The following is a 64,861-nucleotide window of genomic DNA, read 5'->3' on the forward strand; positions in this document are numbered from 1 at the left end:
TTCCATTTCATCAAATCAAGTTAGTAGAGTTTGTTTTTCACAAGTTGGGCTCAACACATCTACATATCATCGAGTCCTAGCCTTTGCCCTCCTAGATTCCGTTGTCATGAAGATTTTCGGGAACGGTGTGAAAATTGCATGGAATGTACAAAATCGAGTGTGGTTCTTCACACAAGACATGAAACAATAATAGTGAATATATTATTTTAGATTAGCTTAATATCTTGGTATGGGAAGATGGAGGTCTTCAAGAGCTTCCGAATGTACTTTACTACATTTGAAACGGACAACTGAATGTCAAGTTATGTGAGTGTGAAGTTTGAGAAGAAGAAGAGGAAAACAAAACTGTGAGATATCCCACATAGATAGAACAACATCAGGATTCAAGAGTAAATAAGTAGAGCCATATTTTTTTATATTTTATCTATGTGCTAGGAGCACAAAAAGGTTCGGTTATATAACTTGGACGAATGGATGCGGCCAAGTTATTCAAATAGTGTTTTGGATGGATCCGGATGGACATCACCGGACAACGACGACGACGAAACCAGAACCAAACGTTTTTTAAGGCCAAGGATTTAGGGAATTAAAAAATAATTTGATTGTGGATGAGTATGTGAATGTATTTGTGTTGTTTTTACTACTGAATTTGAGTAAATTTGTTGTTTAGGTTCATAAATTAGATTGCGGGTTTAGGGAATTAGGAAAAAATTTGATAGTGGATGAGTATCTGAATGTATTTTGTTGTTTTTACTATTGAATTCGAGTACATTTGTTGATTAGGTTCATAAATTAGATTGAGAATTTAGGGAATTAAAGAATAATTTGATTGTGGATGAGTATGTGAATGTATTTGTGTTGTTTTTATTGTTGAATTCGAGCACATTTGTTGATTGGGTTCATAAATTAGATTACGGTTTAGGGAATTAGAAAATAATAGATATAAGTCAATGTGAAATTAGGTCATTAGCCTTATTACATAGATGAATTCAACCCACAAGTGAGGTGTTGGACCTCATTTGAATGATGAACAAAGGCTACAAATTTTGGAGATAGTGGAACAACCATCGGCTCCTTCTCTTCATAACATAGGTAGAAATTTTGGTGTAAGTGAATCGGCGATTAGAAGTTTAATCAAGAAGAAGGATGAGATATGAATGCGTGTCCAATTAAAAGATCATAATACAAGGAAAACAACTTTTAGTGGATCCAAAGGGAAATATCCAGAATTAGAGGAACGCTTGTATGCTTAGATTGATGCATCTCGTCGATTGGCTACAAAAATGAATATTTGTGATGATGATTTCAAAGCAACTTGGGGTTGGTTTAGGAAATTTCATCATCGCCAATGTTTGAATACTATTAGTTTGTATGGCGAAGGAGGGGCAGTTAATCGAAATGACCTAGAATTGTTGACTTCTTTGGAAAGGCTCTATGCTATAATCAATGAGTATGATGCTAGTTGTGTTTACAATATGGATGAAACAGGCATGTTTTTTCGATTAGTTCCAAGATATACAGTGCTTTTGCCTAGTGAAGATCCTACAACAATTCGAGGTAAGAAAAATTTGCTAGATAGAATTACCTTAGTTGTTTGTTGTAATGCGACTGGAATTGAAAAAGTTCCCATTACAATTATTGGAAAGGCTAAGGAACCAGCTTGTATTGTTGGAAATTCTTGGCCATTACCCTATTTAGCACAAAAAAATGCTTGGATTGATATCCCTACTTTTAATAAGTGGTTTGATCATGTGTTTGTACCTTTTGTTCGTACTCGAACTAATCACACAGTGTTTATAATCCTTGACAATGCTCTTGGTCATGCCAAAACATTTGAGCGTGATGCTATCAAAGTGATTTTTTTCCTAGACAATGAAGAGGTACAAATATTATTTGATGAGAGAAATTTTGACATATCATGATAGTCCAGAAAATGTTGCTAAACGAATGAGAAGAGGTTCTATTGGTTTAACTTTTGGAAAGTTGGCACATTTGCTAGATGTTGCCAATCTCATTGTTATTGCTTGGAATGAGATCAAGCAGGAAACACTTTTTAATTGCTATAGAAAGGTAGATATTATTCCGCATTAATGATGTTGAAGTTGTTGAAATGGAAGATCAATGCCTTGATGATCTTGTTGCTTTGTTATGTAACTATAGTTTGCTTGAGAATGCACATAATGTAGAAGAAATTCGAGAGGAAATCATGGAATGTGTCAATGCAGATGCAAATGAAGTAGAAAAACTAAATCAAAATCTCCTTGAAGATATTGATGAAGTTATAGCGCAAGCATCCAACACCAATGAACCACTTGCATATGATGAAAATGATTCTGATTCTAAGTTTGTTGAGATGCAAGATTTGCATGGATGCTTAAAAGAAGAAGATGTGATTATTCCTAAAGTATTGCAAAATATTGTTGATACAGAACTCATGCTCAACTCGATAATGACAACAACTTATTTGAGTTCCGAGAAAGCAAAGCAAGTAAAATCAGCTTTATCGAGTGCTCGTAGAATTATTCAAGAAGCAAATTCTGCCATTGTTTCTAAGCGTATCACTAAAAGTAGGCAAATGACCTTACATGATTTTGGTATGAAATAGCGAAAGACATAGAAATCCTATTTTTGTTGAATTTTTGTCATTGTTTGTAAGTTCTCGCTAAAAGTAGGCAAATGACCAAACATGATGTTGGTATGAAATTGCGAAAGAACTTAGAAATCTTATATTTATTGATGATTTTGTTGTTTCTTGAATTTTTGGAACATAGTTTCCATTTGGTTCAATGTATTTTGTCATAAAACAATCTAATTTTTTTGAACAGGATTTTGACATCTATAAAAAAAAGTGCACTTAATAAAATGGCACACTTAATTGGACACACACTTAACTAAATGGTTACTGTATTGCCACCACTCGTCCTTGTCCGAAGCTTGATTACAAGAAGTTAGGCCCTTTCCGAATCATCGAGAAAATTGGTTCCATGGTTGTCCGCTTAGAGCTATCATCCCACTTCCGTATTCATAATGTATTCCATGTCTCCCTTCTGGAACCTCACCATATATTTGAAATCCCTGGTCAACATCCTTCTCCTCCACCACCAATCCAGCTCTCGACCAGAGAAGAATATGAGGTCGACCAAATTCTGTCTCTTTCGTCGCCAACTTCAATACCTTGTCCTCTAGAAAGGGTACCCAATCTTCGAAGCAACATGTGAGCTGGAACACCATCTCAAGCATGCCCCAGACATAATTCGAGCATTTCATGAATGTTATCCACAGAAACCGGCCACAGGTCCTCTAATGCGGCCTTAGAGGGAGGATAATGTCATAGACAAGAGGGCACAGGAATTGTGGGGGTTGAACCCATGACCTTCTCGTTTTAATTGGCAACCTTACCAGTTGAGCTACATCCATTGCTGAGATACAAACTCAACATTGATTGCGTAAACTGGTCCGTAAACCAGTGCATAGATTGCGTGTGTAAATCGGGTGCGCAATGAGAGGCCATAGCGGTGCGTAAACCGGGAGGCCGTTGGAAAGATATTCCGCGAAGGAATATATTTTGAGGAGTTAGTGTAGGGGTCATTGATGAGCATTGAAGTACGTGTCAATACTTCTGTCAGTCCATATGGACTTGTATAAAAGTGCTCTCTAAGCACATCCTATGTACAAAGTGTTATTTTCTTGAAATAGAATTGTTCTCTGCTCTCTCTCTCTCTATGTCTCTCCTTCTTCTTCTTCTCTCTGTGTTTTTCTGTGTTTCACCAAACTGTCATATTTCTGAACTGTGTACTCTGTTCTGTGTCTATTACGCACACGCTTCCGCACGTATTCCTTTACATGGTATCAGAGCGCGAGGGTTGAGACTCCTCCGCAGCCGACAGAAAAGCAAGCAATAAAGACAGAGTCAAGTTTTTTTTCGATTTTGGAAAAGATATGACAACAATATGGACAAAGGCCGTAATGGTGTGTAAACCGGGAGGCCATTGGAAAGATATTCCGTGAAGGAATATATTTTCGGAGTTAGTGTAGGGGTCATTGATGAGCATTGAAGTACGTGTCAATACTTCTGTCAGTCCATATGGACTTGTATAAAAGTGCTCTCTAAGAACATCCTATGTACAGAGTGTTATTTTCTTGGAATAGAACTGTTCTCTGCTCTCTCTCTATGTCTCTCCTTCTTCTTCTTCTCTCTATGTTTTCTGTGTTTCACCGAACTGTCATATTTCCGAATTGTGTACTCTGTGTATTTTACGCACACGCTTCCGCATGTATTCCTTTACATGGTATCAGAACACGAGGGTTAAGACTCCTCTACAACCGACAGAAAAGCACGCAATAAAGATAGAGTCAAGTTTTTTTTCAATTTTGGAAAAGATACGACAACAATATGGACAGAGGAATGGGAAGCTCGCCACCGGCTGAGAAGCTCAATAGGAGCAACTACACAACTTGGTCTTACAAGATGCACCAATACCTGCTTAGTCATGGTTACTCGAGTTATGTCGATGGAGCTAATGACGCAGCACCCGAATCGACACACAGAGATTTCCCAACCTGGGAACAGGCGGCAAGCAGAGTTCTCTAATGCTTCGCATCTTGTGTGAGCGATCAGCTTTTGAGCTACATTCGGGATGTGAAGACGCCAAAGGATGCTTGGGGAAATCTGAAAAAGATTTTCACCGCGAGCACCACAACCAAAAAGCTCCAACTCAGGCAAGAGTTGAGCAATGTTCGACAATGAGATATGTCGGTGGCTGACTACATCTCCAAGATCAAGGACATCTGCGACTCTCTTGTCGTTGTCGATGTAAACGTTGAGAAGGACGAAATAGTGTAGGTTTGCCTCGGAGGGTTAGCGTCAAAGTTCAGAGCTTTCCGAATTGCAGTCTATACGAGGGAGAATACGTCGTCATTTTTTCGACTTACAGTCGATGCTCCTAGTAGAGGACAACCACGCGGGTGCATCAATGAATACGCACGCCGACAACAAGATGTTGTACACGGAGGAAGATAGGCCTCGTGGTTGTGGCGGACGAGGCAAGTCGGTGCACAATGGAGGCGGCCAATAGGAGCAAGATGGAAGGCATGGTCGTAATGCTAACAGTAGTTCCAGACCATCCGGAAGCAGGAGGAGTCGAGGCGGCACTAGAAACCGGCAAGGGAAACCCGTCACGGAATGCTAGTATTGTGGCAAGAAAGGCCACAAGGAGAGCGAGTGCTGGAAGAAACGTGTCGATTCGGAGAAAATCGCATCCGGATCTGGGCAAACCGAACAAGGAAATCGGCAGCAATCGCACTACGTCGAGGGCTCCGAACGAGCTGAAAATGGATCGGGCCCAGCCTTCGTAATGAAGCACAAGGCCAATTTGATGGCGATGAACACCTCCAAACCGAACGAGGTGTGGTATGTTGACTCCGGAGCATCAAATCATATGACGAGTCATGAGGAATGGTTCTCATACTTGGAGAAACCAGAAAAACAAGGAGTGGTCCAAATTGGAGATGACACTCTGCATACCATCAAACATGTCGGAGAAGTTCCCCTCAACCACGTCGGGCAGAAAGGGAAACTCATGAACGTGCTACACGTCCCGACAATAACCAAGAACCTGGTGTCGGTCGGACAAATCGTCGACCAAGGGATGCAAGTTCGATTCACGCATCTTGGTTGCTACATCGAAGAGGAAGGCAAGATAATCGCACAAGGGCGCCATGAAGGGAGGATGTTTATCCTCGAGACCAATGATGTAGGCACCGCTATGTTTGCGAAAGGGCAAAAGATCGAATCGGATATCGACTTTTGGCAAGCAGTTCAGCCACATAAATTTCCCGAAGCTTCAAGAAATGCAGACGAAAAACATCGTTTTCGGCTTGCCGAAATTGAGTGGCCGAAAGGGCGAAGTCTGCGAAGCCTGCCAGGTTGGAAAGCATCACAGACTTCCATTCCCCAATGAGCGTAATTGGAGTCGAAATCTGCTCGATGTGATCCATTATGATGTATGGGGACTGGCACACAACGTGAGTCTCGGTGGAAGCCGATATTTCGTGAATTTCATCGATGACTTCTCTCGGCACACGTGGGCATGCTTGATCGCGAAAAAGAGTGAAGTCTTCGCGTGTTTCCTGAAAGTAAAGAGCCTTGCGGAAAGCGAAATCGGATGAAAGATCAAGTGCCTAAGGTTCGATGGTAGGAAGGAGTACTTCTCCGACCAGTTCTTGAATTATCTGCAGGACGAAGGAATTCAGTGCGAATTCTCTTGCATATACACGTTGTCGTGAAGAAAACCGGCCCTAAGAAGAATCAAAGAATTAAAGGCGTGGACCCGCCTTTGCACGAGTGTGCGCGAATTGATGCATTGTACATAACTAGGAATAGGATGGCTGATGTAAACATACTAGGTATTAGATATTTACTAATTAGGAAATCAATGCGTATCTCTATCCGAAGGGACAGAGAATAAAGTTAGTATGTTTTGATGTAACGGCCTCCTCACCGACCTAGAAAAGGGAGGAGAAGAAGAAGAAGAAGAAGAAGGGGGTGGTTTTTGGAAAAGGGGAGGTGTTCTCGGACTGGGAACTGAGCTCTGTCTTCCTCTATCATCATTCTCTGCAGGGTTGCGATCGCGGTAATTGTCACTGTTACTGTAATTGAATCTCTTGTTTCCGTCTATCTGTGTTACCTATGTTTCTGGGAGTGTCTTCTTCACTTCTCTCGAGTGTGCCCCTTGGTTAAGTCGGTATACACGTTGGCGGTTCAATCAACGGGCAAGTGCCCTTGGTTGCTGACAGGCCTTACACTTGTGTGCTTCTTGTTTCCTCTTGTCTCTCTCGCTCCTCGGTTCAGGGCCCCCGTGGTCCCGCCTTATTTCACACGTGAAAGCGTAACAACACAACATATTTGGTGAACCCGACGCGAAACAGGCGGTAGAAGAGTCGAAGATGAGGGGATCGGAGCTCGCCGAAGCCATGGCAGCAGCAGTCGATCGGATAGTAAGTGCTCACGAGGGCACAAGCACCCTCAACAGGGCCATTGAAGCAATTGTCGGCACGATAGGCCGATTCGGTGGGAAGGACACCACGAGCTATTTGGTGACCTACCGAGCCGAGATGGTGATGAGAGACATTCCGAAGGATAGGCGTCTGGCCGGGTTCCCTCGGGTGGCAACACCGGGCATCCACGCAGAGGTGCTCGAGGTACAGGCTGGATGTCGGACCTGGGGAGAATTCGAAGCACAGCTCCTCGAAAGGTACGGGCTTGATGACGCGCTTCGGTTATCGAAGCGGGACTTCATGAACTGGATGGAAACCCTCAGAAAGCGGAGGAATGCGTCGGCGCTCCTCTGGGAGTTCGAAGAACGCTTCAAACAACTCTCAACGCTGGACAGGACCGTGTTGGACACGAGCTGTGTCCTGTTGTTTGTCAAATCGGTGGATGTGTGGGATAGGGACCAGGTGGGTCTCTTGCTGGATACAGTTGATGGGTTGACAACCGACTGGGCCGTGATCAAAGGGGTTTGCAGCCGCTTCGACAAATGGCGAGAGTGGGGCGACGAGAAGTCGTTGGCGACGGGACCCACCCCGGCGAGGAAGTTCGACGAGCCTTCGCCGGCACGTAGGGAGGAAACCCGGGATCAAATCGGTGGATGTGTGGGATAGGGACCAGGTGGGTCTCTTGCTGGATACAGTTGATGGGCTGACAACCGACTGGGCCGTGGTCAAAGGGGTTTGCAGCCGCTTCGACAAATGGCGAGAGTGGGGCGACGAGAAGTCGTTGGCGACGGGACCCACCCCGGCGAGGAAGTTCGACGAGCCTTCGCCGGCACGTAGGGAGGAAACCCGGGATTGGCTTCAAACTGGCTCAGTGTCCTACAGATCGTGCAGGCCTAGAGAGACAGTGGAGGGCAGGCACGCGACCAAAGGCCACCGACTGGACAACGGTGTATGTAGTGCGACGCGGTCGGGCACAGCCAGCGAGACTGCGTGGAGTTTGCCGAAGCCCTCAAGGGTAATGTGGTGTACCTATGGAACAGACAGGTGCATGCTAGTGATACTCGGAGAGAGGTGGAGACGAATTTCGAGCGTGGCGGGATGAAGCGGCTAATGGAAGAAGCGAAGGCGCGCCATGTGGAGGTCGTCCATTATTCAGCATTGGCCGGAATACGGGTGGGAGTGGACGAAGACCGGAAAACGAAGGACTTTGGCTTCTGGCCCTCGGTGCTAGAAGGCCTCTCCGGCGCATGACTGAAGAAGGAGGAAGCGAGTCGCATAGAGCAGCGTTCTGGGGGGTCACTGGATGGGACGATCCGGTTGAGGAGAAGACCGTTCTCGTGGAATTTGCGTGCAAGAACTATGAGGTTCTTGTAGAACACAGGCGCGCGAGAAAGGCCGGAGGTGCCGGGCCCTCGCAGCAGTATGAGACCCGATTCGGGCAAAAGCAAAACGATGCCAGTAACCCCAACCAGACAAAACGAAGCGGGTCGGTTAACGGCTAAGCACCGAGATTGAAAGGACAAGGAACCTACAGAAGGTTCTAGAAGAACGGATCCTCGACAACAAGGTCGAGCTATCTTTGCAAGAAGTGCTTGGGATGACGAAGAAGGAATTCCACGATTCCATCGTAGATCTAGTGAAGTGCAAGCGGCTCTCTACAGAGTCGGAACCGGAGAAGCCGGTGGAGGTGCGAACGACGTGCCTGGAGGATGCAGCCCTAGAAGACGAGTTGGCGGATAGCCACTACGCGAAGTTACACTGGACCAGGGCCACCATGGAAACCCCTGTCCGGATCGGGGACGTGCAAGAGCCGGTGGTTGCATTGATAGACCATGGTTCGGAGATAAACCTGATGTCCATTGACTTCTATAGGAAAGGGAAGTGGCCAATCAACACCAAGCACGGTTGGAAGATACGTGTGGCAACGCACGCTACAGAGGAGTTGCATGGCGTGTGCCCGAATGTACGCGTGAAGATTGGGGATGTCGAGGTAGATCAACATTTCTTCGTGCAGGAGACGTCCTCGCACCCGGTGATACTTGGCGAACCGTACATTATAGCGGCATGCATGGAAACAAAGGTGCTTGATAATGGGTCGGCATATGCGCGCGTAAAGAGCCAAGATGGACGACACTCCGTCCAATTCCTGACCGTACGACCAAACCATGAGCGGAACCGCGAAACCCTTGGCAATAGCGAACGAGGGGATTTTTAGAGAGGGCTATCAAGGCGTGGGGCCACGATAGTCTGGACACCCCGGAGGATCCCCACACTTGTACCATAGGTAGGGAAGTTTGGTTCTCCGATAACGGAGGTTGTACTATAGCCGGCATCAGCGGCTGGGAGAAGAAGCAGGTAGAGGAACGACTCAGGACATGCGGAGTCCTCGACCTGATGAGGAAATTAGTGGCACCGCTGAGGCGGTCTCTTTCGAGACACCCTCGGGGAAATCGGGAAGGTGATCAAAGAAGGCTCTAGTGAAGACCGGATGATCACGGTTAGTTCCTTGGAGATGTACGAAGTCATCCCTAACTTCAGGAAAAGGGTTGGGTCTAACCGGATGCCCCACGTGGATACCAAGTACAAGACTATGGATCGAAAGGTGAGGCCAGTCACGGCACCCTTGCCGGAGGGCAGTAGGGAAAGAATAAATGGGGTCGCATCGGACCCGAGTCTACGGGATTCGGCTGGCATAGGACACTGATTCACTAACACAACGCTACGAGAGCTCAAGGTCGGTGGGGGTGGGTTTCTACTGTCAACGGAAGAGGACCGGTTTCAGAGGATGCTCGGGAGGCATGGGAAAGCCTTCGCATTCTCACCGGAGGAAATCGGGTGTGTAGACCTGACAATCGTTGAACCAATGGTAATCTTCACGGTACCGCACGTACCGTGGAATCTCAAACTGATTTCGGTACCCAGAGCTCACATCCCAAAGCTGATGGAGCTACTGAAGCAGAAGGTGGAGATGAGCATCCTCGAGCCGTCAAGTGCCCCGTATTCGAACCAGTGGTTTACGGTGCCAAAGAAAAACGGCATGTTGTGCTTCATTCAGGATCTGCAACCGGTCAATAAAGTGACCATTCGAAATGCAAGTATCGATCTGACTATTGATGAGTTTGCAGAAGCCTTCGCCGGAAGGTCGATCTATTTGGTCGGGGATCTATACTCGGTGTACGACCAGTTCCAACTAGCCGTGGGAAGCAGGGATATTACGACGATGCGGACCCCTCTTGGCCTAGTACGGATGTGTACCTTGCCGCAAGGACGGACCAACTCGGTGGCACACATGGTGAACACTATGAACAAGGTGTTGAGGGACTGCATCCCGGATATCACCATGTCATTCCTAGACGACATCCCGATAAAATGGTGTCTAGTGGAAGAGAAGGACGAGACGGTTGGGACGGATGGATGTCGGAGGCTCGTGGCTGACCACATCGACGACTGCGAGAAGGTGCTACAGAGGCTTAAAAGGGCGAGGCTCACCTTCTCCGAAGAGAAGTCAGTGTCGGGCAATTAGAGATCCTAGTAGTCGGGCACATGTGCAGGCCCTACAACGGGAAACCGTCCCCGGCAAAGGTAGAGGCAATCTCCATCATGAAGGAAGAATGCAAGTCGGTAACGGAGGTGCGGAGGTTCCTGGGAGCATGTGCGTTTTATCACATCTGGATTCTGCATTACGCGCACATAGTAGAGCCACTTTACGGCTTGCTAAAAAAGGGGCGTTGGTTCGAGTGGGGGATGGAGCATGTAGAATCGGTGCGGAGGTTGAAAGACGCACTTGTCACGGCGCCAGCGCTCCGGAAAGCGGTTTACGGCAAGAACGTTTCAATCTATGTAACCGTAGACACAACCCTGACCGGGATCGAATGGGTGATCAATCAGGAGGACGAGAGCGGCGTGCGGTTCCCGATCCGATTCAGGGCGAAGGTATTGAGCGAGCGACAATGAGGATACTCACAGGTTAAGCGTGAACTCTAGGGTATCGTTTCGGCAGTCAAGGCCGACAAAGACTATCTAATTGGGACGGAAGTGATAATTGAGACGGACTGCCTACCAATTCTCGGTATGGTTTCCGGATGCGCAACTCCGAACCTGGCAATGCTCAGGTGGATCGCGTACATCAAGTCTCTAAATCCGGAGATACGACACATCTCCGGTAAGGACAACACCATAGCCAATATGCTTTCAAGAGCACGGTTCGATGACGAAGACGGCATGGTTTCAGAGAATGAAGAAGTTGGTGAGGACTTCTTCGAATCAGCTCCCATAGCGGCAAAGGCTGGGAGAACTCCGGTGCTTAACGAGTTCAACAAGAGCAGGTACAATAGGGAGTGGCTCCAGATTGGAAGGTTCCTGAGGATGATGACGTCGGACGCGGCATGGACTAGAGAGGAGGCTAACCGGGAAAGCGTACTAATTCATCCTAATGGATGGAAGGATATGGAAGCTCCCAAAGAAGCAAGGTAACATCCCACTACGTGTAGTAGCGAGGAAAGGGGAGCAGGAGGCGTTGCTTGCGGCGTACCACGAGAGTCCCTGGGCCGGGAACTACAGCACTTGGGCCACCTTCAAGAAGCTGAAGGAGAAGTATTGGTGGCCGGGGCTGTACCAGGATGTGCACCAATTCGTGATAACATGCGAAAGCTGCCAGATGCACTCCGCAATCCGGCATCGGGATGAGATACACCCGACCTACCCGCCAACCATCCATTTCAAGTGGATGGCGGACTTAGTAACGATGCCGATGGGAGTAGGGCAGATGCGGTACTTGGTGTTGGCGCAGGAGGATTTGACAAACCAGGTGGAGGGGCGAGATGAGCTGGGAAGAGTTATTGGCAGCACGGATTTGGCAGCTCGAGCGAAGACCGGAGGACGTGGAACGGGCAAAGGTAAAGCTACGTACGGCAAGGGAAAGGAACAAAGAGAGGTTCAACCGAACACACTGGCTGTGGCCAAAAAAGATCGAGGACGGCGACTGGGTGTTGGTGTACGACAACAGCCTCGACAACCAGCACAGGGCAACGCGCAAATTCACGAGGAGGTGGTTCAAGCCCTACGCTATAACGAGCACAAATGACAACGGGACGTATCATCTTGCGGAGCTCACGGAACACGGATAACGGTACCAATGGCCGGTAAGCGGATAAAGGTGTTCAGGGTGAAAGCATGGGGATGGGAACAATTAGCTATGTCCTTGACATAGCTAATTAGCTATCTAAAAAGCTACATGTAATCTGTATATTGTCCGGATACTTTCGGTGGAAATCAGCAAGAAGATCTTGTGCATTGGCAACATTCTCGACGGGTTCCCAAGTACGTTCGCTCGGACTATAACCGAGCCAATCGACCAAGTAATAAAGTTTGTTGCGAACAAGTTTGGAATCGAGGATGGCAGCAACTTCATACTCCGGGCCGGCGTCCAACTCCAGCGGGGGCGGCGGTGGTGTCACACGATCGGGAATGGTATTTGCTTTATAAGGTTCAAGAAGAGAACAATGGAAAACCGGATGTATCTGAAGCTGCGGAGGGAGATCCAGGTGGAAGGTGACATCATTAATCTTCCCCGTAATACGGAAAGGACCGAGTCGTCGATAATCCAACTTGTCGCACGGTCGAGTAGTCTTGATGTGACGACGTAAGAGCCATACTCGATCTCCGATGGAAAAAGAGGAGGGAATCCGATGACGATCCGCATAAGTCTTCTGTGTGTGTTGAGCATGACGAAGGTGAGTAGAGAGATCCATCTGGATCTTGCGTAGCCTCTCCAAATGGTCCTCGGCACGAGGGTTGGTAGGTAGCTCCGGAGTGTCGATCACCGACCAGCGAGGATGGAAACCGGTATAGGCGAGAAATGGGGAGACCCAAGTCGAGGAGTGAATAGCATTATTATACGCAAACTCCGCAAAGTGGAGAATCTCGGCCCAATCGTCCTGTTGATAACTCAGGAAACACCGGAGATATTGCTCCAACGTTTGGTTTGTTCGTTCCGCCTGTCCGTCAGTTTGAGGATGGTAGCCGGAGGAGAGGTTGCAGGAGACCTTGAGCATCCTGAAGAGATGCTGCCAAAATTTGGAGACAAATTGCGGGCCTCGATCACTGATAATACTGTCTGGTAGGCCATGATGCCGAAATACCTCACGCATAACAAGAGCGGCGGTTTCCTCGCTAGTGATGGCTTTAGTACATGGCACAAAATGTGCCATCTTCGTATATCGATCGACGACGGTTAGGATAGCATCGAACCCCTTCGAGACCGGCAGATCTGTAATAAAATCAAGACAAATAGACTGCCATGGCTTACTTGGAATTGGTAAAGGTTCCAACAAGCCATATGGATGGTGTCGTGGCATCTTTGCTCGGCAGCAAGCATCACAGGTCCGAACGTAGTCGTCGACAAAACGGCGCATGTGGGGCCACCAAAAAGATCGCTGCACTAACTCCAACGTCTTGGTACTACCGAAATGTCCCGCCGTATGGGTGTCGTGACAATGTTGGACGATTTGAAGGCGACAGGAGCAATCGGGGACATATACGCGCTTTTTAAAGAATAACAAACCATCATGATATTCGAATTGTCGGTAGTCAATACCTAGTTGTTGAGACTGAGAACAGGATGCCCGAGAAGTATCAATGTGCGCCAGGATGTCTTGAGCAAAACTATCCGTCTTCAAGGTTGCACGTATGTCATCGGTAATCCGTGAATCCATCGGGGTGTGAAAAATCCGCGTCGTGTGCAATCGTGTTGGTCCCAAGATTACTTGCTTTTGATTATCAAATGTTGCGTCACCAGGACGAGGTGCAAGATATGAACGCCGTGATAGTGCATCTGCTTTTCCTTGCTGCTTCCCCGGTCGATATGTGATTTCGAAGTTGAAACGCGTGAGGAATTGCGCCCACCGAGCTTGCCGTCGATTTAGTACGCGAGCGTTCTGAAAATAAGCAAGATTTTTATGATCGCTAAAGACAATGACCTGATGTGGAGAGCCCTCTAAGAAATGCCGCCATTGTACAAATGAATCCACGATGGCTAATAACTCCTTGTCATGTATTTCGTAGTTGATTTCTGCGACATTGAATTTGCGCGAATGGAAAGCCACCGGATGCAACTCTTCTTTATCGCCTTGTTGAGAAAGGATGCTACCGAGGGCGAAATCTGATGCGTCGGCCTCCATGATGAATGGTTTGCTTGTATCCACATGAGCTAGAATCGGTGCTGATGTAAAGGCTTTCTTAAGATGCCGAAAAGCCATATCTGCTTCGATGGACCAAAGAAATGCTTGGCCCTTCTTCGTAAGTTGTGTGAGAGGTAAAATAATCTTCGAGTAATCCTGTATAAACTTACGGTAGAAGTTAGCAAAGCCTAGAAAACATTGTACATCTCGTACCGACCGTGGAATTTGCCACTCTAGTACAGTTTGGATTTTAGCTGGATCCATGGCGATGCCCTTTGAGGAGATGACGTAGCCTAGAAATTCCACTTGCTTGCAGTCAAAGCTACATTTCTCTAGCTTGGCATAAAGACCATTCTCGCGGAGTCGCTTTAGTACTAATAGTACATGAGAATCGTGCTCTTCCTGGGTCTTCGAATAAATCAACAGATCATCCAGATAAATGATCAAACAGATATCCAAGAGGTCTCTGAATATATCATTTGCCATGTGTTGGAAGACTGCGGGTGCATTGGTTAGGCCAAACGGCATAACAGTATACTCGAAATGCCCATACCGCGTGCGAAAAGCGGTCTTCCACTCATCTCCCGGTCGGATCCGCACGAGATTATACGCTCCTCGTAGGTCGATTTTAGTAAAAAACTTGGCACCATTAACTCGCTCTAAAAGACTTGATATAAGAGGAAGTGCATACCTATTCCGGATGGTGACTTTATTCAATCCGCGGTAATCAACGACAAGACGAAGTGAGCCATCTTTCTTCTTGACAAAGAAGATGGGTGCACCGGCCGGAGATTTCGAATGACGGATGAACCCGCTTGCCAAGTTCTCCTCTATGTAGGCTCGAAGGACTTCTAACTCGGTGGGTGACAAGTTGTAAATTGGTCCCCATGGTGGCTCGGTTCCTGGTTGTAAATCGATGGGACAGTCATAGGGACGGTGATGAGGAAGGGTACCGGCTTTTACCTTGTCAAATACATCGGCATAAGGATGATATTTTGCCGGAAGTTGTATTGAGGAGTCCTTCTTAATAGTGCTAGAAGGATGTACTGATATGGCAAATAGGAACATTGCCTCCTTGGGTCCTTCTTCGCGTAGTTGATGGAGTGAAATGGTCGAAACTCGGTGAGTTGATTCTTGGGGTGGCCGATATCGGACTTCTCTTGTTTTCCAATCTATGGCTGGATTATGTAATTCAAGCCAAGGTAATCCTAGGACAATGGGATGCTCTGGACTACTAATTATATTAAATGATATTATACACACAAAACTACCTAGGACAACTTGAATGGGTTCTGATTCTTCTACAATATTCCCGGAAGCAATGGGACGACCATCAATGACCACTACAGATGCGGGACAAGGAAGTTTTCTTAAGGATATCTGAGAAGCTTGGGCAAAAGTTCGATCCATGAAACAGGAATTAGCTCCGGAATCTAAAAGTGCTAGGACGGGTACTGGGGGAGTACTTTTAGTACTAACAATGACTTGGGCTAGGAACACATTGCTAACTTGCTTGGAAGGAATGGAACCACTAATGGGCTGTACAGATCTAGGGCTGCTGTCCAACCAAATGGCTCCTATTTTGGCTGGACTCAATCGTTTAACTCTTCATCTAATTGACTAAGGATTTCAAATTTATTTGAGATACTTGGGCTATTAGTACTATGAATACTATCTGACACTCTATTAGTACTATTAATACTATCAGACACTCCAAAGGGAAGAATTGACTCGGGTTTAGTACAGGCGACGATTTGATTTACCTGTCTTCTTGGCCTATGGGGACAATTGATGGCGATATGTCCTGGTCCACCGCAATAAAGACATAATCGATTGGCACGTCGTCGTTGCTTTTCTTCTTCCGATAACGGGCCGCGTCGACGCATGGTATCGATCTCCATCGGTGTCGAAGTATTTGCTTGAGGTGTGTCTCGTGCAAACGGTTTAGCCGCGACTGCGGCGTAAGTGGGCTCTGGCCTAGAGCGTGGTATCTGTAATTGATGTTCTGAACGCCGTTCAAAAAGGCGGTTGTCACATCGAACTGCTCGACTGATTGCCTCCGTAAGAGACTTTGGTTCTTCGGGGAAAGTTAGAAGTAGATCTTTGACATCGTTTCGCAAGCCATAGCGAAACTGCTCCATTAGTGCTTGATCATCCCAGGGTATATCTGAAGCAAGTAGGCGGAAATCCGCCGCGTAGGCAGAGGCTGGACGATCGCCTTGACGCAATCGCCGGATCTTGTTGATCGCCGTCCTGATGCTGTCGGTGTCTCCAAAGCAGGCTTTAAACTCACCAATAAAATCTTCAAGGTTATTAAGTAAGGGTGATTGTTTTTCTAGAAGCGGAGCAAACCATGCCAAGGCTGAGCCGCTAAGTAGCGTGCCTATTAGGCCGACTCAAGATGCATCAGTGGGATATCGGGAAGGATGCATCTGGATGACTAAGCGTACCTGATTAAGGAATCCCCGGAATTGCGAACGCGTTCCATCAAATTTCACAGGAAGTCCAATCTTGGGCTCTTTATGAAATCCTTGGGGACTGGATCCTTGTTGTTGCAACGCTGCTTCGAGTTGTTGTACCCGTAACGCTAACTCCCCATGTTGTTGTTGCGTTTGTTGTTTTTCTAGAGCGATTTGTTGCAGATCCCCTATCAGCCGTTGGTTTTCTTGTTCCAGGGCAACAAACTTTTCTTTTAGGCATTGTAGCTCGGAGAAAACGGATTGGTATTCTTGGGCGCTAACAGTAGCCATAGTATAGGGAAAAGGGTAGGAGGATGAGGGAGAGTGACAAGTAGGCTAGGGGAAATTGGTTCAAACTGTCAGGAATAGTACTAAAACAGAGATGGAATTAGTACTAAGAACAGCAGTACTATTAGTACTAAGAGGACGGGACTGCGTAAGATTCCCGAGAGAGGAAGTGAGAAGAGGAGAGAGAGAGAGATAGCGAGAATGAGAGAGATGATGACAGCAGCTATATATTATGTGAAAAGATAAGTACAAGCGGCTAAGAGGCTTAAGACTGGCGTTGAACCAATTTGGTTCAAAACAATGCCTTGTGCCTCCTTTTATAGTGTTTTTTAGGAATAATCTTGAAGCTTCTAGAATGTTCCAGAGAGATCTGGAATATACATCAATTTTCTATGATAAAGTATAAATGAAAATAATATCCTACAAAATACAATTCCTAATCTAATGGTAAGAGCTCGACCCATGTAGCATAAAGTCATGGGTTCGAGTCTAGCCATGACACCGTGCCGCGATGAAGGAAGAGATGCATGTGTTATCAAACAATGAGACTTGGAACCTGGTTGACACACCAAAAGGTGTGAAGCCGATTGGATGCACATGGGTGTACAAGGTGAAGTACAACACCGACGGCTCAGTCAACCGATACAAGGCCTGGTTAGTGGCGAAAGGCTACGCGTAGAAGCACGACGTCGATTATGATGAGACCTTCGCACCTGTCGCGAATATGACCATTGTTTGTGTTCTGTTGGCCATAGCAGCGGCGAAGGGGTGGCACTTACATCAGATGGATGTAAAGAATGTGTTCCTGCAAGGTGATCTTGAGGAACATGTGTACATGGTACAGCCCCCCGGATTTCTATCCGACCGGAACACCTCGGAAGTTTGGCGACTGAAGAAGTCCCTCTACGGACTAAAGCAAGCCCCACGCGCATGGAACGCAAAGATCATGCAACGTCCGGATCGTATGGGGTTTACGACATCCAAATCGGACTCTTCATTGTTCGTTCGGCAAGGTCAACATGGACCAGTCAGTCTTTTACTTTATGTTGATGATCTAGTCATTATCGGTGCTGACCTAGATGAAATTGGCCACGTAAAGTCTTAGCTTGCGGCATCCTTCGACATGAAGGATCTAGGGGACCTTCAATACTTCCTAGGGATCGAAGTGATCCCCACTACCGAAGGCATACTAATCAGCCAACGTCATTACGTGCTGAATATGCTCTTCAAGGTCGGGATGGCAGATTGTAAGCCCATCTCCACCCCTCTGGATAGAAACGCAAAGCTTCGCCGAGATTCGGGAAAGGCTTGTGACCCGACACAGTTCCAATAGATCGTCGGAAGCCTAATCTATTTGAAGATCACTCGCTCGGATCTTAGTTACCCGGTCGGCTTGATCAGTCAATTTATGTCACAACCCACGTCTGAACATTTTCAGTGCGCGTTGAGAATATTGTGATATGTTAGTGGTACTAAGGACATTGCGTTGTTATATCAGGCAGGAGTAGCCGAACAGTTAGTTGGCTACACAGATGTCGATTGGGCCAGAAATACCAGTGATCGCCAATCAACATCAGGATACGCATTCTCGTTGGGAAGTGCGCCGATCGTGTGGAGCAGTAAGAAGTAGCCAACATTGGCACTGTCGAGCATGGAGGCTGAGTACGAAGTCATTTGGCTCAAAAGACTACTCAAGGATCTGCATGTGGAGGTGTTCGCTCCAACGTCTACTACGACAACCTCAGCAACATCCAACTTGCAAAAAACCCCGTATTCTACGCCCGGACCAAGCACATTGAGTTGCACTACCATTTTGTCCGCGAGCGTGTCCTTTCTAGTGACGTTGAACTTAGTGTATGTTCCAACGGGTCGCCAGACTGCCGATATTTTCACCAAGCCTCTTGGTCTCAACAAGTTGTGGCAATTCTCAGTGTGCTTTCGTTGCGCCACCTTGACATGCTGAACTTGAGGGGGAGACAAGAACAAGAGTGTGAGAGGAGCGGAAGTGACTGCGATTCCAAGTTGGATGAAGATTTCGATTTCGGCTCGGTTGTAGAAGCCGAAGGAGAAGAAAGGGGTGGAAATTGCAGGGAAGAGCCGAAGACAGCCAAGCTAGGGGGAGATAAAGCCAAGAAGGGCGAAAAGGCCAAGAAAAAGAATCAACTGCAGGCCAAGCGGAGGAAAGGGCAGCGAAAGAGGCACCAACACCGCGATAACAAGGCAGCTGAGAAGGGCCACACGAGCAGACAAGCCGACTGAAAGGGTCGAAGCACGCGGAATTGAATGGGTCGAGGAGCGCGAGCAAGGCGTGAAGCCAAGAGAACCCGGAATGAAGATCCAGAAGAGCAGACAGAACCACAAGTTGAGCTTGAGGGGGAGTGTTGAGATACAAGCTCAACATTGGGTGCATAAACCGGTCCGTAAACCAGTGCATAGACTGGGTGCGTAAACCGGGTGCGCAACGAGAGGTCGTAGCGATGCTTAAACCGGGAGGCCGTTGGAAAGATATTCCGTGGAGGAATATATTTTGGGAGTTAGTGTAGGGGCTCATTGATGAGCATTTAAGTACGTGTCAATACTTCTATCAGTCCGTATGGACTTGTATAAAAGTGCTCTCTGAGCACATCCTATGTACAGAGTGTTATTTTCTTGGAATAGAATTGTTGTCTACTCTCTCTCTCTCTATCTATCTCTCCTTCTTCTTCTTCTCTCGGTGTTTCACTGAACTATCATATTTTTGAACTGTGTACTCTATGTCTTTTATGCACACGCTTCCACACGTATTCCTTTACATCCATCTATGAAATTATTGTATTGTATAAGATTCAACTTATTACATTGTAGATTCATCGCTAGAACTTTCAAGAAACTTCTAGAGAATGCATCTTCATGCACTCTCTAGAAGTTTTCTAGCTTTCATGCATACCTCCACCAATTACGAAAGCATAATTCAGTTCTTGTTCTTTTATCTATTTTCTCTCTCTCTCTCTTGCTTGTTCTCTTGTCTATGCTCTCTCTCCCGCTATCTCTTAGTATTGAGCCTCGTCTACTTGTCCGTGACGGTCTTGTTCTCTTGCTTATGCTCTCACTCTCTCTTAGTATTTAGCCTCAACCACCCGTTCATGACACTAGGTTGGGTTGATTTTCGTGAGCTCCTTTGATGTAGCTCCAATAGCCTTGACCTACAAGGTATTGGTGCATCTTGTATTCCCAAGATGCAAAATTTGATCTGTCGAGTTTCTCAGTGGGCAGAGCACTTCCCATCTGAGTGTTCATTTTTCTCCTCTGTTGTTGAGCCGGTTGTGTTTGATCGCCGGCGAGTAATACAACACAGTTGAGTGAATCAAACTTTGGTTGTGAATAATACAACTACATCTTGTGTGCCTCTCTATCTTACTATCTTTTTGTTGCTAATTTTGTTATTAAGTTGTCTTAGACTGAAATCTTCTGTTCATCTTTTTTATGTCTATCAATCTGTCTTCTTCACACTATAGTGTTGATTTGTTATCCACTCACTGGCGACCTTGTCTACAACTTGGGCTACCTCGACTCCGATTGTATTAGAGACATAGACTAATGTAAGCATTAGATAAGGATAGAATATAGATAGATAGATAGATAGATAAAAAGGAGAGAGAGAAAAAAGGGTGCCAATCCACCCAACCACCCCCGAGTGAAGGGATCGAGACAGACTCGAGCCTCGATCGGCGTCCCATACCACCGTTGTGGCGTCCAGTCGTACCTGGTGCTGGCGCGCTCGCTACAAGAGTTGACCCACCACAAGACAGAGTCTCGACGTAGTCAACAAGATGATCAAATGAGGGTAGCTAGGCCTCTTATTTATAGCGATACCCAAGGCCCCCAGCCATGTTCACACTTGGCCTAATGGGTTGTCTCAATCCCGAGGATTTAAAAGTAATCCTCCCCTTCTTTACACTCTCGTTTAACCCTCACACTTATCCACGTGTATAGAATACTACGGTAAATTCTCACCACGGGATATTATATGGTCATGCCCATAACATACTCCCCCTCTTTAAAACATTGCACTCTTGCAATGGAAAGTTAGGGAAGTTAGTTTTGAGAGTATTTTCGCATTCCCATGTGGCATCTTTTATTGATTTGTCCATCCATTTTATTTTAAATTCTTGGATTTCTTTAGTACGTAATTTTTTTGTTTTAACATCGAGAATTCTTTATGGTACATGTGGTTTAGAAGATAATTCTTCAAAAGTAACCAAAGTTTCAATTGTAACTGTATTATCGCCATAACCTAGAAGTTCTTTTAGACGACTCACATGAAAAACTGGATGAATTTCAACACCATCAGGAAGAGCAAGATGATAGGCTAATGACCCAATGCGTTTGAGGACTGTAAAAGGTCCACAAAACCGTGGGGCTAACTTAGCGCACTTACCCGTAGACAATGTCTTAGAATTGTGAGGTACACGTAAAAATACCTTCTGTCCAAGGTTGAATACACAAGGTTGCCTATGATGATCGACATAAAAACGCGCTCTATCTTGAGCTGTTTTTATATTATCTCGTGCAATATGCAACATATCTTGCATATCCCGAAAAAAGTTTTGCGTACTTCGCAACTCATCATGATGTATATTAACATCAATCGGGGCTCGTGGCTGAAAACCATACATCAACATAAAAGGACTATATCCCGTCGACGTATGCTTGGAGCTGTTATAAGCAAACTCCACAATTGGGAGATAACGTTCCCATTTTGTTGGTTTTGCACCAACGTATGCTCGAAGCATGTCTTCAATAATTTGATTTACTCGTTCTGTTTGTCCATCGGATTGAGGATGATCCGTGGAGCTCATGCTCAACATAGTTTCTAACTTCTTGAAGACTTTGGATCTCGATCACTCACGATATCCATCGATAACCCATAAAAACGAAATAACTCGTCAACGAATTGGTAAGCCAATTCAGGAGTTGTTACCGTGGTTTTAGTAGCAATAAATCTGGCCATTTTAGTTAGTCTATCAACCACAACCCAGATGGCATCATGGCCTTTTTGGGTGCGAGGAAGGCTAACAATAAAATCCATGGATATACTTTTCCACTTATTATTAGGAATGTCCAAGGGATGTAAAAGTCCTGCGGCTTTAAGTCGCTCGGCTTTGTTAACCTAACATTGGTGGCATTTAGTCATATAGTTATGTATGTCAGGACGCATCTTAGGCCAATAAAATTGAGTGGAGATGAGAACGAGTGTACGATGTATTCCAGGGTGCCTTGCTGAGGGTGCATCATGGTATTCAAAAAGAATCCTCTTTTTGACCTCGGGTAAATCTAGAACACAAACCTTCCCATTACGGTGGAGCAGACCGTTAGCAATGTGGAAGTATTCCTTCGAGGATGTGGTGGTGTCTGTTCCAGACTCAACTCTTGCCTAGTATTTTGCAAAATAACTGTCATCAGGATACTTTCCTCGAAGGTGATCATAAAGATCTGATGTTATTTCAATGAAGCTAAGCATGTTAACTTCACGGATGCGACTTAGTGCATCAGCGACAATGTTCATGGAACATTTACGATATCGTATGGAAAAATCAAAGTCCTAGAAGAGATCAGCCCATCGTGCCATACGACCTTTCAGGTCTTGTTGGTCACAAAAATATTTCAAGGACTCGTGGTTCATAGTTACCACAAAGCGATTTCCATAAAGATAATGGCGCCATGTTTTGAGTGCATGTATAACTGCAAATAATTCATTTTCTTGAACGGTATACCGACATTGAGCAGAATCAAGTTTCTTACTCTCGAATGCTATTGGTTTACCGTCTTGATATAAGACAACACCTATAGCATAATCGCTTGCATCGATTTCAACCTCAAAAGGGTTTGAAGGATCAGGTAAAAGAAGTGAAGGAGCCTTGCAAACCAGGTCCTTGAGTTCCTTAAATGTGAGGTCTAGTGTAGCATTCCACACAATAGGTTTTGTAGACTTACGCATTTGACCTTTTAGAAGATCAGTAAACAGCGTCATCAATTGGGAGTAATTACAAAGGGATTTTCGCAAAAACTCGACAAAACCAAGGAATGATCGAACTTCTCGAATATTCCGAAGAGTGGGCCAAAGCTTGATTTTCTCGATGCGAGAAGGATCAATTTCAACTCCTTGTTCAGTTATGAGATGTCCAAGATAAGTAATTGATTTCTTGAAGAACTCACATTTTAAGATAAGTAATTGATTTCTTGAAGAACTCACATTTTAAGATCTTTGCGTAAAACTGTTTGTCACGCAATGTCTGTAAAACAAAGCGGACATGTTTAGCATGTTCTTGTAATGTACGGCTATAAACTAAAATATCATCCAAGAAAATAACGACAAATTTTCCAAGTTGTTCTCGGAAAATTTCATTCATTTCTTGTTGAAATGTAGCCGGAGCATTGGTCAAACCAAAAGGCATAACCAAAAACTCATAATGACCATAGCGCGTACAAAATGTCGTTTTAGGAACATCCTCCTCACTTATACGAATTTGATGGTCGCCAGTACGGAGATCAAGTTTCGTAAAATAACGAGCTCCTTGAAGACGGTCAATTAGATCGTCAGCCCGGGGCAATGGATACAAATTCTTGATTGTCACTTTATTCAAGCGCCAGTAATTAATACACATACACCATGTGCCCTCTTTCTTTTTAACCAAGAGAACTGGTGCACCCCATGGAGATTCACTATAACGTATATAACCCATTCGTAAATAGTCCTTGAGTTTCTTAGATACCTCATCCTCTTTAGATCGACTTAAGCGATAAGGAGGTATACTTATTGGTGCAACGCTAGGTACAATATCTATACAATGGTCTATATTACGTTTAGGAGGTAACCCATCTGGTAGTTCATTCGGAAAAACATCATGAAAATCATTTAAGATTTCATCAAGTTGTTGTTGTTCAAAATATGTTAATTGAACCGAGACATTATCGATATTGTAAATGTGAATGCCTGGATCAAGTACACAATAAAATAGAGTAGAACAAGACAACTCGGATATTGATGGACACGAGGAAACAATTGAGAGGGATTGTTTTTTGACACATTGAATAAAATGAGTACAATCGTTCAGTACAAAAGTTATTGAATGATGAACCCAATCAATAGATAAAGAAGAGTTTTTATTATAAAACCAGGGATAACCCAATATTACATTGGTGGTACAAAGATTCATTAGATGGAAGTCTACTTCCTCTATATAAGTGTCAATAGAAATTCCTAATGAATGAATCGCCCCGTTGATGTATTGTACTCTTCAATCAGCCAAGTGCACCGTATAGGTGTGATCACTTACGGTGGGTTGGATTCCCCATATCTGAACCAAACGATCATTCACAAAGTTGTGTGAGCTTCCCGAATCAAATAAAAACTGTACGGGAGATCCATTGATATACCCGTTTGCACATAGTAAATCATTGGGACCCAATACATAGTGAGGGAAAGAACATTGGCAATTACTTAAATGATGTGTATAGACCTGAAGGACATTAGGAATCTGACCTTTATGGTCTGCAGCTTTAGCTTTGTTGTTGTGCTCTTTCCGTTGGAGCTTTCGACATTGCTCTTTTGTATGACCCTTCTTTTTGCAGAATACGCAAAAAGGATGTTGTCGTTTACAATCGCAATCCATGAATTCGTTGGGTGTCTTGCGTTTCCCAACGAATTGCGACTGCTTAGTCCTGGGCGCTTCGTTGGGTTTGTTGTGGTCCTTCTTCGAAGTGCGTTGATAGTGAAGAACTATTTCAACGGCCTCTTCGAAGGATTTTGGATCCTTGTCGTGCACTATCCAGTGATAGTCCGAATTGGGGATGCCATTAACAAAACAAGCTATTAACCAGTTGTCCCCTTCTAGACCCGATTTTTGGATTTGGGTTCTAGCATGGTGGACATAGTCTTCTAGCAAGGAAAATTCCTGATTAGGGAGGTTCATTAAAGCTTGTGCTGCCTCGGTTCGAGAGGGAGGTTGTAGAAATTGGCCCTTAAAAACTGTGACAAAATCTGTCCAGGTATCGGGCAATTTCCCCAAAGTACGAAGCCCACGCCACCAGGTGGCGGCCTTACTCCCTAGTTCTTGGCTGACATATGCAATCTTCGTACTATCTGGTGTGGGATAGAGCTCAAAATGAGACTCTCATCGGCCCAGCCACGTGCAGATTGCTTCTTCGGTTCTTTCCTTTTTTTCTCCCATAAATGGCTTAACGACAAATGATGGTTCACCCTGTTGCTCATCAGGTCTATTAGTCTCACGTTGTAAACTAATGACACGTGCCTTGAGAGCACTTTGAGATTGCTGAAGTTCGGTCATCTGTTGAGCAGTGAAACTAAGGTATTGGGTTATTTGCGAAAAATACATCTCAATGGACATTTGTCCAGGAGGATTCCCTTGAGTTCCTTCCGCTTGAGTGGATGTCATCAGGTCGTTATTTTGAGCCATTAAATGATTATTTCTGGAAAAGAAATAGGATAAGGTCAAAGAGATAGTCATAACAACATGTTGTGATGTAAACATATCATGGGTGAACATTAATCGATATCATGATCTCACGTCAATACCCCTCTAGATGTATGAGATGAGGTTCAAGATCAGGTTACTATGGTAACACAAAGGTGTTTTAAAAACCATGGGGGTGACAATTTAAAGTCTTTCCCTTATCTCTATATCAATTTTTTCATGGCGTCTCCCCGAGGCTCAACCATGTATGTTCGCGTCATGAATAGTTTATACACGAAAAAAATGTTAACAATAAACTATGTTTCGGTGCCCACATATGTGGTTTCGGCTCTTTAAGTCCTATTACGAGGACCCCGAAACGCACTTAGACCTCAAGTCTAAACATGTGTTATAGTCATATGTATCAACAATGTTGTATGGTCTTGGTTATATTTGAACTCGAGACCTTGAGAACAAAGGCATTAAACACTTGAGCCAACCAAGTAGGTTGCTCTTCTTGAATGTTTAATGTTTCATGCATATAAGAGATATGCAAGGCATGTGCCCATATATGTTTTTTTAAAAGAAACCTATGTGTCAAGAGTCCTTATTTCGCCCTCATTTACTACAACTATGTTGGTACGTTACCTAACCTCAAGTCTCGTAATTACGATGGCATACGCCAAAGTGCAACCTAATGGTCAAGCCAAATGAGCCCTCTTTTCATAGTAGGCCCACATGACCCATCACATGGTCACGTCATTACGAATGCTTCTCGTAAGAATGATCTCATGGTGGCATCGTATCCATGTAATGAGGGAGGGATGTTGGATATGTGTGTCATAGGAGCGACCTCACATGAAGTGGGTCAAGCCCTACGTACTCAACATCATTATGGCTATTGGCGTTTCTTTACATAACGAAATATCGAAGTCACCAACGGGGATTTCAACAATAAAAAATTGTTGAAAAAAGGGATGGTGACAACGCTATTCTCACAAAAATGTGAGGACAGCCACCAAGATCCTTTCCCCGAAAAGGAAAACATTTGATTTAGAATCACGTCATAACTTCTATACACATATGTATATTATCACATATATATGATCAACTACACATACACGTGACCACATATGCCTATATTAAAGAAATCGTTATATTTAATAGCCAAAAATGACGTAATCGAGATACCTAATCGAGGCATATACCTCTATGCACACGAGACATCCAAAAATAAGGGTTAATCGTAATACACAATTGAGGTATTGACCTCTTAACATTACGAGACCAAAAGCATATCATTTACAACAAATCGAGGTATTGACCTCATACGCAAACATAACATATGTTTGTGAACGTAATACGCAATTGAGGTATTAACCTCGTGCGCATACGACACTCATCACATATTCAATATACGTCAAATGAGGTATTTACCTTGTGCACATATGTAAACGTTTTATATAACCAATTAATTACCACTACAACATCATTGAATCTATAAAAAAAATTACATATTAACCATACACAAGATTAAATTGGGAGAAGAAAGAATAGAAAAAACAAGAAAGATTACCGAAGTTCCTTTGTTGATCCTTGTCTGCATGAAGGCCGACCGCACATCGATCGATCACCATCAATCAAGAACACAAAACACAACAAAAGAAACATTAGAAAATAAGCTCGGATACCAACTATTAGAGACATAGACTAATGTAAGCATTAGATAAGGATAGAATATAGATAGATCGATAGATAGATAAAAAGGAGAGAAAGAAAGAAGGGTGTCGATCGACCCGACCACCCCCGAGCGAAGGGATCGAGACGGACTCGAGCCTCGATCGGCGTCCCATACCACCGCCGTGGCGTCGAGTCGAACCTGGTGCTGGCGCACTCGCTACAAGAGTTGACCCACCACAAGACAGAGTCTCGACATAGTCAACAAGATGATCAAATGAGGGTAGCTAGGCCTCTTATTTATAGCGATACCCAAGGCCCCCAGCCATGTTCACAGTTGGCTTAATGGGTTGTCTCAATCCCAAGGATTTAAAAGTAATGGCTATGTAGAATCTGATTGCACATGGGAGCCTATAGTCAATGTCACCAACGTTGTTTCTTTACATCAAGAGTACCCCAACAAGCCACGTGGTTGGGCTATGGAGAATCCGATTGCACATGGGAGCCTATAGTCAATGTCACCAACATTGTTTCTTTCCATCAAGAGTACCCCAACAAGCCACACAAACACAACAATATCGAGTGTTGAGGAGGTGATGTTGCCAAGAGGATCACATTATCACATTAACGTGTGTGCAGGTGCTACTCGAGTGGGACCATGGAGGATGTGATGTCATAAAGAATCACCATTCTATGGCTAATGAAGGCTTGAACCCTACACCCCTTCTTTTACCGCTTATAGCCTTTACCATTTGGATATACACTTATTTTCTTCTTTTTCTATAATACTTTTGAAACTTACATATATATATTTGTGGGCATCCCATTTCCCTCATTTTCTCTACTTTCTACATTCGGACCCACCACATCACAATAACGTCACTTGTGTGTTTCCACATACTGCCAAGAGGGTCCATTGCCTTTCCTTGTATTGTCAAGTGTAGTGTTGTACCTGCATCAAATGATGTGGTGTGTAAAAAGAAAAATTTCAATCTCAAGTACAAAGAAAAAATGAATTGGTCCTCTAAGGACATGTTGACTCACAAAATTGTTAGTGATAGATAGATTTTTTTTTGGCATCCATTGGTAGGCAGAATATTTACCCATGGTGGAACCTAAGTACACAAGTTTTCCTTAAGTGTGTCTCCTTATGAAGGCATGAGTATTCAAACGCAAAGATTCAATGTGCAAAATTTATTTCCCTTGTGCTTCAAACGCAAGGAGGTGTATGAAATGAAAATCGCAAGTACGAACACGAGGCTTATTTGCATTAGCAACTATAATGGATGCAAGGGCCCATCCAAAAGAGAGTATGCAAAAGTTTTAGAACACTATTTCAAAGCAAATGGCGCTTACAATTCTATCAATTGAGCGATTGTACATCAAAATATCTCATATCATTCTTATCATAGCAATTAGTAGTGAAGAGTCAAACTATTGGATACTATGGAGGATCTTGCATAAAGGTTTATGTGAACTAGTTAGCTTGTCCTCGGCCATCACACAATAGACTCGATTAAAACATTTATAGCTCCTTGGTAGCTAAAAAAGTGTGCCCAAACTTTTCTTTTACTTTCTCTCCTAATTTGTAGAGTAAATCTCGAACCTTGACAATCTAAACCAATCGATTGATAAGGGCACACAACATAAAAAATGATTATATACTAGTCTCCTAGGGTGAACCTATTAGAATCATGATTGATTGTTCAAAGGGCATGACGGTAGTTATGGTCAAGACTTTGGAGTTAGAACTTAGAATAGAAGTAAAGCTCCATGAATTTGACCTTTGTATAGTTTTGAGTCTCAATGTGGCAAGGCACCCATATAACGGAATTAATATAAAATACCATACAATTAAGAGGTGATGGAATATAGAGGCTAGTCTTTTGTAATATTCTGAGTCACTAGGGTCCCAAGCAACACCCCAAGTGGGGGGTTTAAGGTAACATTCTCAACCGTGAGTATGTCAATTGTGTATTATTATTATTTATGGGGATAGTTTATTTTATTAGTATATACATTACAAGTGGCTCATTTAATGGAGACCTTAAAATATCATGTAAAAGTTTTGCTCTCTTTCTTAATCATTTAGTTACGGTTGCAAATTGATGCTTCATTTCTCTTTTATTGATTGGCATTTGATAATGTCCATGTAGTTGAGAAAATTTTAAACAAGAAAGATATCATACATGGATCAAAAGTCATTCATGAGACAAAATAACCACCTCACACATGTTTTAGTGCATCTCGTATTCACCTGATCGACACATCTCTCCTCGGTGCATAGCTTACTAAGTGTTCCTAAGTGTGAGATGGCTAAACATGCTTGACCATGTTTATGTTTTGGGAAACGAGATTGTCTAATCATATAATTATGGATTGTTTGGAATAGATAAAGCAACTCTAAACAATTAATTGGCTTTTTATATTCTAAAACACAGTTCTAACAAAGAGATTGAGATGAGCATGATCATTTGTCCTAACAAAGCATGATTGCCAAAGTTTAAGGATGAAATTTTTATAAATCAAGGTGAAAATATATCCAAAGTTCACTATCATCAAGCCAAAGTTGGAACTTCACATTTAATTATCAACCTGTTTTACTTTTTAACCATGTTTTAAATGCTAGAATAAAGTTCAAAATCAAATATCCAATTTTCATTCTACACTAAATGTTCTCTTTAATTAGATTCTTTTATTTTGCGAAGAAAAGATTAGCATAAAACAACAAGAATCCATTACTACATAAGCACACTATACAATTGTTGTTGCACTATACAAGCTCAAGTATCCTAAAACTATAGTATATACATTTGTTGTGAGCCTCATAACTCCGAGTTTAGGGACAAAACTGAATGGCAAATTTGAGGGGAAATTTTGATGGGTAACATATTGTATGTATAAGGCACATGACAAAGGTAGAATGAGCTTGCACATACGAGATGATTGGCAACTTTGAAGGCAGATGATGGATAACTTTCATTCATGACATTCATCAATGTCATTGAGTGTTGGAAATCTTCTAATATCTTGTTTGCAGAGGGGACAAGTTGGACGTAATTTAAGCCACTCATCAATACACTCGATGTGAAAGGTATGGGCACATGTAAGTTTTCGAAGTTGAACACCATTTGAGTAATTTGTGAGGCAAATACAACATGAACCCTACAAATCAAAATATATATCTATGTTATTTAAACATTTTGTATTATTTATATGGTTAGTATTATAATTATTGATAACTTTCTATGCAAAGAAAGGATCAATTAATGAGTCATGATTCAAGACAGTGTTCATGAACTTGTGAACTATAAAACCAATTCATGTATATCAAACTTGCAATTAAACTTTTTGAAAGTCCATATAGTAAGATGTATGTTGGGATAAGTATGCCATGAATGCCTATTTGATCGGTAACTTATTAAAGAGGCAAAAATTGCATAGTGTGGGTCACAAGATTGTGCCCAGTAGTCATTCTTGGCAATTATATTCCATGAATTTAATTCTGCCTTGACATTGAGTTTTAATGACAACATAAAGTGGACTCTTCTTCCCATGCATTTAAGAACTTTTTTGTATGCTTTTGATTGATTCACATTCAACTTTTCTAGAAACAAATCAAGTCTATGCACAAGTATCTCAACATGTTGTATCAAATGCTTGACATCTATATGATTATGAGTCACTCTAAAACACATGACGAATATGAGAGTTGATAAAGATGTGTCCTTTAAAGTGCGATCTTATCTAGAGAACAATCTACACTTTGGGACACTATATGAAGACAATAATGGGAGGGATTAATTATACATTTTTACCCCCTTTAAGAAAATGAATATAATATAAACAATCTGACGTGTGTGATGTCCTTCACCTAGAAATGATCACACACATAGGCATATACACATACAACAAAGGCTATAATGGAACATTACATTATTTGAGTTCAAGAAATAGAGAAAGATATATTAAGCTAAGATCCCAAAATGACCTATAAACCAATGAGAGATTAAATCTTAAAATGTTGTCTCATCTTTGCTATGGATTTTCCTATGTGATAATTGCTAGTATGCTGAAGAGAGAAAGATTCACCCTCTCTCCTTAATTTTATCAACAACTTATTGGGAGTAGGATTGACAACACCCTTAATATGAGGGGGGTATTTTGGATATTTTGTTGAGTTAAAATTTAAGAAGTGGATTGAAGCAACCCATTCCTTTTAATGGAGTATTAGATCTAGCATGCGAAGTAATGCCATGTCAACATTTTATAGCATTAATACTAGGTCCTTCATGTGCCAACATCATATTAAGTGTTGCCTTACAATGAGATAAAACATTGTGAAATGCTTCCTAGGTGGTGCATAATTGAAATTTGAAGAATTCACAATAGCCAACTTATTAAAAGAAAGTGCTTAACAACCTAGATGGTGACATGAAGGGTAATAGCTTCCGTAGGGAGGACAAATTTTCAAACAAGAGGCCATATTTTCGTGAGACATGATGTGTTTGAAAAGAAAGATAGTGAGGTTCCCACTCATGATTTAAAATCTTGACCAAAGCTAGAGTATGGATGAACAATGAACTTTTGAAGAGAGAGAGAGAGAGAGAGATTTGGATCGTCAACAAATCCAAAGTTATTAGTCTTGAGGGTGTGGATCCAAGAGAGATCCAAAATTCATGTTAAGAAAGTCATGGTGGTGTTTTCTCTTTGGTAATGAAAGCTATTATTTAGAAGAAAAGGGAAGAAGAAAGAAAGATATATTAACGTCTTCTAAGACCAAATTTGGCCCATGTTGAGTGGAGAAATATTTATAGTAGGAAGAAGAGAGAGCGTGTGAGAGAGACTTACCGTGGTGAGTGGAGAAATACTAGGATCATGTGCATGAAAAGTGAGAGTGGGGAGTGCATGAATGGCCTCTGGGTTGACACCTTCGACAATGTCTATAATGTCGGGGTCGACGATATCTGTCGTGAGATGCGAAGCCAATGTTGCAAATGATGTGGCACACATGAGCATCACAACAATAACATACCCACACGTTAGTAATGGTGGCATTAGTGTTATCGACGCCCAAAACCCTCCGATTACTACCACAATCCTGAAAAGAACCCGACAAAACATATTTGAATTCAAGATTATGTTTAGGGAAAAGCAAATTGGTATGCATCCCTAATGTTTTTTGCATTTACATGAGCATGCTCGTCAATTTTAAGAAACATTTGCCGGCATAGACCATCTTTCAACGTAAAATAATTAATAGCAAATCAATTTAATGAGTTAACATTACCAAAATAAAACTATGAAAGAAAAACAAAAAGCCCATCGAAGAATGACACCATGCAAGAATTAAAATCAATTGAGGGTTTGTCTCGAGTTCAAATTTAAGACTTAAACGATACAAAATTTTAATTAAAAAGACAAGCTTGATGATGGAATAAATCTCTATTGAGGTCGCCAAACAATTTTAAGTTAGCATATTAACAAAATTTGCTTGACAATTGAACTAATTTAATTTGATTTGGACTCAATTAATGCACTAATGACCCATGATTACTCCATCAAAGACCTATTATAATTTATTATTGCACTAATAATTCAAGATTAGTAGATCAAAGATCCAATATTACTACATTAATGACCAAAAATTAGTATGCTAATGACCTAAATTCAGTGCATTAATCACCCAAGGCTAGTGCATTAATCACCAAATTAATTGCTGTAATCACCTCCAAAAAGCGACAATATTGGGGGGGTTGGATGATGCTGTGCCCCAATCACAAGACCCATTCCACAAATTGCCCATCAAAAACCCTGTAGTGATCACACAATCCAAGGCTGTATGAACCTTATCCATATTTCACAGGTACAGTATTATATAGTGATATAGTGTGTTAAATTTTCTGTAAGCTCTTTCCTAAAGTCTCAAAGCCTCCTCTTTTGTTTCCTAAATTCTCAAATCTCCTCTTTCTTTTCCTAAAGGTACTCCCCTAATCTTTAAGGCCCTTATATATATATATATACATATGTATATGATAATGTCACACACATCATACTATTTACAAGTGGGAATTGTGAATACGAGGTAAAAGCCCACAACAAAGTCTCCTATATACCTAGTAAAACCAAAAACATTCGTCAATTAAAGACCAACTCAATTTGAGTTGCTTTTAATGACTTTACGAGAAATATAGTAAGGATGCAAAGACACTTGCGGGCGATTGATTGACAATACAAACACATCCACGCACACAATGCAATTTGACCCCTAACATTTGAGGCTCCTCGCAAAGTCATATAGTGGATTTAGAAAACTTGTGGGCGCTTGTATTGATCCACGATGCATGTTGACTTAGAGAAATTATTCAATTTCTATAATAATAATAATTTGGCCCCCACATCATTCATGTTAAGTTATTACGTATTGCCCCCCTTACTAGTCAATCTCTTTTATTTCTGTTTATGTTACATTGCACACATACACATTACATTACATTGCACCATTTTATTGCCTCTCCTCGTGATATCCCACTTATTATACAATCTCTTTCATGGAGTCTCCAATTTGGCCATGTAACGTTGTTGTCATTGTACACAGTTAGTTACTACTGATGTCTCATTGTCGTATTGAAATAAAATTCGTCCCTTCATGCATTCAATAAGGTAGGTAGAAAGGTGCCATTGAATGTCATAAAACTAATGTACAAGAGAAAATTATATTTATTTGGGTCTATATAAGGTTCTATGGTATAAAGATTCATCCATTGTCTAGCTAGGACTAAGTTCCTTGAATTCATGTTATATAAATGAAAAGGAATAAAAAAATATGCTTGTCAAATCAAAATTTTCACATTTCAAAACACACATTAGGGTAGGGACCAGGGTAAATGAAGAAGCTTTTGTTGATATTTTGGTAGTTTGTGTATGTCAAGTAGATGAGAATGTAGTGAAATGCATGGCTATAAGGTTGAGATGTGGGTGGCTTTTATCTTTTATGTCTTTTTGTCCTTCCGAAGCTTCTCCCTCTTACTGTGGTGGGTTTTGATGGGAACTTCATCTAGTCATCATCTCGTTGTTGAGTTCGACATATTACCTGACAAAGATATGCACAATGACATTGTGAAATATGCGGTTTACCATATGTAAACCCTCTATATGACCCAAATTAAAGAGCTATTTCAACGCCATCGTAATTAGTCAATTTTCCATGTAAAGTTAAATGCAACCTTTTTTATTCAATTTGTAAATGGTACACCATTTATATTTTCCCATTTACATGTAGTAAATCTTTAAAAAGCCACTTAGAAACAATCTCATATTGCGAAATGTTGTCTTGTTAGTAATTATTGTTGATGTCTCAACATATAAAACTACCTAAAAAGAGGGCAAATTGTTGGAACAGGGAATACATCTCCTTTGTAGAATGGCATTTATGACAGTGGAACATCATGAGGTTTAGATGTAAAGTTAGTGACAACCTCATTTGTAACTTTTACAAAAGTATCGATGTGGTGTGACATGTTATTCATGGTTAATTTATTCCAAATATACCATTTTGAAAATGTCGATGATAATCATGCCATACCATTGTGAGATTTGGTTCCTTATGCGAAAAGTACTAGTTAAAATATGTTATATTGTTTAGATACTTGGAATGTAAGAGTATATGTGAAGATACCAAAGTTATCTTTGGAAAGGATATGATGGAACTTTTGTAATGATATGTACAATATAATGAAAATACATATAACTTTGCTTTTATATGAAAGATTAAATGTATGGAAAAAGCGTTAAGCATCTAATTGTGAGTCATGTGTAATATCTCTTTCATTCATATCATGGGTAATATGAAGGATAGCCCTTGTAGCTTGGGAAATTTAATTTGATGATTTTGAACTTACACAAAAATCAAGCACAAATAGTCTATCTTCATTTTTTATGAAAGCATTTAACATAGATAATGACAAAGATCATGATCATTATTTCTCTTTATTCTCACAGATGTTGATCCCAGATAGCACATAAACACTAGGTTTGCTTGCAATGCACATGACCTATATCCCCACTATACCTATGCAATTCACATCCACTACTACATGTAGGGTATTATCGAAACCCTTTTTTCCTAGAACATTTTGTTAAGCGAAACATGAATTTAATAACATTTCAAGATGTAAATGCATCAATAAACAATGGGGGTTAAAACTTGTCTCATAATCAGTGTTGCCTTTTGACGGCCGTTTTGAACGTTTTTGGCAAATTTAACCGTATATGAAAGTTAATTTTAAAATGAAACCGTCAATCTTGACGGGCATATGTTTTATGAAAACGTAAAAATGAAGGCTTAAAATTTCATAATACCGTCAAATTTTACTAAGACCAATACTATAGTAGTATAGTCCTAGGTAGTAGGAACAAATTGTTCAAGTTGCATTGGAAGTGTAGGAATTTGAAAGGCTCACATATGTCACTATGTGTGTAACAAAAAGGTAAAAAAACTAATAGAGTCTAAATTATGAATCTTTACTTCCCAATTCCCCGTTTCCCCATCTAAGACCTTCCTTTCCCTTTTCCCCCCTTTTCCCCCTTTTCCCTGTTTGTTCGTTGCTCCCTCAGCCCTGCACCTTGCTGGAAGCTCGCAACTCAGTGCTCACTACCTACTCGAAGCTTGTTGCTCGTTGCCTGCTACTCATAGATTCAGCAACATCTCCTACAACAGTCCTGCTCACCCATCTAAGGTAGCTCTGTGTGTGTGTGTGTGTGTGTGTTTAAGATTAAAATAGACTAAACCATCCTCATTGAAGCAATAGGATCCTTAATGAATATATTTGCATGCTGCTCATATTTGCCTCACTTCCAGAAATAGATTGCAGAAAAAAGGATGTCTCTAATGTATCCTTACAGAGGATAAGCATACACATGAAGACTCCATTGATACCTTCAATTCCTACAAAATGAATTTTACACCATAAAGTGTAAAAAAAAAACTGAAACCTCAAAAACTATCCCAAGATAAAACGTCTTTAAGCAGCTTCCTGTACAGGGTACTCGAACACTACTTCTTTTCCAGTTAGCTTCTTATAAGCAACACCAAAAGTCTCTAACTTATACTCAGTATTGTTCCTCTCCTTGGGGTCCAAATATACTCGCATTATACGTGAACCATCCAGACGGAAACAAACTCTTTTTCCCACAATCTCTGCTGGATAGACTAAATCTTCAAGAATAGCCTCATGAACAGATGTTAATGTGCGGCTTCTAGGACGAGCAGCAACTGTTCCCTTCTTGGGAGGCCTCATAATGCGCCTTGTCGCAATGAAAATAACATCCTTGCCACTGAATTTCTTCTCAAGTTCACAGACAAGACGGTTGTGAATTTTCTTGAAAGATTTCCTCAGTCTGTATGGCACATGGATTATGACAGCCTTCCTGCTTCCATTGATATCTATTTGCTTTGCAGAATTGATGAATAGATCCCTTAGGTCACTTCTTAGCTCCTGGTTAGTGTTCTCGAGATCAAAGCGAGCCTGTGCAACAGACTCTTCAAAATCATCGGGCTCGAGGCCTTTCTCCTTATGGATCTTCTTCTTCTTCCACCTACATCGTCTCTCTCTCTCTCTCTCTCTCTCTCTGGTATGAACTTTAGATAATAGAGGATCTTCTTCTTCTTCTGCCTGCGTCCTCTCTCTCTCTCTCTCTCTCTGGTATGAACTTTAGATTAATAGAGACTAATGTTTATTGTCTCAATAAAAATCAATAAAAATCAATAAAAATCCGCAACTTTTAACAATGATCCATCTCATCATATCAATAGTTATTTCCTATGGTTAGGAAATTACTACATATCCAACGTTGATGGCCAGAGCATTTTCCGACTCTATTAATGGCTAAATCATTCTTATATTTCCCTCTACGGAAATTTACAATGGCTTGCCTAATATCATTGTTGCTTTTGTTAACTACGAATGTTGCTCGTACTTGTGTCATGTTTTCTTCTTTTGATTGCACCTATGGTTCCTTGATGGTGTGGGATGATACACCTTCAAGCAATTTATTTTCCTTCAAGCAATTCGTTTTCCACCATCCGATCACTCACCACATTGTTTTGCTTTTCTTGAATTCTTTGTTCTCTCTTAGCTTCTTGGTTTGCTCTCTTGTCACGCCTTTTCTAGGCTTTCATTGGTTTTAGTTGTTGAGTTCTAGATGAAGTAGATATACCACCAAATTCTTTTACTAGTCCATCAAAACTAGTATTGCTGTCCTCTTTAAGGGCAAAAGTTTGGGAATTATATTCATGTAAAATCTCATTGCCCAACAGGTCATAACTAATATGTATGGGTTTAATGATGCTAGTGATTGTTTTGAACTGATGGTATGATCTTCTCTTACATGACCCATTTCTTCTTATTCAGAATAATTATGGCTCCTAAAAGAAAAAACCAACGAACCATCAGTGCGATGTTTGCATGGAAACCACCCAACGATACCAATGACATAAATCTAAACAATGATTTAAATGAGGATATGGATATGTTTGGGACTGATTTAGAGAGTTTAACTCGAGAGAGTTGTTCCTCTAATATAACTAAAGAAAAGCCTAAGAGAAAATTCCGTGAAGCATGGAGAGATAAATTCCCATGGATAAGATGCATTGTGCAAGGAGACAAAACATTAATGAAATGTGCATGGTGTGAGAAATACGCTAGTCATGGGCCTTGGGGTCTTGGTTCTGGATGCATTACTTTGCAACTTGATGCAATTTTGACCCATGTCAACTCAAGTGGTCATAAATTATGTGCATCAAAGTGGATATGTGATGTTGAAGGGAAAGCAATGTCCATCCCAAAGCATGTATCACAATTGGATGATATTAACAAAAATAAGGTCATAACAACAATGAAACTCATGTACTTTATTGCAAAAAAAGATTTGTCTATCGCTACATACCAAGAATTATGTGATTTGGTTGTGCTACTAGAGGTGCCTAATATGCCTAAGCAACATGATTATATATCTTATACTAGTAGATATGGGGGATATGAATTTTTGGTTGCCTTCGGGAAATATCTTCTAGAAATTCAAAGCTCAAACCTAATAAATTCCCCATACTACTCTTTGATGCTAGATGAAAGTACTGACAATGGATTAGAGTTGCATCTCATTATGTATGTTACATATTTGCAATGGGGTGGTTGTGGGCCTAAGCAAACTGAATATATGGGTTTGCTGAAAATTCCCAATGGTAAAGGTAGAACTATATATGAACATGTTAAGCATCTATTAGGCGATCGATGCCTCAACATGAACAAGTTGATCGGATTGGCAACTGATGGTGCATCATCAATGATTGGTAGTGAAATTGGAACAGTAACATTAATGAAAAATGATATCCCAAATTTGGTTGGTGTACATTGTATTGCTCATAGAGAAGCATTGGTTATTTCAGATGTATCTAAAGATATCCCTGAGCTCATTCTTGTAGAAAAAATTGCAAATAAGGTATATGCATGGGCTAACAATAGTACCAAAAGGACACATGAAATTTTAGAGCTCTTGGAACAAATGCAATTGGATGCTCATAGACCATTACAAATTCATAATATTCGTTGGTTGTCACGTGGTCAAGTCATGGAAAGACTAGTGAGTATAATGCCTGCAATACTTACTATTTGGAAGAAAGAGAACTTAAACGAGTGGTATAATAAAGCTTGTATCTATAGTGTGCAATTTTGCTTTTGTATGATGGTTGATGTGTTGCATTTGATGAATATCTTGAGCTTGAAACTTCAAAAAGAGAATTTGGATGTAACTTCAATTGGTGCAAAAATTGATATTACAATTTCTAATTTGCGGAGGTCTTTCTTGAGAAATGACACATTTGCGGATGGAACAATGTATTTATCCAAGTTCTTAAGATGTTCTAAAGTTGGGTTTTTGGAAATAGAGGATAAAGATGGCGTTACATATAGACATGAACTATACTTCAAACAAATTCCTATGGATAAAGCAAGTCAAAATGATCCAAATCCCAATATTGCAAAATCTAAGGGAATGAGGCCATTTATAGATGGATCACTTGAAAGTTGTATTAAACTATCTCAAAATTATGTGCAAAATGTTATTGATGGACTAAATGCAAGATTCCCTGACTTAAGCCTCTTCAATGCAGCAAAATTATTCAGCCCATGCCATTATGCAAATGATGATGTGATTAGGGATAGTAAAGCAAAGACATGGTTGGGAATTTTGATTTCTCACTTACAGCCAAATGTTGATGTCAATGCATGTCCTCAAATTTCACATGATGCAAAGGCTTGTGAAATGGAACTCTATAGGTTTGTTGACACTTTACGTTTAAATTGTGAAGGCTATACTATGCATGAAGCTTGGCGTATGTTTTGCAAAATGAAGGATTAGCAAGATAGTTTCCCTCATTTGATGAAATTATGGCAAGCTACTTTGGTTATTCCTTCTAGCACAGTTTCGTGTGAGAGAGGGTTCTCTAAGCAAAATCTCATCAAAGAGATGAAAAGAAATCGATTGAATATAGAGCATTTAGATGATTTAATGCGAGTCTCATTGAATGGGCCACGCATTGAAGAAATACAATGGGATCGTGTACATGAAATTTGGAAAGATGCAAAGGATAGAAGGATATAATATATTGTTTCGTACAAATATTCGATGTATTTACTTTTTGAAGGGCATTTTTTTTGACAAACCGTCAATTTGACGGGCAAAAATTTTGGAATACCGTTCTCATGACAGGCAATGTTAGCCGTCAAAAGGCAACACTGCTCATAATGACACATAAAAGGGGGGATTTTTTAGGAGGTGTGGAGAAGAGAGAGAGAGAGAGAGAGAGAGATTTTATTATCGTCTTTAGAGGTCCAATATGACCTATGAGACCAAAAATATTACATTTCACATGATACATGTGAAAGTGAGTAGCGACTCTCGATGCTTAAGAACTTTACCAATGAATGTTGCAATCGAGAGTGCACATTGTGGTTGTGAGATAATTACATGCAAGTATTGGGCCTGGTCAAAGATGCGTGGAAAGCATGATCAAATACATAGATTGACACATGTGTGATATTCGTCATATTCTCCATACGTGATATTCGCAATATTCGAGAATACAAAATGACCCCAAAAATATTATAAAACCATTCGTTTTGCAAAATAAATATACAAAATATTAATTAATTCATTTTTTTATTTAAATAAATTTAATTCACTAAAAAAAGAACAATCATTCATTAATAGATTATAAAAATATGATTAGTATTAACTCTCCTTTATAGTGTCAAATAAAAAAGGGGAATGTTTATGAACCTTTTTTTAATTAATTAATTTTAAATAAAACAAATATTTTTATATTTATTATAAAAATATGATTAGTGTGAAGTCCAATTTTTAATGTCAAGATAAAAATATCCATAAATTTTGAGAGAAGAAAAAGTGAGGAATTAATGACCCTTTATTTTATTTTTTTTATTTATTAAAAATAAAACGAATACTTTTACATTTATTATAAAAATTTATTAGTGTCAAATCCCTCTTTTAATGTCCCTTTTTATTGTTAAGTCCCTTTTTTGTATCCTAAGAAACTAAAAGAGGGAGTTATTGTACTCTCCCTTTTTTGGGGGTTAAACGAATACTTGATCATGCATTCGTATACGTATTTGTTTGCATTAGAATGGGAAACCCCACGGATGCGAATATGTCAATCTATAATCGAATATGATCAAAGGCAAAGCATTGTATCAAAGTGTGATACTCATACTCTTGAACTAGTTTTGATCAAAGTGTGCATAGTTGACCACTCTCATCAGTTGTGCCCCAACGCCCCACCTCACATCGCAATGAATGTGAGCTAAGTCACATGGAAACAATTGTTCGAATGGCAAACAATAGAATGGGCTCTATACATCACATGTATAGAGAGAGAGAGAGAGAGAGAGAGAGAGAGAGAGAGAAGGACGGCTTAGAGAAAGAGCACGCACAACCAAAAGGGACTTCAAAAACTATTTTTGATGTACCTTTTTTTGCGAAGCTTGCATAGAGAGTGTAAAACGTTAGGGCACATATCATTTGGTGGTTTCTATAAAACGTTACAAGTAAAATTGACATTCGATTGTATGCATCTCATGGTCGCTTGCTTTGTTTCCTTCTCCAGCAAAATTACTTGTAAGTAAGCTCTCTCATATTTTTTTCCATATGGATATTAGTGTTTTCATGAATATAGATGATTCTTCAAACTCCTCAAAGGATGCATGTAAGGTTGAGTCAATATCGAGTCCAAGTGGGGATGGTAAAAGACAACGATGTATTGGAGATAATAGTAATGAAATGTCTTATGGTAATGTAATGCAACAAGATGATATTGAGAAAGATGATAGTCATCGGGAACATTTAAGATGCATGAAAATTATACTAGTGGAAGATTGTATAAGGGAGAATGTAAAAGTTGTTGAGGAGTTTGTTGATGATGAAGTGGCTAAGGTAGAAATAGACAATAAGGAGTTTTTGGGCTCATTTGCTAAAATTTTAAAAGATACCTTTCCTTTGGAGGGTTAAACAATGGTTACATGAGATTTTACAAGTTGATTGTGTTCAAGATGTTTATGTCGGTCCTCATGGGTATGAGGTTGTTTTGGTATCACAAGAGTATAAAGAGAAATTACTCAATAAATTGCCTATTTTTTATTAGAAAAGTTTGGTTCATATTGTTCCGTGGAGGACACTAGTGGAATATCAAGATATATTAAAGCAAAAGTGTCCTATATGGGTTGAGGTAGAGTGCACTTATTCAGTGGTCTGGCCAATATTACGAACAACAATAGAAAAGTTGGGAAAGATCTTGGTGCCTCCTAGTGATAATGCTCAAAATTGATATCGGATGTGTATTCTTTGGAATACTACTATAAAGAGGCCATGTTGTTTACAAATTGCATGCTCTGGTATGCCTCCTATTTATTTTCGTCTTAAATGGGGTACATTTGCAAGACATTGTTTCCATCATGGTGTGTTGGGGGCCGAGGCATTTTATGGCCTAGGAAGAGCCTAAAAAGCATTATCAGATTCAAACTGACAATTTTAGCACAAATAAAGGAACCACAAATTGTGAATGGCATGGATGGAAAGGCTCTAGAGGATGAAGGGCAATGGTCAATAGTTTCTGGAAAGATGAAGAAGTTTCATAAGAATGTTGGGCATAATGTATCGATGGAGAAGGTAACACTGATTCAATAAACAAATTCCATGCTGAATAGACCATGGGGTCATCAAGAGGACTATCCAAAGAAATTGTCTTTTGATGATAAAGGTAATTTGTATGTTCCTTGGAATAAACGAAAACTGGTGCCTCATTCACATGAGGAGCCATCGGGGTCTAGAGTTTTGCATTCCCATAGTAATTCGTATGCAATCTTAGGGGATTTATTCCACGATATGGCAGAAACATTAGCAGTGAAAGAGAAGGAGATTTCTCGAATTAAAGGGGAAAATAAAGTATGAAGATCACTACATGGAATGTGAAGGGATTGTGTTTTAGATTTAGAATGCATGAGGTTTAAAGGATTGTGTTAAGTGAGAGATGGGATGTTTTATGTGCAATAGAGCATAAAGATCATCGTAATGCTGGATTAATTAGTTATTCTAAGAGTTATACATTATGTTATGCTTGCAATATTCATGGAGATTATTCTGGGATTGGCATGTTCATAAGTGATAAATTTCACCCAAAAGTAATTGCGTAAAATGAATTTAGAATTATCGTGTTAGAGATATGTTATTAAGGGTAAGTTCTTTGGTTAGTTGTCACATATGCATCAAAAGTTTCACAAGAACGAAAGTTGTTATGGAGATCTCTAAATTCAGTGCTTGATAATGGTAGACCGGGTTTATTGATGGGAGATTTTAATGTTTGTTGTGAGACCGATCAATCAACATCTATCCACTCTATTATGGATGGACTAGAGGCTCAAGAATGGGGAGATTTTGAGACTCAAGTCATGTTAAGGGATGTATGGAAATGGATCAAGGGAGATGAACGTGGTCATACCTTTCAATCGACTCAAGATAAGGATACTTGGAGTAGGTTGGATTAAATGTATGTAATGCATACCGAAGGGTTTTTACTAGAGATTTTGGATATTTCAGTGTCTTATGTGTCAATTATATCAGATCATTTCCCATTAATTTTTGAATTCAATCGCCATTCAATTAGAGCTTTTCATGAGTTTTTAGGAAAATTGTCGTTGATTTTTAATTCCTCAATTTTGGATCATGAGGTCTTCCATGCCTATATGTGTCAATTGATTGATGCATTTCCTTATTGTGTTCAATTTAATGGGTATGAAGCGTGGGAAGTATTTGTTGCAAATGTTCAGAGGTTAACTAGGTATTATGGAATTCACCATGCTTTTAAAAGGAGAAAGAAATTAAGTCTCCTAGTTCATTTGCTTGATAAATACAACTCATTGTTAACTTATTGGCCAACAGATGTAGAGTTGATGGGATATCATGAGGTATTAATTTCTGTGATTCATGATCTTACAACGAAGACAAGAAATGGAGGTTGTTAATTGTCAATCACATAAGTTTTTTCATGACCTTCATGAATCACATGCACGACATAATGTGGTAAGGTTAGAGGAAAATGGTATCATGTGTTCTAATCCTCAAGAAATTGTGAAAAAATGCATAGAATATTATACACAATTGTTGGATGTACAAGTGTGTCTCAATGATAATGTTGAAAAGGATAGAGAGGTATTTTTTAATGGAGTGAAAAATCATGTATCACAATCATTAGATGCTAATATTTCAGAGGATGAGGTAGAACATGTCATGTCACATCTTGCTAATGATAGGAGTCCTGGGTGAGATGGATTAACAAATGAACTTTTTAAGAAATATGTGATTAAAGGGGCCTATTACGGTGTCGTGCCTTTCGGCATGGGATCGTTGTGTGAGTCAGGTGGGAACCGCATGGGTTTTGGACTAGGAGGAGGAGAATATTAAGACGAGTCTAGTTATGAATAGATTGCAAGAAAGAGATAGAAATTCGTGAATCCCACGAATATAGTGAATTAGTTTAACCTAATATTTAAAATCATAGTAATAAATTGAAACAGTTTAGAATAGATTAGATTAGATTGAGAAAAAGATCAAAACTTGTGAATCCACAAGTATTATATTAATCAATATTTAGACCATAATAAAAAACCCAAGAATCCATCATCCTCAATACATCTTCTGTTTTTCCACAAAGTGTGATGGAAGAGGCTAAGTATGACTTCCTACATGGAAAGCATCATGCTTCTTCTAAAGTGTTCATGCACACTAGATGTGCATGAATCACTTTATCTATCATGCATTTCTTCTAATTATAGTGTTCATTCTTGCTAGGTGTGCATGAGTAGCTTTTTCTATAAAGCTTTTCCTTTTACTAAAGCTTTTTCTTAGAAAATATGCATGAAATAACGTTTGTATCTGGGACATCTATTTTTTAAATATCCATGATGTGTTAGTGTGATGGTAAGGCTCTAATTTATTAATGTGGAGGTATAGGGTTTGAATCCTGCCCTATACAGTAACCATTCGGTTAAGTGTGTGTCCACTTAAGTGCACCATTCTATTAAGTGCACTTTTTATAGGGGTCAAAATCTAGATCAAGAAAATTACATTGTTTCATGATAAAATTACATCAAACATAATTGGAACTATGTTCCAAACTTTCAAAAACAAGAAAATCATCAATAAAAATAGAAATTATGTTCCATACATTATTTCTACCTCTCCAATCATTAGGAATGCCAAAGCACTAGGAAAAATCCCTCACAAATAAGTGCTATCATATTAGATGCACAAGCAAAATTCCCTATTAGAAGGTTGATTTTGTATGTTGAGGATCCAACTGACACACAACAAGAAAAATGTTCTATTTGAAGGTTGATTTCTTATGTTTGAGGAGCTAATTTCATGTAAAAAGATCGATCATCATGAAAAAAAACACGATTTCTTATGTTAGAGGAGCTAATTTCATGTAAAAAGCCCGATCATCATAAAAAACAATTCATGATTTCTTATGTTAGAGAAGCTAATTTCATGTAAAAAGCCTGATCATCATAAAAAACAATCCATGATTTCTTATGTTAAAGAAGCTAATTTCATGTAAAAAGCCCGATCATCATAAAAAACAATCCATGATTTCTTATGTTAGAGAAGCTAATTTCATGTAAAAAGCCCGATCATCATAAAAAAATCATGATTTCCTATATTAGAGGAGTCAATTTATAAATGAATCTGATGATTAAAATAACATTGACAAAGGTTTACATATCAATCTTTGAAGAGAACCAACAATTTATTCAATTATTGCAATGTTTATTTTGAAATTCATGTTACAAATCAATGCTTTCATAGAAACCTTCACAAATGTTTATAAAAAGCTTCACAAATTTCTATTACAAATCAATTTTTAATAGAAACCTCCATAAATATTTGTAAAAACATTCATAAATTTTTGTTACAAATCATTTTTTTAAAAGAAACCTTCACAATGTTTTCCAAATATTGACCAATTTCTGTTATAATTATACATATTTTCAGAAAACATGCATGATACAAATTTCTGCTATAATTATGCATATTTTCAAAAAACATGATTTAGAAATAGTTTGCAACAAAATCGGGCAGCGATGTATGCATCAACAGTGAACAGCATCGTGGGGAGCAACAACATGGGAGTGATTAGAGTATCAACTTGGGTATGATCATAATCATGGAGTGATTAGAGTGGATGTGTGGTTGGTGTTTTCTGAAAATGTGCAGAGAAAAACATTTTGGGGGAAAAAAATTTCATGTAAAAAGCCCTAAGTGCATGGCTCGATTAAGTGTGCACTTTTTCCTTGAGATCAAAGTGCGCACTTAACCGAATGGTTACTGTACATGTAATATATATTTTAATATTGTCTTCTATTTCTTCATATTTATTGAATCCGGTACTTTATACGTTTTTCACATAGTGTACGAAATACACTACGACACTACCAAATTGTGTCCGGTCTTTTAGCGTCAGATCGTTGTGTGAGTTAGGTGGAAACCGCTGAGGTTATGGACTAGGAGGAGGAGAATGTTAAGGCAAATAACAATATGAATATATTGCAAGAGAGAGATATAGAAACTCGTGAATCCCACAAGTATATTAGTTTTATTAATATTTAAAACCCTAATAATAAATTAGAATAGATTGGAATAGGTAGATCGAAAATTCGTGAATCCCACGAGTATTATATTAATCAATATTTAGATCGTAATCAAAAACCCAAGAATCCATTATCCTCAATATATCTTCTCTTTTTCCACATAGCGTGATGGAAGAGGCTATCTATTATGCTTTTTCTTCTAATAATAGTGTTCATGCACACGTGAGATGTGCATGAATAGCTTTTTGATCATGCGTTTTCTTCTAACTAATGTTTTTTTCCTAGAAAATATGCGTGAAAGAAGCTTTCTATGTGGGATATCTAGTTTTTTAACACTTATGATGTGTTAGTATAATCTTAAGGCTTCAAATTATTAACATGGAGGTACAAGGTTTGAATCTTGCCTTATGGATGTAATATATATTTTAATATTGTCTTCTATTTCTTCATATTTATTGAATCGGGTACTTTATGCGTTTTTCACGTAGTGTACGAAATACACTACGACAACAGTTTTATTTTAGAAGATGTGGGCATCAGGGGAAATGCCTCATTTTTGGAAGATTGGTTTGAAAATTTAGCTTTTGTCGAAGGTGCCTTCTCCATTGTCCTTTGCTCAATGGAGGCCTATTTCATTGATGGGGGGAATGTATAAGATTTTTGCAAAAGTGATGGCCAATAGGTTGCATAAGGTTTTACCTTCTATTATTCATAATGCTCAATATGGGTTCTTAGCAAAAAGAGACATTTTACATAATATTTTAAATGTTCAACTAGCAATTGACTATGCAAAGGAGTCTAAACAACAATTAGTGTTACTACAATTGGATATCGAGGAAGCCTATGATAATGTGGATTGGTCATTTGTAAATCAATTGATGTCTCATATGGGTTTTGGTGATCATATGTCTAAGTTGATATACACATTAGAGGAGGGTTTGGTTTCACATGTGATGTTTAATGGAGAAGTAACACAACTTATTTCTATTCGGAGATCCATTAGACAAGGATGCTCGGTTATTCCTTTACTATTCACTATTGTGACACATCCTATTCTTGTTAAGTTATACACTATAGCTATGGAGAAAGAATTGCTTGGACTAAGGTTGCCATTAAGGAAGTCATGTATTGTTTAAGCTCTCGCAAATGACCATATTATGTTTTTGGTACCTAATCGGGAAAATATTAGTAAGACAAGAGATGTGTGGAAATTGTTTTCAAATGCTTCAGGGTTGAGAATTAATATGCATAAATCTGTCCTCATTTCATGTACAGAACAAGATGTGTTAGGGTTGGGTGGTCAGGAAAGATAGTACATCGTGGTATGATTTTTCATCACCTTGGATATCCAATTGGGGTGGAAGTTTCTCATGTGAAACTTATTGATGGGTATCCAAAAGGTTGGAAGATAAGTTTATGTATTGGAGGTCTCAATTTTGGCCTTTTCATGTACAACTTAAGGTTGTCCAATCGATTATGATCTCTATGGTGTCTTATTATCTTCCTTTGCTCCCATGGTCGAAGAAAGCTCTTGAAATGTTGTCACACTCAATGCGAATGTCGTTATGGAAAAGAAAAGGGAAAAGTGCCTTGTCGTGGTTCACATGGGATTATGTTTGTACTCTAAAGCGTCTTGGTGGGGCGTCAATATTGAATCTATATGAGCATATGGTGGCTCATCAATTTATTTTCATTCGATTTATGTTTGAAGATGTACAACCTTGGACAGAAATGGTGGCGTACTTTATAGAGAAGAACAGAATTAAGCTTGGAAACATGAAGGTTGAAGCTAATTGGCGAAATGTAATTAATTCTGGTAGTGATGTCAAATGTGTTGGATCTATGATGGTCAATCATTTGTTGACATCTTGGCAAAGTATGTTGGATTTTGTGGAATGACATCCTCCACAAGAAAGGAGATGTGCCAATTACAAATGGAGGTTTTGATGACATCAAGGTTGTTGAGGTGGGAAGGTAAACAAATTCTTAACCTTCAATTTAATCGGATGGTTAGATTGGGTTTGGTAACAATCAAGGATGTTATGTTGGTGTCGCAAAGAATATTAATGGCCTTTCGAACAACAAGATCAACATTTCGTATTCCAAAAGATTATACCTTTATTTGGGATAAGTTGCGAGAATTGTTATCTTCGTATGAACCAATTCCTGATTTAGATGGGCAATCTCAAGAGCTTGATTGGAGGTTTGTTGGAAATAAGAGATTGACTATGATTTCAACAAAGGTTGCTTATCACAAGTTGATTGACAAACATAAGTGGTCTAAAGATATGGGGTTTTCATAAGCCCATTACTTGGTACCTTCATGTGATCAAGGCAAGTTGGTGTTCTCGATTGATGCTACGAGCTAACGTATTTATTTGGAGAGCTATGGTTGGAGCTTTACCATTGGGGGATGCATTAAAAAAAAGAAACATTAGTAAAGAATCGTGTTTCTTTTGTTCTATGGAATTGGAATATAGTAGCCATCGATTTCTTTCATGCCCAATAGCAAGGATGGTTTGGAGGTGTATCAGTTTAGTGTGGATATCTCTAACTAGAGTAAGCCTATATTCCTTCAATTGGGTTTTTGCACGTATGGAGAACAATGAATCAACGCCTCATTTCCAAATTATTTTTGAGTTCTTGAGGTATTGGGGGCTATGGTTTAATTGGAATATGCAGAATGCCATCACTTTTGATTCGCAAGTTGGGGTGAGAAAATATGTTCTAAAGTTAAAAAGACTTCTTTTGTGGCAGTTGACAGTGCTAGAGAAGTCACAAAATCTCAACCATGAAGAGAGAGAACTCTGCAATGTTACATATCATCATATTCGCCATTTGAATTGGTGTGTAGGGTGGCATTGAGTTTTGAGTCATAGTAGTCTTTAGATCCCTAGATAGATAGAAGGGTTCTATACTTTGTAGTTACTTTGTCATGGTGGTGTTTTTCTTTCGTAATGAAAGCCATTATTTACGAGAGAGAGAGAGAGAGAGAGAGAGAGAGAGAGAGACCCAGATGGATGTAGCTCAGTTGGTAAGGTTGCTCAATCGAGACCAGGTGGTCATGGGTTCAACCCCTACATTCCATAGTGGCATCTAGTGAAATAGAGATATATATGAAGTATATAATAGAGAGGTGAGGAAATTGGGTTTTGAACCCAAGACACAATGCTTGTAGTGTTATCGACTTACCACTAGGGTAAGGTAATTACGATAATAAAAAAGAGAGAGAGACCCGCCCAAATGGATGTAGCTCAGTTGGTAAAGTTGCCCAATGGAGACCAGGTGGTCATGGGTTCAACCCCTACATTCCACAATGGCATCTAGTGAATTAGGAGATATATAAGAAGTATATATAATAGAGAGGTGAGGAAGTTGGGTTTCGAACCCACAACACAGTGCTTGTAGTGCTAACAACTTATCACTAGGGTAAAGTAATTACGATAATAAAAAAAGAGAGAGACCCCTCCCAAATGCAATATCATACTTCTCTTCTAAACACAAGAGAGGAAAAAGAAAAGGTTATTTAAGCTCGAACAAAAACTAGCATAAAGATATCAAAGGTGAATTGACAATTCAAGAGATGCTAGAATATATACGGAGTCTATATATGAATGAGGCAATTCTCTTATGGTTAAGAACATTGAAACACCTTGTTGAGAATCAAACTCAACTTCCCGTGTGTGGGAACACATTCTAGAATACTCAAGTGTGTGAACACCCCACCTCCTTGTATAGTAACTAGTGTGTCATAGAAGTCAATGTTCTATGACACATATTCTTTAAATAGTTAAGACACGACCTCTTTCCCAAGAGGCGATACTTGTGAGAGAACGTAGAGAGAAGGTGACTACATAAGCACCTTCTCCTTCTCCTTGTAACGATTGGTCATTCTTATGTTTCTAGTAATACAATTTTCTGTTTTTCTGTATCTCTCTCTCTCTCTCTCTCTCTCTCTCTCTCTCTCTCCACACATACACACACAGTTCTTCCGTTGCATAGAATCATCACCAATTCTTCACACACCTTGTAATACATATATTGAAATGAGCTTTTAAAATGGACATTGCCACATACTTGTCATTGGATAATGACTTTTATGGATCAAGCTATTAAACAAGATTTGTTGAATGATCGGCTCATGAATTGGATTAGGCCAATTTCCAAAGAAGGAGATAAGAATCAAGTATCGAATTATCATACAATCATGGTGAGCTCAACTATTTCTAAATTGTATAATATTATCATTGAGCAAAAGGTAAGTCCATGGACTGAAAGTCGAAACAAACGAGCACTTGGCAACTAGGTTTTAAACCAAAACATTTCGTAGTGGATCATTTGGTTACATTCAAAGTAACTATGGAAGAAAGTCAACTACAAGGAAAGACACTCATTTTTGTTTTGTTGATTTTAAAAAAGCTTTCGATATAGTACCGAGAAATGAGCTTTGGAATAAAGTGGTGGAAATTGGCATGCCATTAATGTATTCAGTTGTTATTGCATGATTATCTAGGAAATTTAGATGCCAACTAAAAACTCAGAATGGATTCTCAAAATACCTTTTAAATGATATTGGGGTTAAGCAAGGATGCCCATTATCACCTACACTCTTTGGTTTATGCATTCATAAATCAAAAAAAGTGGTGAATCGTGTTGCAAGAGAAGAAATATTAGATGCTCCAAAACTTATGCAACAAAGCATCTTATTGCTTTGATATGTGGATGACGTGGTTATCATTTCATATGAAGTTGATGGCATGCAACATTTACTTGGAGCGTTCGAAGATTTTTGCTAAAGTAGTGAACTGTAGAGTGAATAAAACATGGTGGTAGTGTGAACCATCCAACCACATTGATACCCTACGCTTACATATAAGGGAGAACATGTATGATTTTTGCAAACCTTTAAGTATCATGGTATCCATGAACGTGTCACAAATAAATAGAGTATATACTTTGAGTCTAAACTTCAATCTGGTTGGAAAAGTTATCATATGTTGGAAAATCAATGGAACTAGAGTGATACTCATGGATGGGAAGTGAAACTAATGTTATTTAATGTCATGGTAACCCAACTTTTGCTTTATGGAGTTGAGGTGTGGGGAGGCACTATCCCTCTTAATGCATGGAATGAGATTGAGAAGATTCAAACAATGTTTTTAAGGAGACAATTCAAATTATGTGTTTAAGAAGATCTCTTAGACCTTTGACTAATGCTATGAAATATGTAGTTATCGAAGAAAGGTTAATGGAACCACTAAGGAAGAATCGGGAAGCTGCCAAAAGGACAAAATTAGAATATTACATTGCAAACATCACCCCTAGCGTTGAATGTAATATAAGGCAACCTTATCTCATTACTAACATGAGTATTAACTCTCATAGAGATAACACTCATTTGCACTAAATCAAACAAGCTAGGTACTAAACTCGCATTATGGCATCAAAATCAACCAAATATAAGGACATGTAAGATATGAAGAAAGGGCTAATAGAGGTTGAGTATCACTTGCTTTTTACATGCTCTACTTATAATGCAATTTGTGAAAGCTATGATGACATATTAAGAGGGGGTGATGACTTGAGTGTCACACTAAAGAGAACACCTAGAAGGTTTAGCTCATATGTGTACGCCTTATTTACAAATCGAGATTGTGCTTTGAAGTATGAATATCCGTCCCTGCTTAGGAAGGAGACACACATCAAGAAAATTTGTTTGGTCCACTAGGTTAAATTTGGCCTCTCTATGGATGCTAAAAAATGTCTAATATGTAATATCTTTCTTTCGAATATCCTCTCTACTTCTACATCTTCTTTTGTCCCATCATTAGTCTTTGAACCCCTCTTTATCTTTGTTCATTCCCCATGGCAAAGGTTAATTTTGAGTTTTTATGCTTTATCAGTGACCTCTCTTGGGTTGCGGATGATAAAAGCCTTCGCATTAACCTCCAGCCCTATTGAGAAATTGTGGACTCTAAGGTATGATGGAATTCTTGCCACATGCTCTTCCCTCAATTATTGGCGTGCCTGTAAAGACTATTGTGAGCCTTAACACGCAAGCAAGCAATAGAGAGAGACAGAGAGAGAGAGAGAGATTATTGTTTTCGAAGGTCAAATATGACCTATGAGACCAAAAATATTACATTTCACGTGATACATATGAAAGTGAGTGGCAGCTCTCGATGTTCAAGAACTTTACCAATGAATGTTGCAATCAAGAGTGCACATCGTGGTTGTTAGAGAAATTCGTGCAAGGATTGGGCTTGGTTGAAGATGCATCTAATCGTAACACAAAATTTTGTTTTCATACATCTTCTGGATATTTTTGCTTGCTTCTTATGCAATTCTAGGAAGTCGAGTGAGGGGCTTTTTTGAACCTTAGGCATGTATTCGACAACCCTTTCCATGGCCATTATCTCAATGGGAAGTTATTCCATCTCAAATAGGACTTTGTAAGAAAATTCTTTTGGACATTTTCAAACTCTTTCCACGTAGATTTTGGGATTCTACCACCCCATACTTCCACCCCATAGAGAAGCACCGGTGTCACCAAAGTGTCAAAAAGATATTTCTTGAGGACCCAACACTTAATATCTTCACAATTGCATGTGTACGTGATTTCTTTCCGGCCTCTCGGCAACATGTAGCACATTCATTCCATCTATTATTTGAAGGGACTTCAAGGCCAAGTTATTTGAAGCTTTCTAGACAATCAACTAACTCATTATTGTACATAATGCGTGGTTTATCTTTTTCTTGGCTCTTTACAAGCATAATCTTTGTTTTAGAGCTATTAACACTTAATCTTTGTTTTCCAATACCTTCATAAGTGCGTGTGTGCGTGCATACGCACCCACGCACGCACGCACGTGGGCGTGGGCGTGGGCGTGGGCGGGTGCACGTGGGCGGGCGTGGGCGTGTGTGTGTGTGCGCGCGCGGGCATTACGGGCGGGTGCGCATGCGCGTGCGCGCGTGTGTGTGGGCGTGTGTGTGTGTGTGTGTGGGCGTGTGTGTGGGCGTGTGCCTGTGCGTGGGCGTGGGCGTGGGCGTGGGCGTGGGCGTGTGCGTGTGCGTGTGCGTGTGCGTGTGGGTGTGGGTGTGGGTGTGGGTGTGGGTGTGTGTGTGTGTGTGTGTGTGTGTGTGTGTGTGTGTGTGTGTGTGTGTGTGTGTGTGTGTGTGTGTGTGTGTGTGTGTGTGTGTGTGTGTGTGGTTTCTTATAGAAATCTTGGGGTTTGTATTGTCTCTTTTATGTTATTTTCTCATATAAGGTGACCTTTTCTTTGTCTATTCTTAGGGTTTGTTTTGTTTTATATATGGTCTTTGTCTTGTCTTCCCTTAGAGAAAGATGTTTGAGGCTTTGTTAATATATAGTTATGTTTTAGAGGTCCTAAAGATAATATGTGTCCTCTTTTAATCAAGCTTCGAGACTTTACGTCCTACATTGGTTTTCCTGGTTGTTTAACTTGTTTCAAAAATGATGATGGAGAATTTATAACAAAGAAAACTCTGAATTTTGATTGTGTCAGTGCCTTTTCTCCTTTTGTTCAAAGGAAGAAATTAGACAATTCTTCTATGTTCTTTGTTTTTTGTTATCGCTTGATTGTAGCTTTTTCATAGATCCAAGTAACACTAAGATTTCTTGTTTCTTAGTACTTGTGTTAAGTACCTGCCATCCAAGACAATGACCATGAGGACATCGGCACCGAAATACATAGGAAGCTCAAAAGGAACATTGGAAAAAAGCAAGATATAGTAAATCTCACCCAAAACTAGAAGGCAAATGGCATTCTAATGTATGAGAGGCCCAATCCCAATGTAAAAAGCTATAGAGGTCGCCCTTTGGTGGTTTTGGTAGTTATTCTTCCTTCCAAGCTTTTCTCCTTTCATATAGTCTTATTTAGAGGTCTTACTCCACATCCTCAATCTTTCACTTGAGTTTAAGTGTGATTAAGGTTAAGCACTAATTAACTAAACCCTAATCAGTCTACCTCTTGTATGTGTGTCGTATACTTTCTTTATAATAGAATTGGTTAAAGGTAAAGAGGGATGTTTGACAGATCAGCCATTTAGAGATGACGTTCAGCAAACAGGACTGTAGTAGAGATGAGAGTAGAGACACGCAGATCTTTGGTGTACCCAACCGCCTTGATTGGTACACAAGAAAAAAGAAGGTTATTATATTAGTTAAACTTACATAGAAAGTGGTGTGTTCACATTATAAAAGGAGGTGTCCTGTCCAAGTGAACAATGTGTTCACATATATGAATAATTACCTAATTTGTGAACTACGGGCCTTTACACCTAACAACCTCCCACTTAAAGGTCCGATGTGAACATTCAAGTAACTCCCACTAACTGTATGCAATGCTCATATTGAGCTTTGCCAAGACTTTTAGTGAGAATATCTGCAGGATTATCCTGTGTTTTGATCTTGGTCAATGTGACTAGACCATCCTCCAAAACTTGTCTGATAAAGTGATGTCGCACATCAATGTGTTTGGTGCGCGAATGAAACATGGCATTCTTAGCCAGATACACAGCACTCTGGCTATCACATCCTAACACAGGAGTACTAACAGACATGCCAAGATCTTCACCAAGTCTGCTGAGCCATATAGCTTCCTTTGAAGCTTCTGTAGCTGAAATATATTCAGCTTCAGTAGTACTCAGTGCTACAATCTTTTGCAATTTGGAGCACCAAGACACTGCTCCACCAGCAACTGTAAATATATACCCGCTAGTAGACTTACGTGTATCCAAGTCACCTGCCATGTCTGCATCACAATATCCCTGCAAATTTAATGCACCCTTCCCATAGCATAAACATTTTCTCTGTGTACCTTTAAGATACCTGAAAACACACTTGACAGCCTCCCAATGTGCATTCCCGGGATTAGACATATAGCGACTAACAACTCCCACTGCATAAGCAATATCTGGACGAGTAGCTACCATAGCATACATTAGAGAACCACATGTTGATGCATAAGGAATTCCCTTCATAGCATTGATTTCCATCTCATCCTTTGGACAATCAGCCTTGCTGAGTTTAAGATATGACGGCAAAGGAACTCCAAGAGACTTTGCTTCTGCCATATTAAATCTGTTAAGCACTTTTTCAATGTACTTTTCTTGTGACAAAAATAACAATTTGTCTTTTCTGTTTCTATTGATTCTCATGCCCAAAATATGCTCTGCATTTCCCAAATCTTTCATAGAGAAGACCAATTTCAGTTGATCTTTTAGAGCATCAAGACTAGTCTTTCTTTTCCCAGCTAGCAACATATCATCCACATATAGAACAAGTATGATAGGACTGTCATCGATATCCTTTTTCGTGTATAAACAATGATCTGCATAGCTACGATCAAAGCCTTGAGAAAGCATAAAAGTATCAAACTTCTTATACCACTGTCGTGGTGCTTGTTTTAGGCCATACAAGCTACGTTTTAGTTTGCATACCAAATGCTCTTTGTTAGAGACTACAAAACCCTTAGGTTGTTTCATGTAGATCTCTTCATCAATATCACCATGCAAAAAAGCGGTCTTTACATCCATTTGGTACAACTCCAAATTAAGCATTGCAGTGAGAGCAAATAGCACACGAAGTGTGGTCATCTTCACAACAGGAGAGAAGACCTCTTGGAAGTCAATACCTTCCTTCTGTGCATAACCCTTGGCAACTAATCTTGCCTTGTATTTTGGTTTCCCTTCAATTTCCTTTACCTTATAAACCCACTTATTTGGAAGAGCTTTCCTTCCTTGAGGTAAGGACACAAGATCCCATGTATCATTTGCATATAAAGATTTTATTTCTTCTTGCATTGCAAGCTCCCACTTACTACTAAGTTCACATGACATTGCCTCCTTATAAGTAAGAGGTTCACCCTCATCTGACAGCATGACATAATGCAAAGAGGGGTCATATCTATATACCTGCCTCCTTGAACGATTAGACCTACGTACCCAATGATTAGTATTTTCTGGGATTGGTTCTAAATCTGGAGGAAAATCATTTTCAGCACTTTCTGGCTGTTGCGAACCATGTCCAACATGTTGTTCGACATCTATATTTTGTTCTTCAGTACCTTCATCTCGTTGACCAATATCTTCATGAGCATCTCTTTGCTGTCCAACTTCTTCTGGCTCAAAGATAACCGGTTGACCATCATATTCAACCTTTGGTATAGCATCATGAGGTTTATTTTCAGGTTTTGTGGATGGCTGTAATTGCTGAAATGTAACGCTCTTAGAGTTCCCAACAGAGGAACAAGCATTTTTCAGCAATTTTTCTTCATTAAAAACAACATCCCGACTGCGTACAATTTTTCTGGACTGAGGTAACCAAATCCTATAGCCCATTTCACCTTCATCACCATAGCCCATAAAAATGCCCATGGTGGACTTAGCATCGAGCTTATTTCTCAGCTCACTTCTAATGTGTACAAACGCATCACAACCGAAAATTCGTAAATGGTCATATGAAGCTGGTTTGCCAGACCAAACCTCCTCAGGGATTCCATTTTTTAAGGACTTGTTGGGAGAACGATTACATATATGAACCGCGGTTTTTAATGCTTCTCCCCAAAATTCATGAGGGAGATTAGTTGTGGACAGCATGCATCGTACTCGCTCACACAAGGTCCTATTATACCTTTCTGCCACCCCATTTGATGAAGGGTTATATGGAGCAGTAAGCTCTCTTTTAATACCATGTAAGTCACAATAAGACTTAAATTCTGCAGATGTAAACTCACCCCCATTATCTGTTCTGAGACATTTCAGTTTTGTCCCTTTTTGAGTAGTCACAAATGCATGAAAAGATTTAAATGCATCAAATGCATCACCTTTTCTTTTCATCAAGTACACCCAAATCTTCCTAGAATAATCATCGATAAAGGAAATAAAATATGCAGCACCGCCCAAGGATTTTACAAGCATGCTACATACATCAGAATGCACCAAATCTAGCACATTTGGTTTATGAGAGATACCAGAATAATAAGAATTTCTCACTTGTTTGCCAAATAGACAATCATTACAAAAAACCAGATTTGATCCTTTAACATCAAATCTTTTTAAAGCAGAAAGGACTTCAAGTCCTTTTTGGCTCATATGTCCTAATCTCTTATGCCAAAGCTCTAAACGAGAGTCGAATTCAGCAATAGCAAGAAACTTTCCAGGTAAAGCTTTACATTGCAAACAGTACAAAGTGCCCTTTTTGCAACCTTTCACAATAACCATAGATCCTTTCTTTAGTTTCCATAATCCACCACCGAATAATGTGGTGTAACCATGCAAATCCATTTGTCCTACAGATAGCAAACTTTTCTTAATGCCAGGTACATACCTAACATCTTTGAGCACAAGCTCTTGACCATTATCCAAAGACAAGTGTATGGTTCCAATACCATCAATATTGCAAGCACTATTGTTACCAAGATAAACTTTTCCATAACTGCCTACATCAAATGTGGTAAAGCACTCCAAACATGGAGTAACATGAAAAGAAGCCCCAGAGTCTACTATCCATGTCTGTGTCAATCCATCATCGATTGACAATAAAGCATCAATAACATCTGTTTTGGTGATTTGCATGTCTTGAACATGAGCTATAAAGGCATCACCTGTAATACAAAGTACATTACCATCTTCACCAGATAGGTCTTCAATGATAACATTTGAAGCCATATTAGCTTTCTCTGTTGTATTAAACTTATCATCTTTGTTTTTCTTCTCTCCTACATTCTTCTTCCTTTCTAGTTCCATCTTCCAATATCTACAATCAGGTTTCTTATGACCTTTACGGCCACAATGATAGCAAGTGATATCTTGTTGTTTTCCTTTCCCTCTACTCTTACTTCTATTTCTTTGTCCTACATTTGGGTTCCTCTTATCATATCTCCCCCTAATATTGTATGTTGAACCACTACCTTCTCCGCTAGATTGTCTTCTAATCTCTTCACTGAGAATAGAGCCCCGCACACCATCGAAGGTCAAGGTGGGGCTATTAGATAGTGAAACAACTAATGTTTCCCACGAATCCGGTAAAGTCATAAGTAGGAAGATAGCTTTGAGCTTGTCATCAAAAGTTGGTAATCCTGAATCTTGTAGTTGGGAGAGAGTACCTGTGAATAAAGATAGATGCTCTGTTGCACCTTTCGACTCATCAAGCCTCATACTGACAAGTTTTCTCATCAAATGCACCTGATTCACAGGAGAAGTATTCTCGTAAGTTTTCTTAAGTTTCTCCCAAACTTGATGGGCAGTAGTCAAGCCCTTTACATCTACAAGAATTTCATCAGAAACAGCCATTTTAATATATGTAATGGCTTTCTTATTCAGAGTGTTCCAAGCATCATTCTCCATGCTCTCTGGTTTCTTTTCTACAAGAGCATCTTCACAATCTCTTAGAAAGAGGATGCCCAGCATACGCTCTTTCCACAATTCGAAACCTTTTCCATCAAATCTCTTGATTTCAAAGAGGTTTTTCACTTCAGCTGAAGTGGAGGCCATTGCTCCCAAGATTTATGATAGATGCCTTCAGAAATTGAGCAGAATACCAATAGGAAAGGGTCTGACAGATTTTTTATTTTATTTTATTTTATTTTTTTAAATCTGTGTTTTCTGCTGATTCTGAATCTAAAGAAAAACAGCAAAGTAGAGGAAAGAGATTTGGCTCTGATACCAGTTAAAGGTAAAGAGGGATGTTTGACAGATCAGCCATTTAGAGATGACATTCAGCAAACAGGACTGTAGTAGAGATGAGAGTAGAGACACGCAGATCTTTGGTGTACCCAACCGCCTTGATTGGTACACAAGAAAAAAGAAGGTTATTATATTAGTTAACCTTACATAGAAAGTGGTGTGTTCACATTATAAAAGGAGGTGTCCTGTCCAAGTGAACAATGTGTTCACATATACGAATAATTACCTAATTTGTGAACTACGGGCCTTTACACCTAACATTGGTGATGGTTTTTCTTATATACTTGTCTTCTTTACAATGTGCCTAACTATGATAATCTATTAAGAGAGTAAATTAGCACAAAAGAGAGTGAGTATGAGAACTATTAAGATAAGAATTTCCAAACTAGAGGCTCAAAAGTGATTGACAACCACTCAATCCTTATTCACCTCTTTCTACTCCCTCATCTGTCTTATCACCCTATCAATCTTCCATTCACCAGCCCATTTTGTTTCCCCCCCCATATCACCACCCCCTCTATCATCAAGATCTTCCAACTTAAAACCTCACAGCCCTCCATCTATTTACATTGTTATTGTACCCCACTCACTATGATTATACATTCTCCTCCCTTCCCCATCCTCAACATCCTATATAAACCACCTTTTGTATGTACATGACCTTTTGCACTGATGAGCTCTACCTAAAAGAGCGAAACTAGTTTGCTGCATAAGGTCTTTCCTTTTATTTTAATGGAATTTTCCTGAGTCTCTCTCTCTCTCTCTCTCTCTCTCTCTCTCTCTCTCTCTCTCTCTCTATGTGTGCTTAGAATCTTTTCTTATTACATTATCTATGTAAACCCTAGACCTAATCCCGAAACCCTAATCCTGAAACCCTAATCTCGAAACCCAAAACCCTAATCCCAAAACCCTAATCCCGAAGCCCTAAACCCTAATCCCAAAACCCTAAACCCTAATCCGGAAACCCTAAACCCTTTCCTATTACATTATCTACCATATCTAAAAGTCGCTCGCACTCCTTGTATCAACCTTACGGTTAATAAACAAAGCTAGATCGTGTTTTCTATGGAGGGCTTATCATCGGAGTTTGGAACCCATAATAGTGATAGTTCGACTCGCATCGAATCACCATTCAATGCCGAGTTCCCTCCACAAGAGATGATGACTTTTGCAGCGGCTACTTCCACTACACCTACCCCAACGAAACCTAGAAGCGCCAACAAACGTCCAACTAAAAGACCGCGAGCTCCAGTAGTCTCAACTACTCCGACCCCTGCAAAAACTACTAGTACCCAGGTAATCTCCAATGAATCACCGCTAATTTCCCAACACTTTGAAGATTACAAGTGTAGAATAATCGCAGAGTTTAAAAACCTCTATCGAAAAGCTCAAAAAGCTAAAAAAACATATAGTCGTATGTCAAACCTTAATTCTCAGAATATAGCCCCTCATAGCTTGAGAATCCAGCCCCCAAGACTAATTATTGAGCACGAAGATATAAATAAAAGCCTACAACTAGAGTTTGCTTCCATCACAACACAATATAGTAAAGATCTCACTACCACATATGTCAAGCATTTAGATAGTCTTGTCCATTACTACACAAAAACAGTAGATGATTTTCCTATGACTGTACGAGCTGATATTCTCAAGATTGCTAATCTCCTAAAAGCCCCTGTTTGTTTTGACGAAGTAGAGGAATCCGATTCAAGTCCAAACTCATTTAGCAAACAGCTTGAAATTTTCCAAGAAGAGTTAGCAACTAATATTCTAAAAGAATGTAATACTATAGCTCTCTCATTCACTTATAGGGAAGCCTTTAAAGTTGCTGCTATGCAAAGAAAAGATAAAGCCCAATCACTAAATGAGAACACTCAAAGCACAAGTAAGCACCATATTAGAGAGATAGACATAGATATGGAGTCAGATGATGATATTGAAGATGATATTGAAAAAGTTGTCGACAGTTTTGAGAAAGTACAATATAATAAATTTCAGTATAAAGATAAAGACTATAATCCTAACTCGAGAATTAACCCTAACCTTAATTTGAGAACAACCCCTAAGCCCAACCCTAACCCTAACCCGAATCCCAACCCTAACCCTAATTTGAGAACAAACCCGAATCCCAACCCTAACCCTAACTTGAGAACAAACCCGAAACCCAACCCTAACCCTAACTTGAGAAAAGAACCCAACCCTAACCCTAACCCTAACCCTAACCCTAACCCTAACCCTAATTTCAGAACACACCCTAACCCTAACCCTAATCCTAACACTAACCCAAACCCTAACCCTCGGCCTCCATCAGCAAACCCGAAGCCTCCTCCACCACATTTTCACCGCGGACCATCCAACCACCGCAACCACCGCGGACCATCCAACCACCGCAACCACCCTCACTTCATCCGCGACCATCCTCAATTCATCTGCAACATGAATAACAATGAAGTTAGCATCAACCCGAACCTCAACCATCAAAACCCACAAGTACTTTTCTATAGATCGAACGAGCTTTCGGCAGGCCCGAACATAAACTCGGCCTACCGCCACCATAACCCGAACTCCAATTTCACGACACATGCTTCCCTTCGTACAGGTTCTTGGCTTCATCCACCACAAGATCACCCACACCGACCACCATCATCACTCTTCGGCGGCAACACGGACATCAACCACTTTAATCATCCACCACGAGATCTCCATCAACTACCACCATCATCACTTTTCGATGGCCACAGAGACACGAGCCACCATACACATGCTTGGTCACAGGCTGCACACCGAGGACCCCCGTCTCTGGTCCATAGCTTCTACTCTTCGGCTGCACCTGCTAGTTTCTCGTCGGCCCAACATAGCCATCCACAACAGGACGAGATTAATTCACAGGCGGGCCATAACGCTGTCCCAAACTCAGGTCCTGCGCTCGACTACAATAGAAAGCATCTCCCCCATTCTCACCTTCCCCCTCTACTCTCCAACCCTCCTCCATATACTAAGCCCCTCGATACCTCTCCCCCTCAATTTTCTTTCCCTCCTCCTACGCTAGGGCAGCAACATAGCCCATCCCTTTACCCATATCCCACTCACTCTCAAAACCTTCCCCCTACACTTCTTAATAATTCTCTGTATACCCCCCCGTTACTTTCCAATATTCCCCTCCATAACCCCATGCCCCTTTTTTGTAATGATCCCCACCCTAATTACCCCCCTAACATTTTGTATAATTTTGGTCTTGCCCCTTCCCCAATCTCTAATATAGCCCCAAACCCCCTCAATATTTTCACAAACCCCCCCAATATTTTCACACACTCCTCCCATACCCCCCTCTCTTTTCCTAATAATTCCACACACGGCAACCCCCTCTTATTTCCACATAATATAAATAAGAACCCCTCCCCATTTACGTCTAATACCCCTTTCCATTTTCCTGTTAGTAACCCCTCCCTATTTACATCTAATACCCCTTCCCTTTTTTGTAATTCTAACCCATCTGCCCCAGCCACCCACCCACATAATAAATCAAACCCACACAACTCTTACAAACCCCCCTATCAACCCCCATCTAAAACTCCAACTCATGTGTCGAAACCAAAAAACGTGTAGTGAGGCGTGCTAAACGAATTAGTAAACGGTTTAAGCACGCCTTACACCCTTGTAAGCGTCTTTTTTACATACTAGATAGGCCCCCTTTGACACGTGATACGTACATGTGGCTAGGTAAAGAAAACTCCCACTTCCCTTTCTCCCCTTATACTAAATCACGCCCTAAAAGGCTTAGATACAAGTTTTGGAAACCACTTACTCCCACCATAGACACTACTTCCATCTTACAAAGTAAAATTCATAATCTTTCAAGTTACACCCTTAGTAAACTAGAAATGAAACTTTTAAACCTAGGACTTAAGTTTATACCCCCTTGCCCCCCACCTACTAACCAATCCATTCTTCAAGAATACCAAAACCTAAGTAGATCCTTGAGACTTAAACATTTCTTTAGAAAATCCAACTCTCCTCCCTCTAATCCCTTCAAACTACCCAACCCGAATTGGAACCCTCCTACTAAATATCCACCATTAGAATCTATACTCCATAAACACAATATCTCTCTCTCCACAAACCTCCATGATAATATATTACCTAATATCAAAATACCACTACACCTCCAATTAGCAATAACTAGCCTTAAAAATAATAATAAAATAACCATCCTACCAGCGGACAAAAACATTGGAGTTTGTGTCCTCGATAAAAAAACATACTTAGATAAAGCCCTAGAACATTTATCCGACATCACTACATATAAAAAAGTTGATAGTCTCCCATTAGAAGAACTTTTAAGTCGACTACAAGACATAGTCAATTGTAATCGTAATATCTTATCTCTCATAGAAATAGAATTTATCCTACACAAACCTCCTAAAGGTTACTCAATACCTAATATGTACTTCTTGCCAAAAGTACATAAAAGTCCTGTTAGCTATAGACCGATTTGCTCATATAACGGTTCATTATTTGAACAAACGTCTAAATGGCTTCACCATCAACTCCTCCCCATACTTCTAGTTCAAAAACAGTATCTTAGGGACTCCCATTCCCTTGTCCAAACTTTAGAACAACTTATAACACCACCCAATAGCTTCATTTTTTCTTTTGATGTTGAATCCCTCTACCAGCATCCCACCTAAACTAGGACTCTCTGCCCTAAAAAACCTTATTGCCCCCCACTTTTCTAACCAAAAAACCAATTTGATTTACACCCTTAGTGCCCTCACCTTAGAATACCACTTCCTTAAATTTAACAACCAAATTTATCAACAGGTAAAAGGAACAGCCATGGGTAGTAATTTTTCCGTCGTGTATGCATGTCTCTTCCTCTCATATCTAGAAAATTCCAATCCATCACCCCACCTTTTCTATTTCACTAGGTATATTGATGATGCCTTTGGCGTCTGGACTGGTACTAAAATCCAACTTCTCGAATACCTAAACTTCTATAGTAACTCTACTCAAAACTCTATAAAACTAACCATACACACTTCTTACACGAAACTACCCTTTTTAGACCTTTGGATTAGATTAGATAATAATAGATTCACCTTTAATTGCTTTCAAAAAACACTTAACACATATCAATACATCCCTTATTCCTCCAATCACCCTCTACATGTGAAAAATAGTTTTGTTTCAAATGAACTTAAAAGATATATGGTTAGAGAAAGCACGGCCCTAGGTTATTTAAATATGCAAAAAAAATTCTTTACGAGACTTAGAGCCCGAGGTTATCCCACACATTTTATTCTAAATAACTTTCGAAAACACCCTTACTCCCTTAGACACACTCTCCTTTTCAAAGAAAAAACTAAAAAGACCACCCCACCCACTATCTTTAAACTTAGATATACTCGCCATACCCCCACACTAATTATTAAGAAAATACTAACTAACCTACACTATGATATCCAATTAGATCCCCAACTACAACATATCCCTAAACCCATTATTTGTTGGACTAAATCCAAAAACCTCCACTCCCTTCTAGTAAAAACTAAAAACATCCTAGAGCCACTATAAACATATTTTCTCACCCTTCATTTAATCTATCCCCCTTCCTTGTTCCTCTCTCCTTCCCCCTTACTTTTATTTTGTAGTCACACACATCTACTTTTTTCCCCCAATATTTCCCTTATATCTCACTAAAAACTATATTCTATCTCCCCCTCCCTTTTTTTCCCCCCCAATATTTCCCTTATATCTCACTAAAAACTATATTCCATCTCCCCCTCCCCCCTTTTTTTCCATTTCTCATCCCCTCTTCCTCTCACTACCTTTTTTTCCATTTCTCATCCCCTCTTCCTCTCACTACCTTTTTATACACTCTCTCT

General features: G+C 40.1%; 1 protein-coding gene and 1 pseudogene across 1 annotated transcript; both read right to left on the bottom strand.

Moving 5' to 3' along the window:
• Nucleotides 1–29,765: 29,765 nt before the first annotated feature.
• On the bottom strand, nt 29,766–33,028 carry LOC147849931 (uncharacterized). Its single transcript, XM_087336917.1, has 3 exons — nt 32,781–33,028; nt 31,903–32,152; nt 29,766–30,216 (listed from the first exon to the last, which is right to left on the bottom strand). The coding sequence occupies exons 1-3, from the start codon at nt 32,906–32,908 to the stop codon at nt 30,031–30,033; spliced, it is 564 nt and encodes a 187-aa protein (XP_087193043.1). The 5' UTR covers nt 32,909–33,028; the 3' UTR covers nt 29,766–30,030.
• A 2,821-nt stretch (nt 33,029–35,849) lies between these two features.
• LOC147849932 (small ribosomal subunit protein eS7z pseudogene) lies at nt 35,850–37,502 on the bottom strand (annotated as a pseudogene).
• Nucleotides 37,503–64,861: the final 27,359 nt, after the last annotated feature.

This window comes from Azolla caroliniana, unplaced genomic scaffold (assembly GCF_043228905.1).
Source record: "Azolla caroliniana isolate FFs.n. ecotype wild unplaced genomic scaffold, voAzoCaro1.0.p SCAF_22, whole genome shotgun sequence".
Classification (NCBI taxonomy): Eukaryota; Viridiplantae; Streptophyta; class Polypodiopsida; order Salviniales; family Salviniaceae; genus Azolla; species Azolla caroliniana.

Coding starts and splice junctions, on each gene's coding strand:
- LOC147849931 (XM_087336917.1), bottom strand. CDS start 32,908: ATGGATAAGGTTCATACAGCCTTGGATTGTGTGATCACTACAGGGTTT. Junction 32,153..32,780: donor AATATTGTCGCTTTTTGGAG/GTGATTACAGCA, acceptor GGTTCTTTTCAG/GATTGTGGTAGTAATCGGAG. Junction 30,217..31,902: donor GTATTTCTCCACTCACCACG/GTAAGTCTCTCT, acceptor TTTGATTTGTAG/GGTTCATGTTGTATTTGCCT.